General features: G+C 35.6%; 5 protein-coding genes and 1 non-coding gene across 9 annotated transcripts; 5 read left to right on the forward strand and 1 right to left on the reverse strand.

The window, feature by feature from the left end:
- Nucleotides 1-9,765: 9,765 nt before the first annotated feature.
- LOC141694289 (small nucleolar RNA R71) lies at nt 9,766-9,872 on the forward strand. Its single transcript, XR_012563609.1, has one exon. It is a non-coding gene; the product is annotated as a small nucleolar RNA R71 (small nucleolar RNA).
- Nucleotides 9,873-15,572: 5,700 nt separating this feature from the next.
- Nucleotides 15,573-24,682, forward strand: LOC141693878 (pentatricopeptide repeat-containing protein At2g39620). 3 transcript variants are annotated; one of them, XM_074499068.1, is made up of 3 exons: nt 15,573-18,294; nt 18,648-18,807; nt 24,049-24,682. In XM_074499068.1, the coding sequence occupies exon 1, from the start codon at nt 15,605-15,607 to the stop codon at nt 18,251-18,253; it is 2,649 nt and encodes an 882-aa protein (XP_074355169.1). In that variant the 5' UTR covers nt 15,573-15,604; the 3' UTR covers nt 18,254-18,294; nt 18,648-18,807; nt 24,049-24,682. The 3 variants fall into 3 exon arrangements, with proteins under 3 accessions (XP_074355169.1, XP_074355168.1, XP_074355170.1); XM_074499067.1 differs by having other exon boundaries at nt 24,052-24,682; XM_074499069.1 differs by having other exon boundaries at nt 18,648-18,789; nt 24,052-24,682.
- A 3,266-nt stretch (nt 24,683-27,948) lies between these two features.
- On the reverse strand, nt 27,949-33,512 carry LOC141692350 (uncharacterized). The gene is made up of 5 exons (XM_074497158.1): nt 33,346-33,512; nt 32,491-32,573; nt 30,491-30,636; nt 29,206-29,281; nt 27,949-28,348 (listed from the first exon to the last, which is right to left on the reverse strand). Exons 2-5 carry the CDS (start codon nt 32,540-32,542, stop codon nt 28,167-28,169), a joined length of 456 nt encoding a protein of 151 aa, XP_074353259.1. The 5' UTR covers nt 32,543-32,573; nt 33,346-33,512; the 3' UTR covers nt 27,949-28,166.
- Nucleotides 33,513-35,253: 1,741 nt separating this feature from the next.
- LOC141689605 (cyclin-T1-3-like) lies at nt 35,254-40,928 on the forward strand. Of its 2 annotated transcripts, XM_074493953.1 has the most exons (7): nt 35,254-35,376; nt 35,845-36,123; nt 36,807-36,888; nt 38,136-38,270; nt 38,682-38,857; nt 38,943-39,091; nt 39,367-40,928. In XM_074493953.1, the coding sequence occupies exons 2-7, from the start codon at nt 35,876-35,878 to the stop codon at nt 40,413-40,415; spliced, it is 1,839 nt and encodes a 612-aa protein (XP_074350054.1). In that variant the 5' UTR covers nt 35,254-35,376; nt 35,845-35,875; the 3' UTR covers nt 40,416-40,928. The 2 variants fall into 2 exon arrangements, with proteins under 2 accessions (XP_074350054.1, XP_074350055.1); XM_074493954.1 differs by lacking the exons at nt 35,254-35,376; nt 36,807-36,888 and having other exon boundaries at nt 35,984-36,123.
- A 432-nt stretch (nt 40,929-41,360) lies between these two features.
- Nucleotides 41,361-42,489, forward strand: LOC141692627 (enoyl-CoA delta isomerase 1, peroxisomal-like). Its single transcript, XM_074497518.1, has one exon. It carries the CDS (start codon nt 41,500-41,502, stop codon nt 42,247-42,249), a length of 750 nt encoding a protein of 249 aa, XP_074353619.1. The 5' UTR covers nt 41,361-41,499; the 3' UTR covers nt 42,250-42,489.
- A 2,256-nt stretch (nt 42,490-44,745) lies between these two features.
- Nucleotides 44,746-53,212, forward strand: LOC141691238 (enoyl-CoA delta isomerase 1, peroxisomal-like). The gene is made up of 2 exons (XM_074495976.1): nt 44,746-44,859; nt 52,495-53,212. Exons 1-2 carry the CDS (start codon nt 44,746-44,748, stop codon nt 53,161-53,163), a joined length of 783 nt encoding a protein of 260 aa, XP_074352077.1. The 3' UTR covers nt 53,164-53,212.
- Nucleotides 53,213-72,089: the final 18,877 nt, after the last annotated feature.

Genomic DNA, 72,089 nt, shown 5'->3' on the forward strand with positions numbered 1-72,089 from the left:
CCGAAAGTCATGACAGTTCATTCAATAGTCATGCCGATTGTCTTGCCAGTATAATCAATTGTCATGCCGATTGTCTTGCTAGTTCAACAGATTGTCTCACCGATTGTCATGCCAGTTCAAGCAATTGTCATACCAATTGCCTTTCCAGTTCAAGTGGATTCTGTTGATTGAATTATTAAAGACGATAGCAACAGACATTCAATTCATTACATTGAACACAACTCATCTACTCAAGAACAAACAAAAAGCAGCAGCAAAACTTATTTCATCCTCAACTGTAAAATTCAAGAGCATTAATTTCTAGCATTTATAGTTAAATCTAAACCACTAGAAATCATTCTCTTGTTCTTGTGTAACTATCTAGCGGATCAAAATCCCTAGAACTTAATCTCAAATTGCTTTTATCATTTGATCTTTTTATTGCAAAAATAGAAAAAGTTCATATCGAATTTATTCTAGATTTGTGATAATTTATTTGAGATTAATCCCTTGTAATCGATACCGTTGTTGTAACACCTTTCAAGTTTAATAATAGTTTTATTTAACTTGAATTTTGTTTCACTTTTTTTATTCCGCATTAAATTCGATTAAAAGGTATAGTTTGTATTCAACCCCCCTTCTACAAACATATTCGGACCTAACAGACTGTTTTGCTACAAAATTTCTAGGCTCTTTGTTGATAAAGAGCTTAGCTTCTCCTTGAGAATGTTACAAGAAATTTGATCTAAATTGTTACAACTGACTAAAGGACTACTGTTAACTTTATAACTTAGTTAACTGTTAAGGGGAAAACACGCGCTAATAATACATGCAAGTATACGCGTTCGCAAGTAATATAGAATACTTTCTAGTTCGTTCCCATAGAGACTCAGACTAATTATGTTCAATTAACACTTACTCACCAATGTATGATTATTTCTCAACGTCAAGACAATAACACGTAGATTTGATTAACTAAATATTAACTATAATTAACTACGAGAATTAAACATTTAATTAACACTTGAATTAACAATATTAAACACACATGAGATCATCACTTCATTACTACTTCCTTCATTAGTTATTGTTATTACCCTTAGCATGTAACGGTGATGATATTAATCGAACAACACGAAACTGATAAAAGCCAACTTTCATTGTACTAATACCATTTTACCAAACATCCACAATTAAGATAGAAGTTGAATAGTCATCAATTATGTTGAGACCCTATATGTCTACAGAATTTGACAACATAACGATTTAAGCACAAGTTATTCCTTATGATTACACAGGGCAAATAAAACGGTTAGAGTTACCCACTAATCATGCGTACACATACATGAACCTATGCTAGCATGGCAAGTTCTAAATCTCAAGATCCACCATCGCTTCACAAGAGATTAACACCCTGTCTTATATGTTCGTGACGCACATAAGAATAATCAATACTAAATATAATACAATCATCACACACTAAGGTATTAAACAACTAACTAAAGAATTCCATAGTAAATCCGTTACGACCCAATGATTACGATTAGCCCATGATTGAACTCATCATCACCATGGGTTCATATGAAAACATGATAATAACACACGAGAATAACTAATAAAAATACTTATTAAAACCAGAGTATGTCACAAGAGTAATAAGGTTCAAAGTAAAGAAAACTAGCATCCACTGATACAACAAATAAAAGAATCATAAGAAAACAATGCTTCCTCTTCTTCGTTGTAATGTGCTAAAACGGTCTTCTTCCATATTTCCTTGCTCCTTGATTGATACCACGATTCAACACATGTGAAACGTCTCTGAAAACTGCTTATATAGGAGCCCCACAAGTCCCAGCTATGTCAGAAGTCGGAAGTTCAACAGGAATAAAACTCTAAAAATCAGGATTTTAATTCACGACCCTGAACGGCCGCCCAACAATCCTGAGCGGGCGCCCAGCTTCTTGAGCGGCCGCCCAGCCAGGCTGAGCGGGCGCCCAACACCGCACTGGAAAATTTATTATTTTTCTCCTGTATTCTGCTGCGTTCTGCTCCTAACTTCCCACTTGCAATGCCAAGCACATACTTAGGCCTATTCCTGATGGAATCTCTCCACAAATGCAAGTAATACCTTGAAATGCACAAACACTAGAAAAACGCATCAAATAAACAAAATACTTGAATTCAAGACATCAATTCATGCCATTATAAGACGTTCTAAGTGGTATAAAATGCCACTTATCACACCCCCAAACTTAAATCGATGCTTGTCCTCAAGCGTCACAGACTCAAAAACAAAACAAAAACATGCATGAATGCAATCTATATGAAATACAGCGATCCCCCTCACTACGACTAAACCAACCAATTCACGACATCTCAACAAATGCAATTAGGCGACTAAAGATCAATCAAATCATGCAAACTAACATACACCCAGAAACGTGGTGTGTGCGGATGCTTAACAGATATGCTTCGAAACTAGATCAATTAACATAACTCGACTATCTTCAAGGTAATCACATGATTATACGAAAAATAAATTATAGGCACAAAATGACTTAAACACTTCAAGATTACTGGAGCTTATTACGGAATCATGCTTTTATTCAACACAACAACAAATGCTTATTTGACCGTGCAATGAATAAGGTCCACAAAAGACTTATGCAATGGCATCCATTTAGCGAGTGTTAGGTTAGCGGATTCCAGACTATAAAAGCCTTAGGTCACTAAGCACAAAGTCCCCTAAAAACTTAATAACTCGAATACCAAAGAGCCCACTCGTGGTCAATTATGCATAAACACATATATTTTTTTCTCTTTTTTTTCTTTTTCCTTTTTTTTTCTTTTTTTTTTCAAATTTTTGAGCAAGTGCGTTTTGCTCCATCTTGCTCAACCTTAGACTACTCGCATAAAAATACGAGCCGGCTACTAGCCATTTGACGCCTAGCCACAATTAGCAATGAATTCCAATTTTTACTCCAATTTTTTTCTTTTCATGCCTTTTAACATTAAGAACCTATTATAAATTCTAAGCATAATCAATAGATTACCCTAAAAAACCATCAAACCATGACAACAATCTAGTCCTTAAGCATACTCTAAGACTTAGTGAAATTACATGTGTTTCTAGCATGCATGCCAACCTACAAGACCCAACATCACTCTAACGCTATCACTACACTCGCATCAATATCACAAATCAATTGGTAAAGCTACGCAAAAGGGATCATGGTAAATGCATGAGCTAAATGACATGATAAATAAAGCTATAAAAATAAAATAAAATAAAATAAAAATTATATGGCAAAAATATGCAATTATATGAACTAAACTATCATGAATATGCAACTATATGACACATACACAAAAATATTCCTTAACTACCACCCCCAAATTTAAAATCTTCACTGTCCCCAGTGAAGGTAGTAGAAAGGAACACATGGTATACCTACTCGGAGAAATCATCATCATCACCCTCAGAGGGTGGAGTATCAGGAGGCGGACAGCAGAGTCCTCACCAAAAATGGGTCACTGGATGTCAGCTCCAAGGCCTCTGAAAGTAGTCCCAAGTGCAAGGGTGAGCTCCTGAGCAAACCTACTTTGTGTCTCATACATAGCATCCATCCTCCTCGACAGCCTCCTATACTGGGCATCAGCCATCCCGGCACCCTCCTGGGCTCTAGAAGAGCCTGCCTCATCACGACCCGGCCTAGCCATGGTAGCATCAGCTGCTGGACGTCCTCCTGGAAGACGATAACCCATCCAATGCTCATCGGGCCCACCACCCGTCTATGTCTGCATCGCATTCAGAGTCGCTGAATCAATAGGAGCGGCCGACATCTGCAACTGCTCGATAAACTCCCACTGCTCGGTATAGCTTCGTGACAGTAGATGCATAAGGGATGTTCATGTGCTTCGCTCCCCTCAAAAACTTCAAAATTCCTTGGTAGATGAACTCACCAAGGTCCATATAATACTCCTCATTCAAAATACCCCATAACAACCTTGTTCGCTCAACTGTAACCTCATGTGCATGTGAAGTAGGCAGAATATTAGCACAAATAAAGGCATTCCATGCACGGGCATACCTATTCATCGCAATCGCCAAAAAAGAATGATACTCGTTAGTTCCAGTCTTGAACTTCCAAACCGTGCCCGGCTGATAGAGAGTAGCACAAATCAAATCCAAATCAAACTCCTCGGAGGGCTTCTCATTCCAATTCTCCAACCTGGGCTTCCTCTGTCGCTGCCCAATCACACGGCGAATCGCCTCAGGATGATAATCCACTGTAAGCCCACGAACAACAGTAAACCCATTCTTTTCAGCCTTTGCGTTCGCATAAAACTCGCGAACCACGCTCATCGGAACCGCCTCCGGCGACTCACAAAACGAAATCCACCCCTTTTCAGCAATCATCGACAACAACTCACCATCCCTCCCCGATGGTAAAAATCCCCTCTCCTTCAAAATCGGCTTAGCCAGAAGCCTAGTATACTCCTCCTCAGTAGCCCTATCAAACAAATGAGGTCTCGCAGCAGTACCCCTCAAAGAATCAGCAGTAGGCACAGTGTTGCTGCTATCAATAGTCCAGGATCTCTTGGGTGCCATTGAAACTGAGAAAAAGTGTTAAGAGTTGTGTTTTTGAATATGGGAGAGAGTTTTAAGGTTGAAAGTATATAGGAGAGTATATGGAGGAGTTGTATGTATATATAGGGTAGGGGTTAGGGTTAGAATTTGATTAGTAGTGGGGTTTGAGGGAAAAAACGTGGGTTAATGGGAAAAGAATTCGTGGGTTGTGGGTTTGTGTTTTTATTTTTGGTTTTCCTGATTGTTTTGGATTTTTATAAGGCTAAAAAAATTTCAGACAATCGGGGGCTGAGTGGCCGCTCAGCAAAGCTGAACGGGCGCCCAACATCCTGAGCGGCTGCCCAGCAAAGCTAAGCGGGCGCCCAGAGGGCGTCTGGAATTTTTTTTTTCTTGCCCTTTTTTTCTGATTTTTTTGTATTTTTGGATAGGTTACTAACTCCTAAGGATTCCTACAATAACAATTTTTGGGTTGCCTCCCAAGGAGCGCTTCTTTTACGTCATCAGCTTGACGTAGAGTACCTTGCTCAAGTTGACAATAAAATGACACTAACCACTTCCTGGTTTGCCGTGTCCCCATAGTAATGCTTCAAACGCTGACCATTTACCTTGAATGCTTGGCCCGGATCAGTCTAAAAAATCTCCATCGCTCCATGTGAAAACACAGTTTTGACAAGAAAAGGTCCAGACCACCTTGATTTCAACTTTCCAGGAAAAAGTCAGAGACGAGAGTTGAATAAAAGAACTTGCTGCCTCGGCACAAATGACTTAGGATATAGCTTCCTATCGTGCCATCTTTTCACTTTTTCCTTGTACATTTTATTGTTCTCGTAAGCTTGGAGTCGAAATTCATCAAGTTCATTTAACTAAAGCATTCACTTCTTCCCAGTTGCATCTAGATCAAGGTTCAACTTCTTCAATGCCCAATAAGCCTTATGCTCAAGCTTCGCAGGTAAATGACATCCCTTACCATAAATAAGTTAAAACGGGGATATCCCAAGTGGGGTCTTGTATGCTGTTCCATAAGCCCAAACAGCTTCATCGAGCTTTAAAGACCAATCCTTCCTTGACGGACAAATAACTTTCTCTAGAATGCGCTTGATCTCTCTATTAGACACTTTCGCTTGTTCATTCGTTTGCGGATGATAGGCAGTAGCAACACGATGATTCACATTGTAGCGCTACATCATAGAAGTGAACTTACGGTTGCAAAAATGTGACCCCTCATCACTTATGATTACTCGTGGCGTTCCAAACCTTGTGAAAATCTACTTATGAAGAAAATTCAACACTACTTTTGCATCATTCATCGGTAGAGCCTTGACTTCTACCCATTTTGAGACATAATCGACTGCCAGCAAGATGTACTGATTATTACAGGACGAGACGAATGGTCCCATTAAATCGATTCCCCAAATATCAAAGACCTCGACTTCAAGCATTACATTTAACGGTATCTCATCCTTTCTCGTAAGATTCCCCACTCTTTGGCAACGATCACACCTTAAAATGAACTGATGAGCATCCTTAAACAAAGTAGGCTAGAAAAAACCTGCTTGCAGAATACGAGCTGCTGTCTTTTCACCACTATAATGTCCACCATAAACTGTGGAATGGCAGTCTCGTAATATCCCCTCCGTCTCACAGAATGGGATACATCTCCTGATGATCTGGTCAGATCCTTGTATAAACAAATATGGTTCATCCCACATGTACCACTTCACTTCATGCAGAAACTTCTTCTTTTGAGCTGTATTCATATTAGGAGGCATTATATTGCTGACAAGATAGTTCACAATATCTGTGAACCATGGCTCTTCCTCCTGAACTGCGAACAACTACTCATCCGGAAAAGATTCGTTGATCAATGTCTTATCATGTGAAGTAGAATCGGGATTCTCCAATCTAGAGAGATGGTCAGCTACTTGATTCTCAGTACCTTTTCGATCTTTAATCTCTAACTCAAATTCCTGTAGCAAGAGCACCCAACGAATAAGTCTAGGCTTCAAATCCTTCTTGGAAACCAAATAGCGAATGACAGCATGATCAGTGAATATTGTCACCTTTGTCCCAAGCAGATAAGATCGAAATTTTTTGAAACCAAAGACTATAGCCAAGAGCTCCTTCTTAGTCATGGTGTAGTTCATTTGAGCTCCGTTTAGAGTCTTACTAGAATAGTAGACCACATGAAAAAGATTATTCTTGCGCTGCCCAAGAACTGCTCCCACCGCATAATCACTCGCATCACACATCATCTCAAAAGGCTCTGTCCAATCAGGTGTCGTAATAACTGGTGCAGTTATCAAAATCTTCTTGAGAGTCTCGAATGCCGCCAAGCATTCATCATCAAATTTGAAAGGCACATACTTCTCGAATAAGTTGCACAACGGCTTAGATATCTTCGAGAAGTCCGTGATGAAACGCCGATAAAAACCCGCATGACCAAGAAAACTACGGATTCCTTTCACAGAAATAGGTGGTGGAAGATTTTCAATGACTCCCAACTTGGCTTTGTCCACCTCAAGACCCTTGCTAGAGACTTTATGCCCAAGAATAATGCCTTCACGCACCATAAAGTGATATTTTTCCCAATTTAGCACCAAATTAGTTTCCACACACCTTTTGAGCACCGCACGAATATTATTCAAATATTCATCATACGAATGTCCAAAGACGGAGAAGGCGTCCATGAACACTTCGACATTATTTCCAATCATATCAGAGAATATAGCCATCATACATCTCTGAAAAGTGGCAGGTGTGCCACATAAGCCAAATGAAACTCTGCGAAAAGCAAATGTGCCAAATGGACAAGTGAAGGTAGTCTTTTCTTGATCCTCTGGTGCAATGCAAATATGGTTATACCCCGAATAGCCATCCAGAAGACAATAATACTCATGACCGACCAACCTGTCAAGCATTTGATCAATAAATGGAAGAGGGAAGTGATCCTTTCTCGTGGCCTTGTTCAACTTTCTGTAATCCATGCATACCCTCCATCCTGTGACTGTTCGAGTGGGGATGAGCTCGTTCTTCTCATTTACGACCACAGTTATACCTCCTTTCTTCGGTACACATTGCACGGGGCTCACTCAAGAACTGTCAGAAATAGGATATATGATTCCTGCATCCAGCCACTTCAGAATTTCTTTCTTCACCACTTCTTTCATGATAGGATTAAGTCGTCACTGTTTCTCAACAGTTGGCTTACTACCTTCCTCTAGCAGAATTTTATGCATGCAGTACGAAGGGTTGATCTCTTTGATATGTGCTATAGTCCATCTGATAGCCGATTTGAATTCTCTCAAGATCCTCAAGAGCTTGTCCTCCTCACTCAAGTGTTCAGACAATGGTTTAAGCTCCAAAGTAGGTGCTTTCTCAATAGATGGTTTGAGCTTTCCTTCAGCATTCTTGAGATCAGAAGTACCAAGAGATTCAAATGGCATGTCTAGCTTTCGCCTCCAAGGAGAAGCATTTAGATATTGTAGTTGCTCATTGCCATCCTCATCATCACTGTCAAACTCCCCCACTAAGGCTTTCTCTAATGCATCAGACATTAGCAATTGATCAAGTTCTGAAGTTACCGCAGAATCAATCAAATCCACCTTTAAGCACTCCTCGTCTTCTGTAGGGAATTTTATCGCTTTGAATACATTGAATGTCACATCCTGATCATGCACCCTCATAGTAAGTTTACCTTTCTGCACATCTATCAAGGTACGGCTGTAGCCAAGAAGGGTCTTCCAAAGATTATGGGGATCTTCTTATCTTCCTCGAAATCCAAAATGACAAAGTCTGCAGGGAAGAAGAGCTTATCCACCTTTACTAACACGTCTTCCACTATGCCTCGTGGATATGTAATAGAACGATCAGCCAATTGTAGAGACATGTAGGTGGGTTTTGGATCAGGTAAATTCAACTTTTTGAAGATAGAAAATGGCATCAGATTGATGCTTGCTCCCAAATCGCACAGGTATTTATCGAAAGACAACTTGCCAATGGTGCAAGGAATGGTGAAGCTACCTGGATCTTTAAGCTTTGGAGGTAATTTTTGTTGCAGCACAACACTGCACTCTTCCATTAGAGCAACGGTCTCAAGGTCATCCAATTTCACCTTCCTTGAAAGAATACTCTTCATAAATTTCGCATAACTAGGCATTTGCTCCAGAGCCTCAGCGAAAGGTATGTTGATGTGAAGTTTCTTGAACACCTCTAGAAACTTACCGAACTGCTTATCCACCTTTTGTTGTTGCAATCTCTTAGGGAAAGGTGGTGGAGGATAGAACTGTTTCTCCCATGTATTACCCTCAGGAAGAGTGTGTTCAACAGTAGTCTTCCTTGGTTCCGCCGCTTTCTCCTTTTGCTTCTCTTCTTCATCACCAACTTCAGCTTCTCCGTCTTTTGCTTTTTCAGCATCAGCAACTTTTCCAGACCTTAAGGTAATAGCCTTGACTTTCTCTTTAGTTTCCTTCCTTCCTGGCACTTCAGTATCACTGGGAAGTGTGCCAGGTTGACGATTGAGCACTGCATTGGCTATTTGACCGATTTGATGTTCCAAGGTCTTGATAGAAACAGCCTGACTTTTGCACAACAGCTTGAGTTCCTCGAAATCAGCACTAGAAGGTGGAGCAACACCTCCTTGTTGAGGATATGATTACCTTTGAGCATAATATTGTGGTTGCTCGAATCCAGGTGGATTAAACTGTTTACTTATGCCTTGCTGATATGGTTGCTGAATAGCATTCTGAGTATTGCTCTAGCTGAAATTGGGATGTTTTCTGTTGTTAGGATGATAGGTAGCTGGCACAGGCTGCCGCGGTCGCTGATAATTGTTCACATAATGAAAAGATTCATTAACAAGAGAACACTGATCCGTAGCATGAGAACCTGCACAAAGCTCACAGACCATAGCTATCTTATTGACTCCATAGGTGGCTAAAGAATCGACCTTCAAAGACAGCGCTTGGAGCTGCGCTGCAATAGCGGTAGCTGCATCAACTTCCAGAATACCTGCTACCTTCCCAGGCATCATCATTTGAGTTGGGTTTTGATGCTCATTTGCATCCATAGTTTCAATAAGATTATAAGCCTCAGTATAGCTTTTGGCCCACAAGGCGCCTCCAGCTGCTGTATCGAGCATGGGCCGAGATTGGGCCCCCAAACCATTATAGAAACCAGTGATCACCATCCAGTCAGGCATACCATGATGTGGACATTTTCTCAACATCTCCTTGTAGCGCTCCCAAGCTTCGCACATAGATTCTGTTGGTTGCTGCGCAAACTGAGTAAGAGCACTCCTCATAGCTGCAGTCTTTTCCATTGGATAGAACTTTACCAGAAACTTTTGCGCAAGATCTTGCCAAGTAGTGATGGACCCAGATGGTTCAGAATGTAACCAGCCCTTAGCTTTATCCCTCAGAGAGAATGGGAAAAGCTTCAGCTTGATAGCCTCATCAGTCACACCATTATATTTAAAAGTACTACAGATCTCGACGAAATTCCTGATGTGCATGTTGGGGTCTTCAGTCGCAGCACCTCCGAAAGAAACAGAATTATGCACCATCTGAATAGTGCCCGGCTTGATTTCAAAAGTGTTAGCCTGAATAGCCGGATGAAGGATGCTTGACTGAATGTCATCAATTTTAGGCCGAGAAAAGTCCATAAGAGCTGGATCTTCTGGAACTATACGATCACCCATGATTACTGGTTCTTTCTGCTCACTCTCTTTATCCGAATCTTCAAAATCTATCTTCTCCGGAATATCAAGAACTGAGTCTGTCTCCTCAGCCGTATCTAAAGTCCTCTTGCGAGTACGAGAACATGTTTGCATAAACGCTCGCTAAAGTACCTGAAACACAACCGGAAATAATAAGTAACACGTCTTAATCAATGAGTCCTAATGACCACTGATGGTAAGTACATAGACTAAACAAATACACCGAGTCCCCAGCAGCGGCGCCAAAAACTTGTTAGGGCGGAAAACACGCGCTAATAATACACACAAGTATACGCGTTCGCAAGTAATATATAATACTTTCTAGTTCGTTCCCACAGAGACTCAAACTAATTATGTTCAATTAACACTTACTCACCAATGTATGATTACTTCTCAACGTCAAGACAATAACACGTAGATTTGATTAACTAAGTATTAACTATAATTAACTACGAGAATTAAACACTTAATTGATACTTGAATTAACAATATTAAACACACATGAGATCATAACTTCATTACCACTTCCTTCAATAGTTATTGTTATTACCTTTAGCATGTAACGGTGATGATATTAATCGAACAACACGAAACTGATAAAAGCCAACTTTCATTGTACTAATACCATTCTACCAAACATCCACAATTAAGATAGAAGTTGAATAGTCATCAATTATGTTGAGACCCTATATGTCTACAGAATTTGACAACATAACGATTTATGCACAAGTTATTCCTTATGATTATACAGGGCAAATAAAACGGTTAGAGTTACACACTAATCATGCGTACACATACATGAACCTATGCTAGCATGGCAAGTTCTTAATCTCAAGATCCACCGTCGCTTCACAAGAGATTAACACCCTATCTTATATGTTCGCGACGCACATAAGACGAATAAGCACAACCAATACTAGATATCATACAATCATCACACGCTAAGGTATTAAACAACTAACTAAAGAATTCCATAGTAAATCCGTTACGACCCCAAGATCACGATTAGCCCATGATTGAACTCATCGTCACCATGGGTTCATATGAAAACATGATAATAACACACGAGAATAACTAATAAAAATACTTATTAAAACCAGAGTACGTCACAAGAGTAATAAGGTTCAAAGTAAAGAAAACTAGCATCCACTGATACAACGAAAAAAGAATCACAAGAAAACTATGCTTCCTCTTCTTCGTTGCGATGTGCTAAAACGGTCTTCTTCCTTATCTCCTTGCTCCTGGATTGATACCACGATTCAACACACGTAAAACGTCTCTGAAAACTACTTATATAGGAGCCCCACAAGTCCCAGCTATCTCAGAAGTCGGAAGTTCAACAGGAATAAAACTCTAAAAATCAGGATTTTAATTCATGACCCTGAGCGGCCGCCCAGCAATCCTGAGCGGGCGCCCAGCTTCCTGAGCGGCCGCCCAGCTAGGCTGAGCGGGCGCCCAACACCTCACTGGAAAATTTATTATTTTTCTCCTGTTTTCTGTTGCGTTCTGCTCCTAACTTCCCACTTGCAATGCCAAGTACATACTTATGCCTATTCCTGATGGAATCTCTCCACAAATGCAAGTAATACCCTGAATGCACAAACACTAGAAAAACGCATCAAATACAAAAAATACTTGAATTCAAGACATCAATCCAAGCCATTATAAGACGTTCTAAGTGGTATAAAATGCCACTTATCATTAACTGCTGGTTTACACAGTGGATAATAAAACATGCTATTAGTTTTTCTAAACTGTAACTTGTCATTTCTATTTATAGAAAAGCAGATCTTTCATTTCTGGCTTAGCACTCTTTAGCATACCGTGTTCACTTTAATCTTCCTCTGTTAGTTAATCTTTGCCATTGATCTTGCACATTCTTCAAGCTGCTTCTTATAGACTTGTCAATCCAGCTGTTGGATTGTTTGTTGATTGTTTATCTTGGATATTCAACTGATCCGCAATTTTGTACTTTGAGATTGTACCTCGAGATCTCCAGTTTAGGTTTATAAAACACTTGATATCTTGATAAGTATGTTGACTTATCGAGCTCTCCAGTATTTTATGTTTATTTTGGCTTGTAGAGGTCTTCAATTCTCGATAAGAGATTTATGCTTGTCGAGGTCTCTAGTCTTCACATCTTCACTTTGACTTATCGATAACTCTTGATTCTCTAATGGCTTCTTGACTTGTCGATTTCTCAGAGTTCTCTAGACAAATTAACTTGTCGAAATCTCAGAGTCCTCTAGTAAATTTTTGACTTGTCGATATCTCTGAGTTCTCTAGTGAATTTTGACTTATCGATATCTCTGAGTTCTCTAGTGGAACTTGACTTATCGATAACTTGGAGTTTTCTAATGAATGTAGACTTGTCGATAACTCTAAGTTCTCTAGTGAAGAAATGACTTGTCGATATCTCCAATCTTCATGTCTTCAATTTGGCTTGTCGATATCTTTCTGAGTTCTTTAGTAGCTTTTCTGACTTCTCGATAAGCCATTCTGGAGTTCTCGAATGACTTCTCTATAACATTAAATCTGTGACTTGTAGAGATCTTGACTTGGAGTATTTTTCTTCAAACATATTTATTCAACTCCAAATTTCTTCAAAATTAATCCGAAGCATGATTGTCTTGATCTTCTTCCAGATAGAATCCTTAGGCTTGATACTATTTCAGGAAAAAAACTCCAGTCTGCTCCTTTGCATTTTTACAGACTTTAAGTGTTACAAGTACAAAATATAAATTAAGATAACAATAAAACTTACTTAGGGTTGACAAGATGTCTTAGTCTTGTTAAAGTACATGCATGTCTTTTATAACAAACTGGTAAATCATGAATTTGGATCCAAAAGTCCACCTCTTACAAAGGCACTTTAGTAGGGTCTTCCCCTGCTTTTATTATATTCGACACCAGAAGAACATTGTCGAAGGTCCATGGTCCATTATTGATTACCCAATTCAGATCATCTTTATGATAGAACTGAAAAAGATACAATCCCTCCTTTATACTCTTTATGTTAATGCCCATAGCCGGCTTCCAAAGATCTGCTAGTTTTGACTTCATGGCCTTCTCACTATTGTTCTTTTCTGATAAGAATCTACCAAAGAGACAGAGCTCAAAATGATTGCTTTCCTCCTCCACACCTTCATCAAAAACTAGTTCCTCATTCTCCTCATTTTCTATATCCAACTCTGCCAACTGCATTTCAATATCCTCCATATTCGACGTAATTTAGATACTCTCATAAAACTCGATTTGAGATAGGAGAGACATCATTCGACACCAGAAGAACATTGTCGAAGGTCCATGGTCCATTATTGATTACCCAATTCAGATCATCTTTATATGATAGAACTGAAAAAGATACAATCCCTCCTTTATACTCTTTATGTTAATGCCCATAGTCGGCTTCCAAAGATCTGCTAGTTTTGACTTCATGGCCTTCTCACTATTGTTCTTTTCTGATAAGAATCTACCAAAGTGACAGACCTCAAAACGATTGCTTTCCTCCCCTACACCTTCATCAAAAACTAGTTCCTCATTCTCCTCGTTTTCTATATCCAACTCTTCCAACTGCATTTCAATATCCTTCATATTCGACGTAATTTAGATACTCTCATAAAACTCGATTTGAGATAGGAGAGACATCATTCAAACTCTCACAATGATAGGAAAAACATAAAGAAGAAGTGGTTTCGCATTAATTTTAAGTTTTAATGTTCACTTCGTCCCAAAAAGAAGAAGTATAATACGTGTTTTGATTACCTATAAAACGAGGTTCATATTTGGGGTTCAGAAACATGTACTTTTGAACTTAAGTTTGTAAGAAAGTTCAAACTAATTCCTTGCTTACAAATTTCTCTTTGAGGAAAAAATAATTTATAACATAATCGCGAAAGCTCGAATTCAAATTGATAGTCTGTTTACATATTTTGGATTAGGGAATTTTGATATAATATAAAAAATTGATTTGAATTGAGGTTCAAATAATTTATGAATGCAATTCGAAAGGTTGGAATTTCTTATTATTTTGGATATTTAAAGATGCTAAACGACCGGATAAAAAAGCTACTTATATTTTGGATCAAGTTGATCGTAGTATAGGTCAGAATATCATCAATTTCTAGCTCTAACCGTAATCAGCGAGCTCGATGATCTTATAAAATTTTATAAAAAAGCTTAAATTATAAGAATCACATTTATAATTTAGTACAAAATCGCATAACAAATAAATAATATTATATTAATTTAAGTTATACGAAGTACACTATTTATTGGAGTACTTAAAGTCTATGAATGTTCTGCAAGTTAAATATTGCGTAAAATATTATAAAATTTATCATTTTCTGAATAGTATTTTACAAATATTATTACATTAATGAAAATCCTCCAAATTACTTGCATTCATTTTACAAGTAACACCTTATAAAACATATAAAACATAGCTAGTTTGCATATGGAGTGGGAAAAATGATTATAGGAGGCGCTTTTCGACGGTGCTACGGTGGTTTATAGAATTTTGGGAAAATGGTTAATTATTAATATTTATATAAATGATTAAAAAAGCCCTTAACAAATGTTTTTTGAATTAATTTTAAAAAGAATTTATCATTGCGATTATGGGTGAACAAAAAGTCGACCAAATCGTAAAACCGACCCAACCCGTCCCTTATTTCAGTCAACAGAACCGAAATATCCAAAATCCAAAACTTAATTAGTTTAATTTTTTGTCAACCCGAATATAATGGGTTAGGCCAAGGTTCAAAAAATTTAAACCTTTACGAACCCAACCCAGCCCGATTTTATAATTATAATATTATTATATGAAATTTTAATTTATATATTTATTATAATAAATAATATATTCGAAATAACATTATTATTTTAAGGAAAACAAACCATAAGTTATTAGTTTTGAACTAGAAGAGTACACATTACGTATAATATCCAATAATATTTATCTTCTGTTATATTATGACTTCAAAAAATATTTAAGTCATTTTATTCGAGTTTTAACCCAAACCAACCTGAACCAATCTAACCCAATGTATAAAGGATAGGGTTGAGTTGAAAATATTTTTTTGATTAACAAATTTATTTTTTAAAAAACCTAATTAATTGAATTGATTCGATTTATTATCTCTAACCCCACAACCCGACCCGCGTTCGGTCGTAGTTGCGACCAAAAAATGATTGCAATTTGCATGTCAAAGAGAACTTCTTCTCTGTGTAACCAGCACCTATAAATACAAGCAACCTTCAAATCAATACAATCATTTACCTCCAAAACAAATCAAACTACTCTCTTTACTCACCTTTCAATGAACATCAAACACATCTTCTTCTACAAAACAATCCACACTCTCTCAAAACAAACATCATTTCACACCTCTCATTACTTGCTAACCCTCCTGTCTACGTGCAAAACCCTAAAATCTCTTCTTAAAATCCACGCCCAATTAATAATTACAGGCCACAAACAAAACAATCACACAACCACCCAACTCATAAACTTGTACTCATCCTTCAAAAGAACTGATCTTTCTCGATCTTTATTTGATTTTACACCAAACCCAGATGTAATTTTGTATAATAACATGATCAGAGCTTATAATAAGACTAATCAGTTTCAAGAAAGTCTTGAAATGTATCATTTTATGTGTGAAAATAACATTGAACCTGATAAGTTTACTTTTACTTTTGTGGTTAAAGCTTGTGCTGGATTGTTGGACTTTAAAGAGGGTGTTTTGGTGCATGAAAAGATTGTTGAGAAAGGGTTGGAAATGGATGTTTTTATTGGGACTGGGCTTGTTGATATGTATTGTAAAATGGGTGAGGTGGGTAGTGCAGAGAAGGTGTTTGATGTATTGCCTAGGAGAGATGTTGTGACTTGGAATACTATGGTTGCCGGGTTTTCGCAGAGTTTGAATCCTGAGGATGGTTTGGTGTGTTTTAAGAGAATGCAGGTAGAGGGGTTGTTGGAGCCTAATTCGGTTAGTTTGTTGAATTTGTTTCCGGCTGTTTGTAAGTTAGGGGATGTTATGGTTTGTAAGAGTGTTCATGGGTATGTGTTTAGGAGGGAGTTTCCAGTGGCGGTTTTGAATGGGTTGATTGATATGTATTGTAAGTGTGGAATGGCGGGAAGTGGGGAAAGGATTTTTAATTTGATGAGAGGTAGAGATGATGTTTCGTGGGGTACGATGATGGCGGGGTATGTACATAATGAACTTTTTGATCGGGTTATTGAGTTGTATGATCAAATGAAAGGAGAAATTATGATAATGAATAAGGTATCGGCTGTAAGTGCTTTATTGGCAGCTGCAGAGATGAGGGATTTGGAGAGAGGGAAAGAGATTCATGATTGCATCAAGCACCAGAGGATTGATTCTGATGTTCGGGTTGTTACTCCTCTTATAACAATGTATGCGAAGTGTGGAGAGCTACTGAAGGCGAAAAAATTGTTTGCAGGACTTCAAGAAAGAGATTTGGTCTCCTGGTCAGCACTTATAGCCTCTACTGCACAATACGGGGAAGCTGAAGAAGCACTTGCATTATTTCGAGATATGCAAAGTGAAAAGTTGAAGCCAACTAAAGTAACTTTACTGAGCGTTCTTCCTGTTTGTGGGGAATTGTTTTGTGCAAAAATGGGAAAGAGTATACACTGCTTTGCTATTAAATCCGATGTAGATTCTGATGTTTCAGTTGGAACAACCCTAGTATCTATGTATGCAAAATGTGACATCTATCATGTAGCTTTAACTGTTTTCAACAGGATGCTACATAAAGATATTGTGACATGGAATGCCTTGATAAATGGATATGCTCAGATTGCAGAACCTTACAAAGCAATGGATTTATATTATCAATTACAGTTGTCCGGGTTACACCCAGATTCAGGAACAGTTGTGGGTGTACTCCCTGCTTGTGCTCTCTTAGATGATCTAAGACATGGGAGATGCATTCACGGGACAATTGTTAAGCTTGGGTTTGGATTAGACTGTCATGTAAGGAATGCTCTGATTGACATGTATGCCAAATGTGGAAGCCTTGTAGCTGCCGAATTTCTATTTTATAAAACTGATTTCACAAAAGATGAAGTCTCTTGGAATACGATGATAGCAGGATACATTCAGAATGGAGATGCCAGAAAAGCCATATCCGTTTTCAACCAAATGAAGATAGATGCTTTTGTTCCTAATCTAGTCACAATTGTGAGCATCCTTCCTGCAATAGCATATTTAGCAGCACTGAGAGAAGGTATGGCTTTACATTCCCAAATAGTTCAAATGGGCCTTCTTTCTAATACACTCATCGGCAATAGTCTCATAGACATGTATGCCAAGTGTGGGCGTCTTGATCATGCCGAGAAATTCTTTATTGAGATTCACAATAAAGACACGGTCACATGGAATGCTATGCTTGCTGGCTATGCACTGCATGGCCATGGTACCCATGCAACCGAATTTTTTTCAGTGATGGAAGAAAGTCATGTTGAAGTTGATTCCGTGTCTTTTGTCAGTGCATTGTCCGCTTGTCGACATGCAGGGTTGGTTGAGGAAGGCAGGAAGATTTTCAATTCCATGCAAGAAAAACATCATGTTTTCCCTAATTTGGAACACTATGCATGTATGGTGGATCTGTTAGCTCATGCCGGTTTATTTGATGAAACATTGAGTTTGATTGAGACAATGCCTATGGAAGCCGATGCTGGAGTGTGGGGAGCCTTTCTAGATGCTTGTAAAATGCATAATAATTTAGATTTAGCAGAATTAGCACTAAAAAATCTTGTCAGACTTGAACCAGGAAATCCAGCTCACTATGTCGTATTGTCAACCATTTATGCGCAATCTGGTAGGTGGGGCGATGCAAGAAGCACAAGGTTACAGATGACGGATACAGGATTGAGAAAAACTCCTGGATGTAGTTGGCTTGAGGATAAAAGCATTATGCACGGTATTTCGAGTGGGTAAAAGAAGCCAACAGAGATTGAACTTCATAACAAACAATTGAGGTAATGCATTTTTTTGTGGAGGATCGCTATTGCAATGATAATCATTATACATACTTGATTGCATCAGTGTCACAGTGTAAATGACCGGAATACGATTATCCATGGCTGTTACATCTCGTAAGAAAAAACCTCATTCAGCCTGAAAATGATCTCATGCTGTGCCTATTTCCACTCTTCTGTTTCTAACATATTGAGAAAAAAAATGATCTCTTGCATAAATTTCTAGTGACCCCTGTAATACGTATATTGGGATGGGAAGTTAAAAACATTATTCTCTCATCGAACAAATTTCAGAACTAGCATATCAAACCTTAAGTCTATGAACCTGAAATCTAACAGTAGAAATTGTGCAGGTTCAGCAGATAATGCACGACTGCTAGAACCTTAAAGTTAATGTTTCCTCAGAAATGCACTGGAGACGGAATGCGGCAAATGCTTGCAACGACCTGGTTGGTGCTTTTGGCTGCATAATGAAGCTTCAAATTTTTTGTCATGGTATCAAATTGGAAAAAGGTTCTAGTTCCACTTTTGCTTCATATTTTCCTTAATTTTCTAGTAGAATCCTTGAAGTATTGCTTGGTGTTTGCATCTGCCAATGATCATTACTTATAACCAAAAAAAAGAAGTGCATATTTAACTACAAGTATATTTATCCAAATTATATGGTATTCCTAATCGTCAACAATACATACTCCTCGGTTTCTTCTGTTCCTAATCACATGCTCGCCTTCACCAAGACTCAAACGCTTAATGGGGCTATCCACTAGGCTAAAATGCTAAGGTTCTTCCATTCCTAATTGAGTATTCTTTTTTAGACAAATTTTCTAGTCAAATTGACCAGAACTTGAACAAAATCTTTTAACTATGAATTTATGATTTGACTTTGTACAAATGTAAGATTATAGTATACAAAATATTGAAATATAGTAAAATTTGTCCACATCGTTGTCCAAAATGATATTTGTATAGACTCTAAGAGCATCTTCAATAGACATGTATAGCAAGTCCAACATGTCTGAGAGTGTTTCTTATATATATTATAAAATATTGAATCCTAGTGATTTAGGAGATCATTTTGTCTTTAAACTCCAACAATGATCGCTATACTTCTTCCTTATTATTATAATAATAATTTAGAAAGAGAATGTAGAAGAAATGAAGGAAGAGAGAGAAATTAAGTCAAAAAGGATGGTGGATTGAAATTTTTAATGATAAAAATGAAATAAGGTATGGTTAGTGATTCCTTATTAATAAGGTATGAGATGATGCTCTTAACTTTTTAAGAGCACCATTTCATTCAAAATCCTTATAATCTAAATTAGGAGGTCATATAAGTAGTCCGTTGGATTTGCTCTTAAATTGGCTCTCGTGAGATGAAATTTTTTTGATCCAAGAGACTCTTAGTTACTCTTAAAATCACTAAGAGTATCTTCTCTCTTCTCACTTTTAAGAGCCAAATTCCCACTGTCCAGTGTTAAGCACGTTTATTACAGGCACGTGTCAAGGGGTAAGAAAGGCATTGCAGCAAATATTTAAGGATATATGCGTAATAAAGGAGAGGGAGCAAAGGGGAGAATATATACGGCACAGAGGGGAAGATTAGGGCATGAAGAAGTTAGTATTGTCTTTATTTTTATTGGGAGAGAATTGGGCCTCTCGAAAGTCCATTATTTATCCTCGTTTTTCCTTTCATTGTAGTTGCTTGATCGAGAGAGCTGAATACTGTAATTCAGAGGAGTTAACTATATTTTGCAGCTAATGTATTATCATTGCTGTTAATCAATAGAATCGTAGTAATTCATGTCGATGACAACACAAAAACTATATCCGATTGAAGAGAAGATTATGGCGATGTAGGAATCAATTTCGGAAATGGTGTCGAAGGCAATAGATAGAGCAGTGAAAGCGATGCATCATTCGCTTTCAGAGATGGTTAGGAAGTTTGATAAAGATGGTGAAAAAGATTCTCATTCAAGGGAGTTGTCCACAAGTCAAGTCAATCTTTTAATGCTCCTACTCAAATTTTGGGAGTTGATAAACTGGATAATTTGAATACAGTAGAGAAACTTGTGAATGAAAAGTGTGAGTAATCAAACAAGTCACAAATGGTACAATCTGCAAAGTCTGCCCTTAAAATGTTTGATAATAGTTCCGAGAGAGTGCAAGTAGATAAAGCTCTATTATCGTCTGCTATTGTTTTGTCTGCTGAGACGTGCGAAAAGGATTTAAAAATATATTTTCAACAACTTGTCAAGTACGATATGATTAAGGTTTTTAAGCTACATAAAAAGGAGTATGATAAGGTTTCGTTTTACAAGATTCAAGAAGACGAACATGGTAAGAATCGCAGAAAAGGGAGTTATAAGGAAAGGTATGAAGTTAAATATGATGGAAATAAGATGCCTGATTTCGTTAAAGATTTTGAACTAGAGGTATTTCAGCCTTCAATAGAGATTAATGAACGGCCTGTTAAGGATGTGGTTGTCAGGACAATAATATTATTTATGCTGGTAATTGCATATGGTAAGAGAAGAGGATGTAAACTGTTTGAAAATAAGCTTCAAAGAAATTTAGTGGCTTGTGATGGTGTAGGTGAAAGAACGTGTTATTTTAAGCTACACGAGGATGAGTATGGGAAGATTGAGGTTTTGGAAGAAAGTAGTGAAAACATATATGCGTTAAAGTTGTTCGTGAAGAGGTCCGATGCATCATTAGGTTTAAAGAAATCAAAATCGAAGACTTCGAGTTTCATAGCTGCATCACATTTGCAGGCGGATAATTTTGAATGTGTTCTGAAGTGTGTTAGGTTTGAGAGATTGCGAGGGAGATAGTGATAATCACCCGAGTTTGAGTATGTTGGCTATAAAGGCATGGTTAGAGGTAGGGAGGTTTGAAAAAACTGGGATGGAATTGAAATGTATGGTAGTGAACAAGGGAATTACTGAAGTTGATTGGATGTCGTTGGTGGAATTGTACTTTCTGGCAATTAGAACAGCAAGGGCTGAGACAGTAAAGGGGATATTTTTGGTACTTTTAGGGAGATGTCAGGTAAGTGCAGGTACAACCACCAGACTGGTTCATTTTCCAATGGCATTCCAAGCTAAAAAACTAATCAATAATCCTGAGATTGTAATGACTGAGTTTATTGAGGGTCTTGTGGAAAGTTATCATGGATTACAGTACTTTGATGGCTTTCCAGAGGTGAAGGTTGTATTGCATTCTGACATTTCAAGTAAAACCAATGAAAAGAAGTTTTTTATATCAGGAGGTGGAAGTGGCCATGAGCCTGCTCAAGCTGGATTTGTGGGAGAAGAGATGCTGACGGCTGCTATATTTGTTGGATCTATTATAAAAGCAAGCTTGCAGAAACCGGATTATGAGATTAAGACTCTAAATTGGCCGGTTGGATTTGATGGTAATCATCCGCCTACCAACATCCTTGTTCATGTACCATCATCTTGTTCAGCAATAACAGACGATACCTTGATTGAACCGCATCAGCTCAATCAACAAGTGCGAATCCTTGAGGCTGCTATTGAAATTAAGGATAATTTAATTGACTGGGATAGTAAATATGGTGTGGGTAGTGAGGGGTCAAAGGTGAGGGCAAATGTGGTGGTTGAGCTTCTTTGCACATCAGTCAATAAGTTAACTCTTAATTGTAATGGTGTGTTAATGATGTCGGAACTAGTGATCATTTGGTATGCGCAACTATTTTATTTTGGTAATATTGTGAAAGCTAATGCAAATAATAGGCGGAGGGATGAGGAGTTTCAAGTGGACGAGAAGGTGTATGTAAAGTTCTAACAGTATCGTCAATGGTCGGTGGCATATAGGCCATGTGACAAGTTATCAGCCAAGTTTTATATGCCTTTCGAGATACCTCAGTGCATTGAACAGGTGGCGTATTGTTTGCTACTTCTGGCGGAGAGTAAGATATATCACGTGTTCCACATTTCTAAGCTGAAAAGTGCAGCCCATGTTATGATGCCAGACCAAGTAGCACCTCGGTTGGAATTAGTGGCAAGAGTAGAAGCGTTGGTGGATGTACGTCAAGTACAACAAGGTTTGGAGGCTGACTTGGAGGTTTTAATTAAGTGGCATGGCTTATCATTATTTCAGATTATCCAGAAAATTGGAACCGTTACTTACAAACTAGAGTTGCTACCTGAGAGTAAAATACGTCCGATTTTTCACGTGTCACAACTCAAACAACATGTGGGTCGGGTTCCAGTTTCTTGTACAATTTCCCTCCCCCAACTCACTTCAAAGATGGAGCTACTAATTGAACCAGCAACATTGTTAAGTTTCCGTCGTACTCAGCACAATGGTCAAGATCACATGAAGGTTCTGATGCACAGGAAAGGATTGCCCCCTCTTGAAACTACTTGGGAGGATATGAGTTTCATTGACCATCGTTTTCCATGGTTTCACCTTGAGGACAAGGTGAGTCTCTGGGAGCGGGGTTTTGTGATGCACCCAGTAGAGTCCAGTGTTAAGCACGTTTATTACATGCACGTGTCAAGGGGTAAGAAAGGCATTGCAGCAAATATTTAAGGATATATGCGTAAAAAGGAGAGGGAGCAAAGGGGAGAATATATACGGCACAGAGGGTAAGATTAGGGCATGAAGAAGTTAGTATTGTCTTTATTTTTATTGGGAGAGAATTGGGCCTCTCGAAAGTCCATTATTTATCCTCGTTTTTCCTTTCATTGTAGTTGCTTGATCGAGAGAGCTGACTACTGTAATTCAGAGGAGTTAACTATATTTTGCAGCTTATGTATTATCATTGCTGTTAATCAATAGGATCGTAGTAATTCATTACAGATATATTCTTCAAAACAATCACGTTATCCCTCCATTACAATTCCATGTAACAATAAAAAAAGAAAAAGTGAATATAGGAAGCGTTGTTGGAGGTGAAATTATATTAAATCATTAACGTTGTGTTCCCGGATCTAGGGTAGAAACGAAAAGAATAGAAAATAACTAATTTTCCTTTCTCTCCTAATCTTTTTAAAAGTGGGAAGAATATTTTGGTGACAATAATAAAGAAAACTTCTTCCCAAATCTGTAGTTTTTTTCCTTTCTTTTATAAAAGTTGTTCGGGAACAAGCTGAATAAATCAATTCTTTACATTACTTATAAATATATTAAACAATTAGTTTTAGGACATTATTAGGCAAGACAACTTCAACAACACTTTGTATATATGCTCCTTATTAAAGAAGGAAAGAGAAAGAGAGGAAAAAGAGGATTAAAAATGGAGGGAAATGAATATTTTATTCATAAAAATGAAATACGGGATGAAATATGGTTCTTTAAAAAGAAGGTAAAAGAGGATTAAAAATAAGGTAGAAGAGGAGTATGTCAAATTTTTAAGGAACATGTAGCTAGTCTCTTGGAGTGACATTATATGTCAAATTTCTTTTATTTCAAATTTAAGGTTTCTTTTAGCTAGTTCCTTGGAGATGCTCTAAGGAAGTAATAACAAGTGATGTATCTAGATAATAATATAAAAATATTAAATTTATGACTTTCTTGTTTCACATTAATTGTTTTCTTTCTTTTGTCCACATCAATTTTTTATACAAAATATGTTTTCCTGAAGCAGTCACTTATAAATGAACTTAGTATGATGGTCAAAGTTGGCACTGAAAAGTGCCCTTGTTATGATATTATGCTTATTACGGAAAAAATGGTGAGATCCTCATAAATTTAATTTATCACCCATTATTTGTCTATGGTGATCAGCAGATGACAACACAAGAAGCCAGAAAGCAAAGAGTTCAATCAACTGAGGGAAACACTTAATATGCTGGTAGCTGCATCTCAGTGTCACCAGAAGTGTCCATAACTCTGACAAGGTCAAAAAGGCTTTTTCCCAATGATAAAAGATGTAAAATGTAATTTGATGGGAGAAGTCTTGTCCTAACCTGTGCATGAAGATGTGAGATCTGCACAAACTTCATACTAGATCATGCAAAGTATCTGTACATTGGCACGGTGGAGATTGAAAAAGATCCCAACAGCAGACTGATTAGCTCCCGAGAGGATAAGTCAGCGGGGATTAATTGACGAGGTTTATGGCTAGTCTTACTCTCTAGTCTCCATGTCAAGTTGTTGAAGATTATAAAATTAAATACATTGAACTTTATTAGATTTTCCAAAGGTTGTAGCTTCTTGTTCGGGCCATCATCAAATAAGCAGTCTAGACAGTAAACAACAAAAACAACTTTCCATTTTCCACTTTTGACTTTTAACTTTGTTTCTCTACTCGAATGAGTTGGAGATGAGTTGGGAGGGGATATGCCCGGTTGAATTATTATCTTGTCTGATAATAATTTGGTCAAGCTGTAGACTATTTACGGATTTTGGGGAAATGAGAAAGGAGTATTAAATCAAAATTTTCTATACTTGTTGGGATATGAATTATTATTGTTATATTATCTTAAAATAAAATGAGATATATATTTTTAAACTACTAAAACATTTAAACAAATTAACAAATGTGTATATTATAGTAAAAACTTATTTACCAATGTAGATATTATGAAAAATATTTAATAAGAGATACATGCAAATGTAGACCAATAAATATTAAAAGAGTAGATAGGTGTACAAAATATTGTATGTTAAGCATATGTTAATAATAAAATAGATATAATACATCAATCTAGCTATTATTATGATATAAATCTATGATGCGTCCATAATAATCTAGCTATTATGATGTAAATATATGATGCGTCCATAATATGAGTATATGTTAATAATAAAAATATTGTATCAAATTAAATAAATATGTCCTATGTTTAAATACTTATGAATACAAGTGTAATGATATTAATTTAATCATAAAATTACTATAATATTATATGATACAATATTGGAAAAGTACAAAAGGAATTGAAAATTGAAAAGTAAACCAATACACAAACTATATAATAAATGAATATGAATGTCTTTCTATTTGTATAAATATATGAATTGATACAAGTATAACTTATATATTTAAAGAACCGGGAAAAGAATCTTTTTTTTTTTAATTTTTCTTTGCAAAATATAGTATTTTTTTTATATTTTAAACAGAAAATACATTTAGAACATTGATAAATATTTAAAAACTTAATATATATACATATATGTTCGACAAATTTGTCTTCATCGACAAACGTAATGTTGTCGTTAAACTTAAAATCTGTCAATTTTCAAAAACACATCCGTATCTTCACAGCATATTTATGATTAAACCCAAAATCACATTGGCTGATGTAATATTATATGGTAGTTCAATCTAATATCTCTCTGCCTAAATATCTTAATACGAGAACTTTATGTTAATCATCTTTTTAATATGAGAACTTTATGTTAATCAGAAAAATATGTAAATTAATTTTCAAAATGTCTTTGTTAGGGTATAGTCGTGATTAGGGGTGTGCATGGTGCGGTTTTTAGCATTAACCGTAGACAAACCAATACATGCGGTTCGGTTCGGTTAATTGCTATTAACCGCCACCAAATCATTTAAAACGGTTTTTCGGTTTCGGTTAACCATTAATCGGTTTCGGTTTTTATTCGATTTTTTTATACATTTTTTATTTGTACAATTTTTTGTTGGTAATGTGTTGAATAAAAAAATAACATTAAGTTAAATGATAATATTCCAAAGATTTGTCACTTTAGAATTCGTTAAATAAAATTGATATATTTCATAAAGTTATTTTTTGAATGTATAATTCATATTATCTTAAATAATAAATATGAAATATGATTAAAATATATGTTCACAACAATGAAAAAAAAGAGTATATATCAAAATATAAGATAAAATTGATTATATACATATTAAAAAATTATGATTAAGAGTATTTACATATTAATCTTAATTAAGTTATGATAATATATACATGTATATATACATAATATATATATATATGAGGTTACTCCAATAGAAACCAATTTAGAATAGAAACTAGAAACCAAATATTTTATTTAAAAAAAGTAATTCGAAATATAACACATATGGTATGCAAATCGATCGTTGAGAGATGTAGAAAAATATAGTGTAATCGGATTTTAAAAAAAACTTATGGTTTGACGGAAAAAATAAAATTAAAAACGGAGGGAGAAAATGTGAAATTGAGTGTGGGAGGGTGCAGAGTAGTTGGGTGGGGTGATTTAGGGGTACCATTAGATTAGGTAGATCTACTGGCTTAGATTGATTCCTAATTTCTATTTTAATTTTAGTTTGTATTTGATCATTCCTCTATATATATATAGAGAGTCTTACTCCAATACAAACTAAATTAAAATACAAACTACAAACTACACCTCCCATACACAACTACACATAATTCCCTCCACTTTTAATTGATTTTTTTCCCGTCAATTAGTGAACTCTTTTTAAAATCTAACTTCACTATATTTTTCTACATCATCCAACAATCAGTATGAATACCATATTTGATATGTTTCGACGATAAATCACTAATTATGTCTACGAGAATCATTAAAAATACTTGTTCTGGAATTAATACTAATTTAAGTTTACGGATTCGGGTGAGTTTAAATACTGATTTGTCGTTAAAATATAGCAAATATGCTATGCAAATTGATGAGTGGGAGATGAATAAAAATACGGTGAAATTATTTTTTTAAAAAGTTAATCAACTAACGGGAAACGTACAATTAAAAATGAAGAGAAAAGTGATTAAACATGTGGGTCTCATTGGTTTGTAATTTGTATTCTAATATTGGTTTGTATTTGAGCACTTGCTTATATATATATATATATATATATATATATATATATATATAATAGCGGTGTGGTTAATTTCGGTTCGGTTTTGATTGAAAACCGGAACCGAAACAGCATCGCTAATTCGGTTTTTGTCGGTTCGATTTTTTTCGGTTTTTTTAGCGGTTTGATTTTTTTCGGTTTGATTTATCGGTTGTTTTCGATTATTTTTTCGGTTTCGGTTTTTTCTACTCACCCCTAATCGTGATGTTACATATGTAGAGAACAATTCATACTCTTTTTACATTTGGTTATGCGAATAATTTTCATGACTATATTAGCCTTTTATTTGCATGTTATTTTTTTTTGCCTGAATTTACTTCATGTTATCTGTTTTATATAAAAAAAAGCTTTCAAATGAGTCTACTAACACCAGAAATGCATTTCCATTAAAAATGAAAAGCAGGAAACACCAAGCCACTAAAAAAAAATGAAAAGCAGGACACTTAAACTCGCAAACAATTTTAAAGTCTATTTAAACCATTGTTAAACCTTTATTTAAATCCATATTTTTTATCATCTACAAAACCAGTAGCTCGGTTTATTTTATTTAAAGAAAAGTTCAGTTTTATGATTTATAATTATAATTCATACTGGCAGGTCTTTGAAATTCGAATTTGATCTCCTTCCATACTTCACAAGCAGCAGCTAGTTCGGGCTCCGTTTAGTTCATTCCCTTCACTAGCCTCACGGATAATTTCATTCCCTTCACTAGGAAGATCACACCCCTCATTACGAGCTTGTACACATGCTTCTGGAGCTACTCGATTAGCTACGGCACTGGGTGCTCCAGTGAAAACTAAACCCCAAAAAACTACCAACAATGGAAAATTAAAGAGAAATCTGCAAAGATATTGAAAATGGGAACTAATTGCTGCAGTTCTACAATTATAATTATGCAAGGTAACAATATAGGTATTAGGTAGACACTCAATTATAATTTGCTTCAGGGTAAGTTGTAGTAACCCAGTAAGAATACAACAATAAGAGATACTAGATACATGCATTAAAATCCAACCTCACAAAATTCTATGAATATATAAAGTTCTATATAAGACTGATACTTTATTGATCAATCCTTGTAAGGACTCTCACTTTCTTGATCCCTCAACAGACCTAGAAAAGCAAGAAATCCAAAAAAGAAAAAGCCGCCTGACCAACCACCTCCACCTCCTCCGCCACCACCGCCATCTCCATCATCACGAGGAGGAAATCCATCCCCGCCATCATCAAGATCCGGAGACTTCTCCTTCCCTATAAGATTCGAACAATTTAGATACACATATTATCAGAAGCACGTGCTGCAAGAATTTACAGTTTAACCTAAATTACCCGGACTCGGGTACAGAGGTCGGATATGGGTGCTGTCGGATACTGGTGCGGATCCAAGTGTTAGACTCTCGGTTTTTAAAAAATTAGGATTCGTGGATATGGATCCAAAATTGGACACTGGTGCGGGGATTTAGCATATAACCTTCACATAAGCGAAAATATACCTACTCTTTATACATTACATTTGTAAATTTGTGCTCTTCTATCACATAAAGTATTATACATAATTGTTTATGTCAGATTTATAACATAAATTAAAAGGATAACATGAAAATAGTAATTCATAGACATCAATCCCTAGAATTAAGAGGATTAAGTTGTTGTGAGGCCTTATAAATCATATTAAACTAGATTTCTTAAGGTCAAAGTGTCCGGTTTCCATCTAAAGGATCCGACTCAGATCCCATACCCACACCCATGTCATGTCCAATGGACAAGGGTATGAGGGAAAAATTGAAGAGTCCGGGTAACTTAGAGTTTTAACTTTCTCATATTAGTGGCAATAATAGAAAGGTCCATCAGTAGTAAGGCACCAAATCCTGAAACTAAATTTGTCTAGATGACAACCTTTAGGTTTTGTTATTAGTATTACTGAGCTAAGAGCTCTTATTACTGGTAGTACAGTAATACGTGGTTAAAGAACCAAAAGCCTTAATGTCCATATTTAAAACATTTATGATTTAACACTATATAAAGAATACTCAAACGTACAATAAGTTTATATACTACACAAGGAATACAGTTTAACATGTCTAACACTAACACAGGAAGCTAATTACCTTGTATTGGAGCAACAGTTATGGTAGATGACTGTCGTGTAACTGTTTGGGTCTGCTCAGCAGAACATCTTGCATTCTGCAAAATATAGAAAGAACTGGCATGAAGATTTAGTTCACACATATACATGTTAGTACTTTTTTTAAAATTACTTTCTTGTTTAAAAGTTGATGAACTCAACATTACACAAGGAATCAGTATAAAAAGACTATCCCATTAATATTATGATTATTATCCATGGTTGTAAAAATCGGCGATTTCTCCAATAAATCGGCCGATAAATCGGTAATCGGAGAGTCGCCGGTCTATTTTCAGGTTATCGCCGGAAAAAAACGTATTGCAAGAAATTAGTCAAAATCGGTGAAAATCGGGTCAAAATCGGTAATAAAATTGATATAGATGGCTAAGAGATGGTCCTCCAGAGGAGATGAAGTTGATGTTTAATCATGTAAATCGAAGATATAGTGAAGAAGAAGATATATATACAATTATGTATATATACATACATCAGCAGGAGCATAGAAACAGGAGCACAAAACTGGAAAGGCAGAAAAGGAAGACGTGACACGAACCCCAAAGCCCACAATGACTTTGTAATATGACTTCTAAGTTAGAGTTACAGAAATTTCCGGCGAGAGCTTAAACAATCAATTGGAACTTTGTTTTTTAATTGTATACATCGCATATGAAAGAAGAAGAAGGATGGTTAAAGGAAGAGGGAGAAGAATAAAAGAAAAAAATGAAGAAAGAGGGTTAACGGAAGAGGGAGAAGGAGAACTCAAAATGAAAAGTAGTAATTAATAGGGATTGATGTAGGTAGCAAGGACTGTTTTTCACACACACATATATATTTATAATATAATAATAAATATATATATATTTGTATATAAAATAATGATGGTCTAATATTATAAATATTATAAAATTCAATATTAAATTCAATCCGATTTATTTCCGATTTATAATTCCGATAAATCCCCGATTTCCGACAAATCGGTGCCTCTGCCGATCTATTCCGATTTCCGAAATCTGTAACCCTGTTATTATCCCATTAATATTATCCCCTAATTTCAGAGTCATTTCCTAATTACATCTTGCAGATGTGCATTAGCAAGAATTTAGACAACCAGTAAAACTGACTGCTGTCTATCTATACTCAATTATTTGTACGACACGAATTAGTAAATTTTTACCTATACACAGTTCAAATTTTACATTATGTATAAAGATTTTTACATGCAAAACTTTTACTTGAAATCTCCCAAATTAATAGCACACTAAACTTACAAGAGCAGCAGCGCATATTACTGAAGTGGACTTCCTTTGATTAGAAAGTGAGATGGCCTGTCTTCTATCAAAATGGTGAGACCGTGTACAAAGCGGACTGAACTTTAATGAATCAATATGCTTGGTTTGCCTACTGACTGCACTAACTGTGTAACATCACAAGAAGAAAATTTAGCCAGATTTTACTACTTGAAGGCATAATAAATAAATCATCAGAGATATTTTCCACACAACAACTTGCAAGATGAAGTTATAGACAGCATAGTTAAGCTATTCTACAAAAAATTTAGAGCCCATTTCAACAGAGCACGAAAACGACTTCAAGTGGCAGCATATTTCCACTATACAGATTCTTATGCGACACAATAATACATTTATCAAAGACAAATTAAATAATATGAAAGAGAACATCATAGTAGTTAAGTAGTAACAAAAGTTTCTTTCACAGTAAGTGACGAATTAAAATAAAATTTATTCCACATTTTCATTAATAGAAGAATGTCCATCCCGAACAGCTTATATGGCTGGTTCATCAAGAAATAGATTAGCAATCTCTAGAACACCTTCCACTTGTGATAAAAACACGGTGAAAACAGACATGGGCATTTGAAATATGAAAATGTCCCACAATTAGGGTAAAGATCAGATGGTATTAGGCTTTTTTCAGGTTGCCCGAGTCCCGGGCCGTGTCAGGTTGCCTGTCGGCCCCGTGGCCCTTGCCGTTTTAATGTCGACACTCCACATGGCATGCCGGACATGTATTCAGCCGTTTCACTGCCGAGTCTCATCTGCATTAAACTTGGATACTACTAATAATTTATTAATAGTCCAACCCTGCTTAAAATGAATTAAGCAGAAAGGTAGAGATATATATAGAAAATATAAAAATTACAGATAAAAAACGAGAGATTGTAAAGACCCCGTGCTTAGCTACTCGTATTGCATCGCGGTCAATATCTTTGAGACAGGGGGGGGGGGTAAAGGATATAGAAAGGTAACACATGCATCTATACCACACATATTTTGATATGCAGAAGAGGACAATGAAAAAACGATATTAGTGCACCTACCAACCTGGCCTACAATATGCTGATTGCAATCAATACCAGACTGCAGGACAAAGTCAAACCATTCAAAAGAAACTCTGATCTTTTATTTCCTCAATTTTATAGAATTCTCTTATGGTCATAAAATAAAGAAAAACTTTTTGTTTTTTTTGGTTTTCTTTGTGACACACTCACAACTTCAATTCTTCTCTTCATTTCCGGAAGCTCGGGCTTCTTTACCTATTTTTCTTATTATTATATACAGATATATATATATATATGTATACCTACGCTACATGGAGCTAATAGGCTAGAGTAAAGGAGCTCAACTGCTCAGGTAAACATTTTTTAGCTAAAAATTATAAAACTAGTCAACTCAGCACAGCTACGATCAACAAGAATTATTATAAAGGAGAAATTAATTGATGGGGAGTTTGCGAGAAAGAGTAAGAAATTTCAAATCTTAAATATAATATAAGTTAGAAACAGAAATGAGATCTATTATTAATTTCACCACTAGTAGTTTATTGCTTAAACTAAAGAAGACCTTACAAACTATTCTATTGGCTAATAAGTAACTTGGAAAGTAAGGCTCGAGCTACATATAAATACTTCCAAACCTTCACACCCTTGTACGCTGTAACGAAAATGGTATATCCAATATATGCAATATGCCTACAAAATTATGGAATCAAATACTACATACTCAACCGTGCCTGACATTTATTTTATTATTTATATCCAAATATTATAATCTTTCTACAACATAATAATAGTTGATAGCTAATTTTCCCTGAGTTAGCTATAATAATAGTTGATAGCTAATCCCCACAAAAGTTGTATTCCTTAAATTTGAGAAGAAGATTGTTTCACAAGCTCTAAGACAACTAAAACTAATCAAGTGTCACGGGTACTCAAACTGGAAACTGTAAAATATAGATATCCATTACATACCTAGCGGCAGTGTACCAGGACTAGCAATAGGACTTGCATTCCACGAAGCCATCTTGATAATAAAGTATGAGGTCGCCAATTACCTAAATACATTAAATGTTTGGATCACATCAGTACTCATGGTAGAGTGGTGCAGTAAAAAAGAAGTTAACAGTATACAAAACAAAATGCAATCTTTTTTTGCTTTTGCTAAATCCTGTTTTGAAGACCTGATTACGCACAAAACAACCTAATATACAACAATAACTTCCTTTGTAATATAGCCGAGAAATTTACTGTAATGCATAAACCAGAACTGAAATAAAAACATAACCTTTTTTTCACTCAGAGAAAACTAATGAAAACCAGCCAAGAACTTGTCTTACAAATTTTTTCCAAACACAAAACCAAACTTTCGTTTTACTAACACAACTTAACAAGTAAACCAATATCCAACTTCGCCATTTTTCAGAGACTCAATCTTTAGCGTAACAATTAACAGCCTAACAATCTTATACACATTCAGTAGCTGCAAGCACTTCAGACGCAATTGTTGAAAAATAAATGATCACTAAACAAACAATAAATCAATAAACTCAATACCACCAATATTCAAACATATAATTTCATTTCAGATACCATCACTTTAATCCCCTAATTTTATTTCAAGCATCTTAAACATCATCTTAAACATACATACACATATACCTATCTGTTTGAACATACCACACACTTATAAGCCAAGAAACTGATCTGGGGTGGCCTAAATCAAAGTGAATTTCAATGAATTGAAGCGAAAAGAAGTAAATTAAAGTGGCAGAAATGGCTGAACTAATTAAAATAACAAAACCCTAACGAAATGAAAACAAAATGTACCGGTGATGAATTATTGAGCTTTGAAAAGAAGGGGTTGTTTGCTTTAATGAAATCTTGAAACCCTTTTCTTCTTATCTTCTCCGCCCCTCTGTTTCTGGTCGTTCGCCGTCGTCAAATCACAATTGCAACGTGACTTGCGTCTATTGTTTCTATCTATCTATCTATCCTCTACTCTATTTTTTTTCATTTTTATTTTTCATAATGCAGTAAATTTTTACTCCGCGCAGTTAGTTGAGATTACTATTTTGGCCCTCACTTGCATTTTGTGCAAATAAATGCATTTACTATGCACGTTAGGTAAGTAAACCAATCTGAATATTAAGATATCTCTCCACTTGTCCACGTAAAATGAATAAATAATGTATTTCTTTAAATGAATTAACGGATTATTTATTCGTGCATCTCCTTCCATACAGATAATTGGTGTTGTATGCACAACAAATCTTAGTAAAAATTATTATTATAGAAAGATTGTTTTTTAGGGATGGTTGATATAAAATTTCAAATTTTAAAAATTTATTAAAAAATATTAATTTTATATCTTGAATAAATTAATTTGAAAAATACATCATAACTGTTTTTTAAATAAACTATATAACATAATATTAATGCATAAATTTGTAACAAATTAATTAGAAAGTGATTGTGCAAATCACTAAGAAAATAATTTATATAGTAAAAAATTATTATTTGTGTAATCTAGTTTTAACGTGCGATGCACAATTTCTTTTTAATATTCTAATTTAATTTGAATGTATTGATATGTAATTTTATACTTTTTGGTGTGAAAATTATACAAAATACTTTTGATGGATCAATAATCATTTAGTTTTCTATGTAAATTAATAATAAAAAAAATGAACATTAATTAAAAGTGTATTATGAGTATATGTAAAATTTTCAATCAATATATTCAATCATGTATTTAAAACTTCAAAATGACAATTTAAATATTTACTTAAATCAATATATCAAACTATATTAATAGTAACCACTAAACCAAAATTTTGAATATTAATAGTAACCACTAAACCAAAATTTTGAATGTAATTTTTTTTCAAAAAAATAGATGAATATAAGTGTGGATGTTTTATTTAAAGTTAATTTTTTGGCTTTGTTCTGAAAAAAGAATGATGTTGCTTTGAATGTCATCAAATACTTTGGACAAAGAGCTAATCAATTAAAACTACAAGAGTTATAAAAGTAATTTTTATTACTGCATGAAATAAAATATTATTACATTTAGCATAACCCTTATTTTTATATCTATCTCACCGACTTAGATGTGAATAAAATAAAATAAAATAAAATAAAATAGATATATTAGTAAAAGAATAAATTAATAACCTTTTTTGTTTTTTTTAGAAAGAGAAGAAAAAAGAAAAATACTTTGTAGCTTGAGAGTTTACTATCTTCAATGTTATATAATCTTCGAATTATTTAAAAAAATGTTAGGAACTCCCCAAATTATTTCTAAAATAAATAAATATGTATAACTTTCTCAATTGATAATTTTTATAATATGATTTTAATACAATTTTATGTGTATACCGACATATGAACAAAAAATAATTTGGCATATTTGGCACTTTTTTTTTACTTCAAATTGTTTACTCTCGTAAACCCAACTCAAATTTATTAAAAACAGTATTTTTTTATGTGTCTAATAACACACAATAGATATTAAATAATTTTTTTGTATTTATTATATTTTAATTGATTAAAATTGTTGTAAATGCAAAAATATTTACTGAATTTTAATTAATTGAATTATTATAAATATAGGAATACATAAATATTTATAATTTGAGAAATAATCAAATCTTGACCCGACTTAAAACTCAACCTTTTAAGTTTTAATATTCCGACCCGACCCGATTTGAAAAAGAGAGAGCAAAAGCTAGTGAAAACAGTTTCTGAGCATCCAAAACACAAATTAGGGTAAAAACACGCCCCTTCTTCTCCAATACAAAATACACACAAGTTTTCGCCTCATAAAAATTGGTTCTGCTCTGCTTTTTTTTTTTGCTGGTAAGAAACAATTACTTTAATTTTATCTCGTTTCTAGTTTTTACACTTAATTTATTATTTGTTTTTTTTTTATTTTTCATGTTATTATGCTCATTTAGCGTTGTAATTTGTCATTATGCTTGCATGATTTTTCTTACTGACCCTTTACAATTAACTCAATTCCTGTTCGGGTTTTATGTTTATATTTGTATTTTAATGGTTAAATGATGTTACTAGGTTTGTAATTTGTCGAATACATGTCTCATTTGTTTTCGGGCTAGCGCGTAATTTTTGTTTGTTTTTTTAGTTTTTGTGTTTGTATTATGCATGTGGGCTGATGTTACTGGGCTGTATTTTGTAACGAAGATGGCGGAATTGTTGTTGGATGGTTCTTCACGAATTATGACTAATTTGTTGTTTTTTAAGGGTTAGGGGTAGTGTGAACTTTGGTTTGATGGTTTCGTGTTTATTTTTGTAATGTATGTGTAGGATGATATTGCTGCGGTGGTAATTTGTTTCGATGGCTGGAGTGTTGCCTGCCGATTCTTTGCAAATTGGGGCAAATGAAGGAGCCTTATACAGTAGTCAGCAGTTAGAGAATGGCAGTGGAGAGGACGGCACTGGTGGTGGTGGTCGGTGGTACTATTCTAGAAAGGAAATTGAAGAGAATTCTGCTTCTAGAAAAGACGGGATTGATCTCAAGAAAGAGACTTACTTGCGCAAGTCGTATTGCACTTTCTTGCAAGATTTGGGAATGAGGCTGAAACTGTATGTTCTCCGTATTAAAAATCTATATAATTGTTTCTATTCCATTCAAGTTTTATCTTCTGCTCTGCAGATTTTAATTTACATGCTTTTTGTTTTTGATTGGGGTGTAGCTTTTAGTTCTGATTTCCTATTTTTTGCTGAACTTGTGTTGTAGTTGTTTGAAGTTGTACTTCCTCATCTCAAAATATTAGTTTGGATTCTTAATGGTCAAATAAATCATTTCTAATTTACAAATAAAAAAATCTGAGCTATGTAAGTATAAACAACTGGTCTTCCAGTAATTTGAATTGCATTGTTATTATAAGAATCCATGATAAGGTGAGTGTAAAAATATGCACACATAGAAATTAGGGCTCGATGTTTACATATAGCAAGGGCCCCCTAAAGTAGTTTAGACGGACCTAATTAGAAGAGAGGAAGAATTGTAATGAAGAACTTGTCTTTCATTTAAATTTCTAATTAGTATGAATTTATTATGTGAAATTGCCCTCTCTGGATTCCTGATTTTTATTAACGCTTTAACCTTAAAGCTAGAAAGGCTTCTTCATAACTTGAGGTATTGATTTTAGAATTGTTTTGCACTCATCTTTGTAGATACGGCCTTCTAATTTGTTGTTCCTGGATAATGATAATATCATACTATTTCTTTCATCACTGATATGTGGTGAATATCATGAGTACAGGCCTCAGGTAACCATTGCTACAGCAATAGTTTTTTGTCATCGTTTCTTTCTCCGTCAATCCCATGTGAGGAACGACAGGAGGGTAAGTCCTCAGTTGTTTTAATGAAATATTGGTTTCTGTAATTTCTTGTAAGAAACCTGAATTGCTACATATTTGAATGGATCTTAAAAATGTATGCGCTGTGTTACAATGATTGCACAAGAATATACCATTCAAGTGGAATATGAAGAGCAAATTGGTCAATCAGGGTTGGTTTTGTTTACATTAATAATATAAATTGCATTACTTTATTACTGCAAGACACATGTTTAGACTCATTTGACTCTAGTTGATACTGCTGGATTGACTGAAAGGGATTTCTAATGAGTTCCGGATGTGTAAAATTTTGAAATACTAAGATCATAGAAATGGAGTTTAGATTTATTAAGGTGCGAGGACCTGAGATGAGTGATTTAGAACGAAAAGATATAATGGTTACATCTATCTTGGTGTAATGGAGTTGGAGATTAGTGACAGTCACATCAGCTTCCCTATTCATATTAAGTACTGCAATGCTTGTAATAGCAGGGGTGTGCTCTCATTAGATAAGACAAACCCTTTGTTACACAGAAACAAACACACTTATTATGTTCTGATATCTAGCTAGTTTGGAACTTAGCCAGAAACACAAAAGACATATGACTGGCCTTTTTAAATGGTTCCTGATATAATTAATGGTGAGTTTGCTCTGTCTCTATTGTATAATCCGTTTTCTTTTCTTTGAAAATACCCATATGCTAAAGGTTATATGATTTAGAAGAATCTACTACACTGCGAAGTTGGAGTTGATAACCAGATCTCACACCATTTGCATTCTTTAAAGCTTCAATTAGGTGACATAGCCTTGTAAACATCAGGGTGATTATATATGGTGGGTGTTGTGCGGTTTTAGACGATATCAACGAGCTTAAGAATGAAGCCATTAAAGCTTGTTTAAAGATATACGTGTCTTCGTCTTTCTTATAATCTCTTTGGTTAGTTTATTCGGGTTTAAACTTTAAACAACATTATTGGGCCAATGTTCTCTGAGGTGTGCCCATGATGCGCTTTTTGCCTCTCGCCCATACCATGAGGATAGGGCCTCCTTGACGAGGGTCTCGATGGGCCTCGTTTTTAGGCAAGAGCCTAGGCACGCCTTTACCAACACTTTGTATATTGTTTACCATACAAAAACACTATTGATTGTACGCACTTCTCAAACGTGCCTCGTTAAATTGTATACAAATATTATTACAATTCTTGCTGCAGGACTAATATTTAGTATTTCTATGTCTTATAATGTCTTGCAGACTATTGCAACAGTATGCATGTTTCTCGCTGGAAAGGTTGAAGAAACTCCTCACCCGTTAAAAAATGTTATTCTTGTTTCTTATGAGATCATACATAAAAAGGATCCTGCTATTGCACAGAGGATAAAACAAAAGGTCTGTTTCTTATGTTGATTACTTGTGCTGAACTGTATAAAGTGATCATGATGTGATTGGGCACGTTAGGTTTAGTTCATTTTTTTTTATTGAAGTGCTTTTACAGGGCATAGTTGACGGTCTTTTTTTCTGTTGTAGATAAATAGTCCTCTGTATAAGTTTACATGTAAATTTATGTACTTACCTTTATGGTAAAAAGAGCTAGTAAGGCACATGTATAAAGATTTTAATAGAAATCTGTATTATGGTTTTTTTTGTTCGAAAAGGGCTCTGTACTTGTCCGAAATATATATTAAGTAGTTAAGTTTTTATTGGTTGTCCACTCTTGAGTTATATCCAAGATGATATCTTAGAACATCACGTCCTCACTTTTTTCGCAAGATGTCTGATATTCCCACTTCTATTATGCAGGAGGTGTATGAACAGCAAAAAGAGCTGATATTAATGGGGGAAAGGGTTGTACTTGCGACTCTTGGATTTGATCTTAATGTACATCATCCATATAAGCCTCTTGTCGAGGCAATTAAAAAATTTAAGGTTGCACAAAATGCGTTGGCTCAAGTTGCATGGAATTTCGTGAATGATGGGTAATATGTTGCTTATGTACCTATGTTTTTACCCATCCAAGGTGAATATAATTCCATGTTTTTGAACTGGGAAAGCTGCATGCAGGCTGCGGACATCTCTATGCTTGCAGTTTAAGCCCCACCACATTGCAGCAGGTGCCATATTCCTTGCAGGCAAATTTCTTAAAGTGAAGCTCCCATCCGATGGCTTAATTTGGAGGCAAGAGTTTGATGTCCATCCACACCAATTGGAGGGTTGGTGTTTGCGTTTTTATGACAACCATTGTTGATCTATTATGTAGGGTTTGAGCACATTAGCATGACTTTGCTTTTATGCACATCTTTTTGCACATAGAACACATCCTTCGTGCACATTAAACATGAAGACATTTATTAATCTTGGTGCTCGAAGCTAACTTTTGCAGTGTTTTTTGGGTCTGGCGGACAGGACCTAAGATTGTGTCCTGCAGTAGTCTTATATTATGTACAAGTTCTATGTTCCCTATTTAATCGTACTTTGGTTTTTGCAGAGGTCAGCAATCAAATGTTAGAACTTTATGAACAAAATAAAGTGCCACCCTCTCAAACTAGTGAAGATAAAGGCAGTGCTGCTGGTGGACCCACACCAAGAGCCCCAACAAAAAATCCTACATCAGAAGAGCATCTTAAAAATAATAGCAGTTCTCACAGTAGGGGTGCTACTTCAAAACCTGTGGTCATGAACTCGGGGTTATCTCGTCCTATCCTTAATCAGTCGTATCTTGATAAGAATGCTGCTCGTACAGTGACAACACCAAATGGATATGATTATGCAAGCACAGATATGAATGGTAAACCAGGTGACAAGAAAGATACTCTGGTTAATGATGTTCAGCATTTCGACTCAGAATCGTTGCATTATATGGGTAACACAGAAATTACAAGGTCTGGTTCTGAGGGACAAGTTGAAATAGATCAAAAAGGGATTGGTGGGATAAGCGAAGCACCGGAAATCATGGACACTAAGGACAAATGGAATGGTCGCTATAAGGATCGTAAAGATGGAAAACTCGGTCACTCACCTCGAGATGCAGTGATAAAAATTGATAAAGACAAGGTAAAAGCAGCTCTTGAACGAAAAAAGGCTCGTGGTGCTACTACTCGGAGAACTGACTTCACAGATGAGGATGATTTGATTGAAAGGGAATTAGAATATGGAATCGAACTTGCTGCTGAGAGCGAGAGGAGCAAGTCTGGAAGAAAGCAAAACCGGTCTAATAATGAACATGAACATCATTTCGGGAATTGGAATAATGATGGAGATGATGAACGTGAAAAAAAATGGCAGTCACCACCCAAACAAGTATCCGAAAATGTTGAAGAAGGGGAAGTACCTACTTTTGATGATACAGGCAGGGCATATCAGTTACCAAAGTCAAACAATCGCAAGAGGAAAGCTGGTAGCCCCCTTGACAAAGAAGAAAAAGGCCATGAGTTCATGGCACCTGCATTCAATCATCATTATCAGGATGACTTTCAAGAAGATAAAGATGGGCGGGCACATATTCAGTATTCAGAGGATCACAAAAACCGCGTTTAACCAATTTCGTCTGATGTCTTTCTAGAGGATAATTATTGTTTTCCTATTCACCACTAGTACATGCTCTGTATGTGTTACTCCGGTGCAGAGGAGTATTGTTTTGCAGATCAACTGCTTAAAGAAAAACACTTGGAAACTTGAAGGCTTGTACAAGTTAGTATGCCCCCCTGGTTCTATAGCCATGCGCAGTTAAAACAAAGGATTGACATTTTTAAGTGAAGCATTTTAGTGATCAGAATATTGGCAATATTGATTCGGTAAAAAATTGCTTTGCGAATAGTAAATTCATCCAATGTGATGAGTTGCTGTGGATTAGCTGAAAGTAGGAAATAGGAAGGATGTCAAAATATAGATGCAGTGTTTGCCTGATGTGAGCTTCTTTCCTGTTGAACTTTGTGATGACCTCCACTTCTGCGGTGCTATATAATCAGAAAATGATCACTAAACCAAATATTTCATGACATCCTTTTATTTGTGGAATTAATAAGCAATCAGCGTGTTATGCTTGTCAGATGCTACGTGCAAAAAACAAAGCAAATTGGAATGATATTAATAGGGAAATGTTAGTTTCAGATCAAATATTTTGTTTCTAGAGCTAAAAATGTATGTAAAAGACGTTTTTCTTTTTTTGATGTTATTGTGTATGCACGGCCAGATTTGTCTTTTCAAGCTTGGTTTGTTGGGGAAACAAAAATATGGTTCCAAAAATAGGATTTCTGTATTAATACGCCCGTCGACTTTATTTGAAAATAAAAAATTAGTGAATATATGACATATTTTAAACATTGATGCTTGTGCACAAAGTTTCAGAAACATTTTACAAAACATAAATGTGAAAATGTAAGTGATTTAACTTCGGCTCCAGCCCACAAAGGGCTATAATATCATCGAATCCTCCATTTTTGAAAATTGGGAGTTGGGACAGGTGAGGTATACTGAATTTTTTTATATTGAATATACAGTAGAATGTTCACTTCAATTTTCCGAAAGTTGTACCTAACATGAAGCTGGCTAGCTAATATAAGATACCTCAGTTTGGTAATCTGAGAAGATAAATTAATTAAAATTCAAGAGGTACAAAGAAATGTGCACCTTAAGAAAACTTGGCAATGTTTACATTCTAACACTCACCGGTGAAGAAGATCACCGTCTTATCCCGTCTCTAGTAGACTCTATCTCTGCTGCCCTCCAACAAATTCGCTCCGAAACCACCGCGAGGTCTTCCCCTTGTGTTGCTTTAATCACCACAGGAGAAGGCAAGTTCTTTACCAACGGTGGCGATATTGCATGGGCTCAATCCGACAAAAATAAAATTCTACTCATGATGTCTAAAATAAGATGTCTTCTTGTTGACTTCATGTCTCTCCCTATGCCAACTATTGCCGCGGTCAATGGCCATGTATCCGCCACTGGATACCTTCTTGCCCTTTGCCACGACTACGTGTTGATGAGAAAGGACCGTGGGTTTTTATACATGAACGAGCTTGATAATGGGGTAGTACTTACTGCCACCTATTTTAGAGCTGTCCTCAGGGCCAAAATTTCGAGTCCTTCTGTTTGGCGCGACGTGGTTCTGAAAGCAGAGAAGATGACAGCGGAGAGAGCGGTGGAGAAGGGGATTATTGATGCGGCCTATGATACTGTAGAGGAGACGGTGGCAGCAGCGGTAGAGCTTGGGGAACAGTTGGTGAAGAGAAACTGGAACGGGAAAGTGTATGCGGAGAATAGAAAAATTCTTTTCCATGACGTTTTGCATGAGCTAAATGTTGTTGAAACTGATGAAATGTTAAGGATTTCTCGTTTACCAGTCGAGGAAGTGAAGTCTCGACTTTGATCTGGGCTATCAGACCTGCTTATTTTACAAAAATTGTATTGGTAATAGCCATTGTTATAATTTGTATGTGATAAATAAGATCTGGTTCAGATCAGCAGGACTACTGGCATCAGGTGATGCTTAATAAGTATAAGAGATTGCTGAAGTAGATCTTCGTATTGTTCTTCTTCTTATGGCTTTTATTGTTCCCATGTCATTCATCGATATGCATATTTTGATCAATTCTTTTTGATTCCCGAATCTTTTGAACTATTTATTTGATGACTTCTATTCGAATCTTCTGGCCATTTAACTTTATAGGTTGCCTTTTTTTTGCTAGTTGTAACTCTTTCTTCTTGTTCAGTATATTAATTTGGCATTTTGTCTTTCTGAATTTCCAAAATCAAACATTTATGCTTGCTTTATTTGCAAATTAGTGTTTTCAAACGGCGGAACTAGGATTTAAAGAGATTGGACCTAAAATGATTATATTTGTGTTAATTAAGTTGCATTTTTTTTTTGTATAATATTATTTTACATTACCAGAAGTGCTTAAAATTTGAACGATTCGAGTTCACGGAGCTAATATAATTAGAGTTAGAATAGGGAAAGTTCAGATTTATGAACATGAGAGTTCGAGAATCGTTAGAATATAACAAGTGGTTATTTTACCCTTAAAAATTCTAATCAATTTCTCTTACTTATAATTTTTTTAACTAGACAGTAATACTGATCTTTTCACAGCATACTGAATGATTAATTGTGACTTCGGAGAAAGAGACCAACTATACATGTAACATGAGTTCAAACAGGCCACTGCTTAGAATGACATATATATGTATATCTAAGATCTCATTGTATATATTAAACCAGCACCTTTAATTCATACCTTCATCTCAAATATCACACAAGTGATCATTAAAAGAGGAACAAGAAATGTGCAGCTCTTACATTTTAACACAACGATGATCACCGTCTCAACCCATCTCTTGTAGACTCTATCTCTGCAGCTCTTCATCGCATTCGCGGAGAAATCACTGCCACACTAATTACGAGGATGTGTTGAAGAAGCTACCTATTCCTGAAACCGTAGAAAGTCTCAGAAGGTCGCGACTTTGAGATATTGGACCTGCTGCATGTACTTGATCTATATATGTGATTTTTTTTATGCATGTTTGAACCTTCTTTTAGTGCAGGTATATGTTATCTGATGCAATTTTTTGCTGTACACTACAATAAACATTAATTTATCATCCGTTTTCCGGTACTGTTCCTCCCCGATGCACCAAAATTGACGAAAATAACTTCAATGTGCAGTTATAATAATTACATTTATTATTTCTTTATAGCTTTTTAACTACTAAATTCGATAATAAAACCAAGAAAGCACGATCTCCCTTATAACAAAGAAACAAGCCACAGTTGTACATATTCTGAAACTGAAAATAAGAAGCCATTATAATGAGAAAGTAAGGAAATAATGCAGACATAGGGTTTAAAATAAGTAAAAATAATACGTAGACCCAACTTGGCAAAAATACATCTAAAAGTGAGAATGTGTCTCGTTAGAAAATGGAAAGTTTGAGACATATTTTATATATGTTCTTGATATGATTTCCGGAAACTAACACTTGGAGGTTGTTCCTTGACATGAGAACTTAAACTTTCATATTTGGATCTAAGACATTTTCTTAGTGGAATCCATGAATATATTGTGACAAAGTTGCTTGTTTGAAATGGGTTATGGAGATTTTGTCCCACATTGGTATTGTAAAAGAAAGATATTGAATTTATATAGCATCTTGTGTTAGTGTTGTTTACAACTACTAGCATAAGTGGAATGCTTGTGTGGCCTAGTGCTAGTGGGAACTCTTATATTTTTCTTTTCTATTACAAGTTTAATTATTTATATTGATTATTTAATTATTAATATAAAATATATTGAGTAAGGATTATTTTAATCATACTCTGAATATATTTTGTAATATTAATATTAATTAATCAGGATATAATATAAATAATAAGGAAAACCCATTTTGTTTACTTTTTCTGTTTTGTTATGACACAAGTCTCGGTGCCTACCTCGCAAACATATATGAGTTGCATAGGATTTTTGGGCAAACTGAGGTGCGAGTCGCCGTTGATCATTGCTGGTTCTGTGGCTAGATTGATCTGTTGCTGTTTTATCCTAGAAGCGATATTGCTGCATTCCATCACAGCTTAAGTGGGGGGCAATAATCTTTTCAAGAACAGTCAAGTCCTCTGGAAGGGTTTGGCGACTCAGCTGTTGTGTTCTTCTTCTTATCAGAATTTGAAAAGCGATAAGAGATAAGTTTTCTTTACTTTCTTTGTCAATTACAGTCTTTATAGTTTGTTATTGCCTTCGTGTTTTATTTCGTTAGTTGGTTATTTGCCATGTTCTTGTTATTATATATATAACTGCCCATTGTGCTATGTAGTTAGAATTATACCCAACAATCTTGAAGAGATTATCTGTGTTATATATTAATTAGCAAGATGGTTAACGAAACTGCTAATGTTCCTAAAACTGTTGAGACTGGTTCTGGTTCTGGTGGTACTACTACCATTGACTGGACCACGTATCGTTTCCCCAGCCAATTAATTTATCGGGTATGCCTAATAAATTTAGTGGTGGAGCTTCTTTTTCTCGTTGGCAGAGAAAAAAAATGAAGCTCTAGTTAACGGTTAAGGATCTATGGTTAGTGGTACAGTATGATCCTCATGGGTTGGATCAAGAGAAAGCTGAATCAGTTAAGGTTTATGCTTTATAGGCTGAGAAGGATGGGGTGGCCAGGGCAGCCATTTTGGCAGCCTTGGAGAACATCTTGTTCGATGTTTATTCATCAGATGCCTATACTGCTAAAGTCTTATGGGATTTGAGAAGTATTATGTGGCTAGGTTTCTTGATTTTAAGCTGGTGGATGGAAAATCCATGACTGAACAGGCTCATGAGTTTGAGATATTAGTTCATGATTTGGGTGAGTCCGGTATGGTCTTGCTTGAGAAGTTTCGAGTGATGCCTGTGATTGAAAAGCTCCCAAAGTCTTGGGAAGCGTTTGCTCTCTCCCTGAAAAGATAGAAAGGAGAGATCACATGGACTAAGTTGATGTTGGACATCTCAGTACGGGAGCAGCACAAGTCCAAATAGGGACATGTGTTGCCTGTGGAACATGGGAGCTCGAAGGTGAATATAGTGACTGTAGGACAGAAAAGAAAGGTAGTTACTAAGAAGGCTAACACTAAACTTGACTAGAATAAGGCTAAGAAACCAAAGGCGAACAAATCATGTTGGTCTTGTGGACAGGTTGGTCATTGGAGTAAGGACTGTCCAAGTAAGAAAGCTGGAGTGGTAGCTCAAGCAAATACTGTGCTTGGACTTGGAACCACGAGTGGGCCAGTAGCTAACATGGTCATTGGTGAGGTTGTTGCCTCTGGAACCGATGACGGGTATGTTACTTACAATCCTGTACTACTTTCCACTTATCTGTCATATGAGTGGTTGATTGATACTAGAGCTAATGTACATATTTGTGCTGATATTAGCTTGTTTGTATCTTATCAACAGAGTCATGGAGTGACAGTGACGATGGGGAATGCTAGTGCTGCACAAGTGCTTGGAATAGGAAACATGGACATGAAGTTTGCTTCTGGGCGGATTCTATCTCTCACTAGAGTATATCATGTTCCCTCTATTCGTAGAAATATTATAAGTGGAAGTTGTTTAGTTAAAAACGGCTTTGAACTTTCTTTGAAGTGTAATAAAGTAATTATTACTCATACTGGTACATTCTTTGGCAAGGGTTACTTGTCTGATGGTTTGTTTTTAATAAATGTTGAACCCGTTTTGGGTGGTTTTATTAATGATAGTGTTGCACCTTCTATTAATTGTGTAGAATCATCTGATTTGTGGCATTTACGACTTGGTCATTTAAATCTTGGTGCTCTAAAGAATATGTTGAATTTAGAGTTGATTCCAAAGTACGTCATTGATAAGAAATCTAAGTGTCAAGTGTGTGTAACTGCTAAACAAACAAGGAAACCTTTTCATAATGTTGTTAGGGATTCAGACTTGTTAGATTTAGTACACTCAGATATATGTGAATTTGGTGGTGTGTTGACTAAGGATCACTGTAGATATTTCATTACCTTTATAGATGATTGTAGTAGATATTGTTATGTTTATTTGCTTAAACATAAGTATGAAGCACTAGATAAATTCATTATGTATAAAAATGAAGCTGAAACATAAATTGGCAAAGTACTTAAACGTTTGAGGTCTGATAGAGGTGGTGAGTATACGAGTACCTTGTTTAATGAATTCTGCGCAAACAATGGTATAGTTCATGAGGTTACTCCACCATACACACCTGAGTCTAATGGGTGGCAGAACGAAAGAACAGAACTTTTAAAGACATGATTAACAGTATGCTAATTAATTCTGGGTTGCCTAAGTACATGTGGGGAGAGGCTCTGAATACGGCTTGCCATATTCTGAATAGAGTCCCTCTGAAACATATGGACAAGACACCATATGAATTATGGAGAAAGCGTAGGACAAGTTTGAGTTATCTTCGTGTGTGGGGGTGCCTTGCTAAGGTGCTTGTCCCTGAACACAAGAGAAAGGAACTGGGTCTGAAAACTGTTGATTGTATCTTTCTGGGCTATCTTGAAACCACAACTGCTATGAGATTTTTAGTATTAAAATCTGACATAGATGGTATTGTGGCGAATAAGATAGTTGAGTTTCGTGATGCAACTTTCTTTGAGGAAGTATTCCCAATGAAGACTGGTATATCTTTGGGTAGTTCTGAGGATGATCCCACTCACACATCAAGTTCTATTCCTGATCATGTGGAAAAGATGACAAATGTGGGGGTGGATCCTGGTAGTAGCTCTACTCCTAACAAAGTAGATGAACCTAGAAGGAGTAAGCGTGCAAAGGTCGTCAAGGACTTTGGAAGTGACTTTATCACTTACAATATCGAGGATGAGCCTTTAACTTTCCGTCAAGCCAAGGATTCTTCGGAGTCAAGGCATTGAAAAGGCGCTTTAAAGAGTAAAATTGACTCAATTATTCAAACGGAACATGGGAGTTAGTTGATCTCCCTCAAGGGTGTTCTACTATTGGATGTAAATGGATCTTCAAGAGGAAGCTAAACCCTGATGGCTCAATAAATAAGTACAAGGCTAGGCTAGTTGCTAGGGCTTTAGGCAAAAGGAAGACATTGATTATTTTGATACATATTCTCCAGTTGCCCGAATGACAACAATCAGAATGCTTATTGCATTGGCTTCTGTACATGGTCTTATCATCCATCAAATGGATGTAAAGACAACTTTTCTTCATAGTGACCTTGAAGAAGAGATTTATATGGATCAGCCTGAGGGATTTGTTGCTTCTGGTAATGAGAGGAAAGTATGTAGACTAGTCAAGTCCATCTATGGCCTTAAACAAGCACTTATAGACTGGCATAAAAAGTTTGATGAAACTGTTTTAGACTTCAAATTTTTTAGTTAATGAAAGTGACAAGTGTGTCTACTATAAGGTTAGAGGTAATGATTATGTGATCGTGTGCTTGTATGTAGATGATATCTTGTTGTTTGGAACCAATATTGAGATTATTAATGAGACAAAGAGTTTCTTGAAGATGCACTTTGAGATGAAGGATATGGGTGAAGCTAGTGTGATTCTTGGGATCAAGTTGACTCAGCCAACTGATGGAATAACTTTGTCACAGTCTCATTATATAGAGAAATCTATACTTGAGAAGTATGGTTATTCAAATTGTAGAATCGCTAGTACACCATATGATTCAAAAGTTGCCTTAGTCAAGAATAGTTCAGGAGTTCCTGTGTCTCAGTTAAGGTATTCTTAGATTATTGGGAGTTTGCAATATCTTGCTAATGTGACTAGGCCAGATATTTCTTATTCTGTGTCTAAGTTGGCTAGATATACAAGTTGTCCAAACAAGACTCATTGGGAGGCACTGGATAGAGTTCTTAGATATCTGAAGGGAACTATTTCCCTTGGTTTGCATTACCGGAGATTTCCGGGGGTACTCGAGGGGTACAGTGATGCAAGTTGGATAGCTAAGAAATCTGGTTCCAATGGAGTGTCTGGATATATATTTACCCTTGCGGGTGGAACAGTGTCCTGAAAGTCTTATAGACAGACTTTGATTACTCGGTCTACTTTTGAGGCTGAGTTGTGTGCACTTGATGCCACGGGGACGGAGGCTGAATGGTTACATGGACTCATGAGTATGTTACCTGTAGTAAGCAAGCCGCTTCCTGCCATTTCTGTTCATTGTGATAGCCGTACAACTATCGACAAAGTCAGAAGTGTAAAGTATAATGCTAAAATAAAGAGACACATCCAAGTTAGACTAAAGTCTATAAGGGTCTTGTGTCTGATAGGATTATTGCTATAGAGTTCATAGGAACTCAGGATAATATAGCTGATCCGCTGACTAAAGGGATTGAGCATGCTATAGTCCTTAAGTCGAGGTTGGGGATGGGACTGGTAACCCATCATAATTCATCAATAGCGGGAACCCAATATACCTGAGAGGAGATCCCTCGAAGTGTATTCAATGTGGTAATAACAAGTTGTAAGGATGAATTGGTAGTACCTCTACCATATACATTTAGATACTTATGTATCTGAGTCTATTCCCTATAAACCTTAAGAGGTACTTGAACTGCTAGTTAGCAAGAATTATTTGAACTCTGAATGGGGTCAAGTCGTTTGACGAGATGATAGCAGTACATCTCTGGAGATGCCCAGCTAAGCGAATGTAATTGTGTGGTCGTAATTAGAGGAAAGGGTTATTCCTCGAAACATTCGACGAACAATAATCGAGACATGACCATTAACGTCTCAAAGCCGTAGATTGGCACCATAGCCTTTGACTTGTCGTCGTCTATGGAGTGTGGTTACACCCAACGGATAAAGATTCAAGGTGAAACATTCCACCTGTATCCGGTAGCCATCGAAGTAGAGGACTTAGGAGGGTTCAAACCCGGGAGGGTACCGACTCTGAAAAGCAAGTCATGATAAAATCTGGTATGTAATTTAATTATAGATTTATGGGGGATTGTTAGAAAATGGAAAGTTTGAGGCATATTTTATATATGTTCTTGATATGATTTCCGGAAACTAACACTTGGAGGTTGTTCCTTGACATGAGGACTTAAACTTTCATATTTGGATCTAAGACATTTTCTTAGTGGAATCCATGAATATATTGTGACAAAGTTGCTTGTTTGAAATGGGTTATGGGGATTTTGTCCCACATTGGTATTGTAAAAGAAAGATATTGAGTTTATATAGCATCTTGTGTTAGTGTTGTTTACAACTACTAGCATAAGTTGGATGCTTGTGTGGCCTAGTGCTAGTGGGAACTCTTATATTTTTCTTTTCTATTACAAGTTTAATTATTTATATTGATTATTTAATTATTAATATAAAATATATTGAGTAAGGATTATTTTAATCATACTCTGAATATATTTTGTAATATTAATATTAATTAATCAGGATATAATATAAATAATAAGAAAAACCCATTTTGTTTACTTTTTCTGTTTTGTTACTTGGTGTACCACATCGAGTAAAATAGAAGAAGAGCAACTTGAGATGGCTATATATTGAAAGGTATACTTGAGATTAAAATGACACAAGTCTCGGTGCCTACCTCGCAAACATATATGAGTTGCATAGGTTTTTTGGGCAAACTGAGGTGCGAGTCGCCGTTGATCATTGCTGGTTCTGTGGCTAGATTGATCTGTTGTTGTTTTATCCTGGAAGTGATATTGCTGCATTCCATCACAGCTTAAGTGGGGGCAATAATCTCTTCAAGAATAGTCAAGTCCTCTGGAAGGGTTTGGCGACTCAGCTGTTGTGTTCTTCTTCTTATCAGAATTTGGAAAATGATATGAGATAAGTTTTCTTTACTTTCTTTGTCAATTACAGTCTTTATAGTTTGTTATTGCCTTCGTGTTTTATTTCTTTAGTTGGTTATTTGCCATGTTCTTGTTATTATATATATAACTGCCCATTATTTGCCACTGGGGAGGAAAGTACAATAGCACATTCTAGTGTTAGTTCTTTGCAAGAAGAATAAGTGTTTGAGGCCATGGTACATGACAATAACCTGGTCAACTCTTCTCTAATTCAAATGGAAGATCACTCTCAAAGTGATCAACACACTGTCATACCACAATTACTACTACGAGTCAAACTGTGACATCTGTCACAGATGCGCCATCCACCTCAACCACCATGCAGCCAAACACTGAACAACCTTCCATCTCTACCCAAAAAACACATTATTTTACCTCTTGGCTTCAAGACACACATTTTCAATCCTAAATTATAAATGAAATACCTGTAGACTAGATTAAAGGGTTTGCAAATATAGCTCAACAACTATTTACATCTGATACGTCAAACCAGGACTACCAAGAAATTCTTCTAAACTACAGAGATGAAGTTGAAGAATAACAAGAAAAGATTATAGATGAGCTGAGAGAGCTGGCAATGTGGATACTTGGTTATCTAAATCTTTCACTATTGACATGGAGGAAGTTTTTAAAGGTTCAGGGAAGACTACATCACCATTCTTGGCAGCAATGCTAAAGAGTTTACACCTCAAAGGATTTATGATGCTTTCATAGAGATTCACAAAACTCAACTCAAGGAATTCAATTTTATTGGTAAAGCCCTAAAGAAAACACTGGACATACATCAAGAACAAGTCAAACACATGATGAATGCTAACATTGATAAGCTTCTACCCAGTCAAAGGGCGAAAAATTCACTGATAAGCTAACCAAGCTAGATCTCACACCCGTGGAGACCAGTGTCAAGCAACCCAGGGAGTCCTTTGTGGCCCTTCATACAGTTATACAGAATCAAATTTCTCAAAATAATGACATCAAGGTCAAACTGGATGAACTCTACAAAGCCAGGTATGAACCATCTACCTTAATGATGGATGAGGCTAGAAGAGTGGTTCAAGAATCTTTTGGTGGAGTTTCTAGAAGTTCAATGCCTTCTTCATCCGCTCAAATTCAGTCTTTTCCTATCATAGAAAATGGTTGTTTTTCTTGCAGTGATATATATATATATAATAATTGAAATATATTATATTTTGATTTAACAGTTATTCCCGTATTTTAATCATTAAAAATAAAAATATAGTGTTATACACATGATAAAATATTAAATTGTTAAAGTACTTACATATAACCTTCTTATTCCACTAAACTATAATTAAAATTTATTCAACTAAACTATAACTACAATTTTTTTCCTAATTATTTTTATTAAAAATTTACAATTATCATATATTTTTATAAATATTTATAATTATTATATAATTGATAAATAAATTTTTTAAATATTAATGTAACCAACACTCATAGTATATTATAAGTTATAGTGCAGATAATGTAAAACATGTCATTCACGTCATTCATGGGAGTATACAACCAACAATCTCGGTGTGGAATGCAAATGGATTGCTATATGTAGTTATCTCCTGTGAATGATGATTCACGAGTTGCATGAGTTTGAGACTCTCAACCTTAAACTGTAGCAAACTATTAATTGCTATAGCCATTTATACTAAAAATTACTATTTATTATTTTTCTATGCCAATTCTTTCTCAACCTTAAAATGTACTAGCAAACTAACACTTTTGAAGATGATTTATTTTTTAAAATTGGTGATTTAAACATGTAATGGTATATATCAGAATTATCATAATACTCCCCCTCTATCCCATTTTAACTACTTTTGACATTTTCACACATAAATTGAGATGTTAAAAAAATATAACTATACATATTTATTATTTTTAATATTTATATTAAATTAAAGTTTAGAATCCAAGTTTTAATTTAATATAAAATTTATATTCATTGATCAAATATTGGTAGGTAAGATTTTTTGTCACCTTAAAAATAAAAGGCAAATGGGACAGATGTAGTAATAATATATTAAACCAAAAACCCTCCTTTTGCTCGTCCAATAATTGAAGCTAACACTTCTTATATATTTGTGGTTGTGGCGGGCACACATGTAAAAACAGTCCGAATTGTGTGCCCTAGTTCATGTGTGAACATCATCAAAGTGGCTGCTTTTGCTTAAACGAATTTTTAATAAGGATTTCTACTATATAATAAAACAAAACCTACTCTAATTTTCTATAATCACAGAAGTTAAGGGATAATTACAGGAGGCAGCAAAAATATGCACCCTCGAGAAACGTGGAAGCGTTTACATTCTAACACTTACAGGCAACCATGATCACCGTCTCAACCCAACTCTCGTAGACTCTATCTCCTCCGCTCTCCATCGAATCCGCTCCGAAACCACTGCCTCGCATTCCCCTGGCGCCGCCCTTATTACTACAGGAGAAGGCAAATATTTCTCCAATGGTGGCGACATATCTTGGGTTGATTCCAACAAAGATAGACTCATTTTCATGATATCGAAAGTAAGATCTCTTCTTACTGACCTAATGTCTCTCCCTATGCCAACCATTGCTGCCCTCAATGGTCATGCAGTTGGCCAAGGTTACATTCTAGCCCTTTGCCACGACTACGTGTTGATGAGAAAGGACCGTGGGTTTTTATACATGAGTGGGCTAGATATTGGGGAAGTACTTCCTACACCTTTTTTTAAGGCCACGCTTGAGGCCAAAGTTTCGAGTCGAGCTGTTCTGCGTGACATTGTCTTAAGGGCCGAGAAAATGACAGCAGAAAAGGCGGTGGAGAAGGGGATTATTGATGCTGCTTATGATAGTGCAGAGGCGACAGTGGAAGCAGCGGTGGAGCTGGGGGGACAGTTGGCAAGGAGAAAGTGGAATGGGCAAGTGTACGCAGAAAATCGAAAAATTTGTTGAGTAACCAGCTCATCTAAAACCTTAAGGTGTTAGAGTAAGGCCTCAATAGGATCATATATTTAACACTCCCCCTCACTCGAAAGCCCATTTATGGGTCGAAGAGTGGAACACCGGCGCCCATCTTTGGGGCATTAATTGCCTTTAGTGTCCACAATAAATTATGAGAATGTTGGGGGTGGCTGGGAATCGAACCTTAGTTCTCCCGCCAGCCTAAGCTCTGATACCATGTTGAGTAACCAGCTCATCTAAAACCTTAAGGTGTTAGAGGAAGGCCTCAATAGGATCATATATTTAACACTCCCTTTTTTTTAAGAAAGATTTTGTTATATCATATATCTCAAAGGACTACATTATATCTCACCCGTCTAAAATGTAACTGAGTGTGACTTTATATAATAGAGCCAATACCTACTATACTACAATGACTAAATTACCCTTCTTTTTATTTCTCAATACTCCTCCTCAAGCTAATGAGTGAGAACAAAGTAAAACTCTTAACTTGAAGATATAAACTTGTAAAAATCAAAATCATCCAAGATGTACTGCCTGCTTGAGTAGTCCTGGAATATTTTAAACTGCACACCCTGCTTCAACTTAACCTCTTGAGTATCCCAACCATTAGTATCAAATTATTTTAATTGTTCTGTAGTGTTATGTACTTCAGTATACTGTTGGGTGCATCCTACACAATGTGCCACTTGACAGGAAAAAATCCAACCCTTTCACCTTGTTGACAATTTTCGAGACTCTAGTTGTAATTAACTGGTCCCAACATCTCCGCAATATCAACAAATAGGCCACTACTGTTAACCAAGAATTGGAGAAAGAAAGGGCAGCCACCAGACTTTTGCTTCGCTTCTTTGATACGCTGCATCAAGCTTTAACTTTACTTAAGTCCTGACTAAGCTTACCATGAAGGACACTGACTTTGTTTGCTTGTTATTAGAGGACAATTGCTCACAGAGCTCATAATACCAGCCAACTTAACGCTATGCAAACTCAACTTTAAATGCTCACAGAGCTCAAAACAAGCACGAGTACTCAGTCACTTCAATAGAGTGACCTCTCGGCTTCAACAATATCAGCCAACTTCACGCTATGCAAGCTCAACTGTAAATGCTCACAGAGCTCAAAACAAGCACGATTACTCAGTCACTTCGATGGAGTGACCTCTCGGCTTCAACAATATCAGCCAACTTGACGCTATGCAAGCTCAACTGTAAATGCTCACAGAGCTAAAAAAACAAGAGTATTCAGTCACTTAAAATGTGACCTCTCGGCTTCAACAATATCAATTAACTTGACACGATACGAACTCACTAAAGAGCAGCCAACCCATAAAAGGGCACACCCATAAAGGAACAAGCTCACTAAAGAGCAGCCAATAAATACCAACAAATGCTGGAAAAGTTTACACACCTAATATGTGGCAGACACCTTGGAGCAGGTGTTAAATCAAAGAGCTCAAACTTTCCCAGAAAATTGTGATCCGCAGACTGCCTTGCTCTTTTACAGAGCTTTTAAGACTTAATTTCTGCACAAGAAGTTCCATGGCTTTCTCTAAGGCTTAACTCTAGATTTTCCGCCATTAATTTCCACTTTTGCTCATTCCGTTTAGCACTATCATTATTCATGATTGTCCTAGTACAAATCCACTTTTGTCCATACTTGGTCACATAAAATGCATTTAAAGTTCCATTCCCCCTTTTTCAGCTTCATGAATTGTTGAAATACTCAACAAAAGCAAAACTTCGATTACGGCTTGGAGTTTGAGGATCCTTTATATGCTCAAATATTTTGCCCCAGGACCAACGTCATCGATTAAATTTTTAACTTCATCGTCAGTCAAGTTCTTTGGAACATCGCCAATAAACAATCTGCATTTAGTTTCAGACAGTGAGCACCTCAAGGTCCCACCCTTATAATCTTTACTATGCAACTGTTCAGTTGCCTTTTGTGCGACATCCTTTGTGTTGAATGATACGAAAGCAAAACCTTTATTTTCACCAGTATATTTATTCTTCATCGACCTTATCTCAATAATGTCGCTCACATAGTCGCAAAGACCTCTTAACTTTTTTTTCGGTAATACCTCTTGGAAGAGCGCCAATGAATACCTCAGAACTATGAGGAAGAAGAGCAAGAAGTTCAGCACGCTTCTGCTTGTTTTCGTCATCCACAAGTTTAAATGGTTTACCTTTATCTTCACCAGACTCATATGCATTGTTAATTTAACGGTTTAAGTCATCTTCAGGTTACTCCTTCCCAGAATTTTAACTTTTCAGATTTTCCTGTTTGTCTTGTACATCATCACTTCCTTCCTCCAACTACATCATTCATCTCTTCATAATTGTCATCATAAAAATCCACATGGTTTTTAACTTCTACCTCTGCCTCATCTGCCATCTATCAGTCTCGACTCTAGTGCTTTTTATACAGTAGTTGCACTCTAATTCAGCCAAATTCTTCGAAAAGGAAGATAGAGAGGAGAGTCTGTGTGCTCTGCGCTTTTATCTTATTTTTTTTGCAATACCATCACCGCTAACTGCGGTAACATCCCAATACAAGCTTCCTGAAAAGCTTCATTAGCTTGTGTCCATCCAAACAACCAACATCAACTTCCCTTGAGACATTTTCTCTTCTTTATTTTTCAATCTATACCACTGTGGTGCCAAAGGACTATTAGGTGAGACCCTTTTCGGAACCTCAATATATTGAGACACACATTCTCAATAAAACAATCCTTATTATTTTCATACTTTTTCTTCACAGAAAAACCAATACTCATAGCATGAATCTGATTTTTCAAAATCGCAAACACCTGGATCCACTCAGGATCACTCACATTCTGAAAATATTTTGTAGTACCTCTAAAATTGCCAAGTTGCAACTCAATGTAAGGGTCAGGAAAATGATCATTAGGTTTTTTTTGATGCTCCTTGGCCTTAACCACACTAACAAAAAGATAATGCATCTGCTTAACAAGATCAAATGCAGTCCCAACCTTGTCATTACCCGGAAATCTACCGCCTCCAAGATGTGGCCCAGTCTCTCTGCTCATTGGGAGAGATGGTTGTGTTTCTCAGGATCAAAACAGTTGTAACACCTCCAGCAGTTTCCAATCCAAGCGACAATCAACAGCAAACATATAAATTCTATTTGACATTTTATCAAACACCTCATATGCAAAATATTGATAGATAAAAAATTAAATCAAAATCTCACCTTTTCGCCAAGCTTCATTCTCTGATCTACTATATACATGTACATAAATATCAGATATACCCACGAACCCCGTCGACGCTCGTTGTTGTCATGAGCTTTCATCGATATTATCTTAAAAACACTATGAAAGAAATAATACTTATTAAATTGTTAGGCCTCGAGAATCGGAGGTTCTTATACCATGATAACTTTCATATATTTAGGTAAACATTTGTTTATATATCAAGGAAGAACCAAAAACAAAGAAGAGGAAGAAAACCTGTTGAGTAACCAGCTCATCTAAAACCTTAAGGTGTTAGAGGAAGGCCTCAATAGGATCATATATTTAACAAAATTCTTTTTCATGATGTGTTGGATAAGTTAACTATAGCCGAGACTGATGAAATGATAACGAATTCTCGGGTGCTTGAACTTAAGCCACGACTTTGATCGGCCTACAAAACCTGCATGCTGTGCCAATAATGTGTAATTATATTTATATGTATTCCATGGGTTTTACAAAAGCGTGCGTTTCTCTTCTCTTTCGGTCTCTAAGTTGAGTGGTTCCGCTAGCTGGGGTTGTTGTAGATGAAAGGTGGTTGTATAATGTTAAGCGTACGTGATAATTCTTCTTTCTTTTGCGGATATATTCACGAAACCTTACTTTAAATTTGTCATTTCGTTTTTTTGTTTGAATAAATGTTGTTACCTACCCAGTGAGGAAGGAAGATGTTTACAATGGAGCACTATTTGCAATTTTTTTAAGAAATACGAGAGAATTCCGTTATTATATTAGTTTCAATAAATTTATTTTATATTGCAATAATCCTGAAAGGTGGTATTTAAAACCTGAAGGACAACAAAATCTTATATTATATTTTCAATCGTAGGATGGAATAAATCGACAACATAAACCGGCAACACTCAGAATAAATTACGAGGATCAAATAAACCACCTTTAACAAACAACATATATACAAATATATTTGTGAAACGATTCGAACTCGAGAACTCTTCTGATATCATATTAAGAAGTTAAATGACTAATTCGTTATTGAAGTGGAGCCGAACTTGCAAGTAGGTACTTAAACTGAAAAAATTTGCAGTCAACTAGTTGAAAGTCGAAAAACTTTCTTGTAAGTTGTTGACGTTAAAAAATGGATGGAAAAGTGACTAGACGCTGCTTAGTTTTCCCAGACGCCCATCCTCAGTTATCTAACATTATTATATAAACTCATACACCCATTTTATCAAGCACAACAAGCTCATACTCGTTTCATCCTATTCACCCCTTTTCGAAATAAAAAACATGAGCTTTTCGAGTTCGAATTCAAGAAGATCTGTTCCATCTTCAAGGAGACTGAGCCGAAGATTTGAATACGTTAACTGCCGATGTGGGATTGCAGCTCCGATATGGGAGGCTTGAAGGAAAGGAACTAGCCATCGCGGAAGATATTTTTTCGGGTGAGTCGATATAAGGTTGGTTTACATGTCTACATAATATCTATTTGTGTTCAATTGTGCACTAGGATATTTTGTGTTAATTCTTTGTTCATTATTCTTGTTTATTGTAGGATCCAGATTTGACTAGCAATTTTTTCAATGGACATAGCCTCCTTTTACTTACAGAGGTAGAGAAATTATTGAAGAATTGAATGCTAAGCTAGGAGCTAATACATAGGAGGTTGACAGATTGATTGTTGAACATGAGAGGAAGACAATTATATTGAGTGATGAACTAATAAATACTGATAGTAAAAGCAAAGAAACATAGGAGTTGATAATTTCCCTTTTAGGAAAATATCTGAGACATAAGAGTTTTTTCTGGTATATTTGGCATTATTATGGTGCATCTGGTACATATATTTTTGTGAGAGGATTCAAGTCAAGGTGGAGATTTGTTAGAATATGCTTTAAATCTGATTTTAGAGGGTTATCTGTTTTGGGCCTATTTTTCTAGACTTTTCTTTAACCGCCTAGAGAGTACAATGTAAACCCTTTAGGGCAAAACCTAAACATGTATTCTATAATCTGTAGGCATAACCTAACGTATACTGTAATACGTATCCTCGAGATCAATAAAATTTTTCTCTTCTGTATATTTGTATTCTTTTTTTTACGCTTATTATAATCTTTCTTACTTTCCTTATAACAAGCATTGTGCTTATCACTTCCCAATTCAGTAATTTCATCAAACCAAGTGAGACAATTTCTTGAAACACGTCTTCATCTGTTTGGAGTTCAGACAAGTGGGCAGATTGTTTCACTGTTTTTCCCTTTATAAACTAATTTTTATTATTTTGAAATGGATGATTGGAAGGTAAAAACTTTTGATGATTATCAAATAATGTAGTCTTTCCACCATGGTAAAGATTATACACATCATGACCGTGAGGCAATGAGGATAAGCTAAATGGCCAATAATTCTCCATCCAGACAACATTGAATAAGCAGGGAAGTCACTAACAGTCCATATCAATATAGCTCGCATACGAAATTTTTATTTCAAAGAAATATCCCATGTCTCCACGTCAATATCCCACAACATTTTCAACTCAATAACCAATGGTTGAAGAAAACATCTATCTTCTGTTTTGGATTTTTTGGTCTGGGCACAAGTATAGATAGAAAAATGTATTATTCTGTTAAACACATCCATGGAGGCAAATTATATGAAGTCACTATAATTGTCCAAGAAGAATATGATCTACTTGTTGCACCAAATGGTTGAAACCCATCAGCAGGAAGTCTTAGCCTAACATTTCTCGTCTCTGAGGAAAATGAGGGATATGCTCTATCAAATCATTTCCAATCCTTCGAGTCTGCACAATGACGCATCACACCTTCTTCATGATCATGTTCAACATGCTATCTCATATGGGTTGTTTTCGTAGGTGAAGCATACAACATTTGCAATCTCAGCGCTAATAAAAAATAGACCATCCTTCTAACATGCACTTTCTTTCTCTCCTTCTTGAATATTTTAAGTCTTGTTTCGTATCTCGCCTGTGAACAAAATTTACACAACTTCATGTTGATATCTTCACCTCAGTATATCATGCATCCATTAACACAATAATCAATCTTCTCGGAAGGAAACCCAACTTTTCCATATACTTCTTCGTACGGTAAAATCTATCAAGAAATATATTATCTTGAGACAAGATGTCTTTGAAGAACTGTAACGTCTGATCATAACATATCTCTGACCAATGATGATCAGATTTCAATGTCAAACATCTGAGTTGTGGCAGATAATTGAGAAGTTTCACAACCTTTATATAACTCTCTCTCTCTCGGATGACTTAAAAATATTATAAAAACTTTTGTGCCTCTGTATTTGAAATCTCCCAATCAAAACTTGAACCATCAGCATCCATCACCATGTTGTACATTAGGTTCTCATATCCTCTACCTTGGTTATTGGCGTAATGTATGGAGGATTGTTCTCCACTTTTTCTAGCAAACTATGACTCTCCATGCTAATCTCACACGTAATAATCTCTTACAAACATTTTCTTCATTAAGTGTAATTTCACTGTCTCCGCATTCCAGGATTTGCGATTCTCACACTTGAAACATGGACACTGGATAATTATCCCATTCATGGACTCTTCTTGAGATATAAAATATTGCATAAAATTTTACAATCCATTTATAAAAATACGAGTTAAAAATCTTCGACTATCTAATCTTTGATACATCCAAACCTGATCATTACTCATATTGAACTTTTTAGTAACCTACAAAAAATTGTTAAATAATTATACATATACAGTTTTTAAAACAAAATTAGAGCATACGTTAAAACCTCCGTAGGCTATCTCAATTATAAAAGCTTACACCCATCCATATTTCAATAAAGTTTGATAGACTCAATTTGACTATGTAATTAGCAAGATAAAATAACTCAATATCTACAATAAAAAGTGAGATTGAAGTAATAAGAAAATTAAAAATTCCTAATGAGCTAACTAGTTGACATATATAAAATTTTAATGCATAAAATTAACAACTACAATTTATTCATTGTTGTAGTGCAAGACATGCTTGTACTTTAACAAGACTAAGTCAAATTGACAACCCTAAGTAAGTTGTATTGTAATCTTAGTTTGCATTTGTACTTGTAACATTTAAAGTCTGTAAAAATGTAAAAGAGAAGACTAGAGTCTTTTTGTTTAAATAGTATCAAGCCTAAGGATTCTATCGGAAAGAAGATCAAGATCATGCCTCAGAAGAATTATGAAGAAGCTTGGAGTTGAATAAATCTGTTTGGATAAAAATATTCTAAGTCAAGATCTATACAAGTCACAGATTTAGTGTTATAGAAAAAGTCACTCGAGAACTCCAAGTGACTTATCGAGAAGTCAGAAAAGCTTATAGAAAACTCATAGAGAGATATCGATAAGTCAAATTGAAGACATGAAGATTGGAGATATCGACAAGTCATTTCTTCACTAGAAAACTCCGAGTTATCGACAAGTCAACATACGTTAGAGAACTCTGAGTTATCGATAAGTCAAATTCCATTAGAGAACTCAGAGATATCGATAAGCCAAAATTCAATAGAGAACTCTGAGTTATCGACAAGTCAAATTTTACTAGAGAACTCTGAGTTATCGATAAGTGAATAAGCCACTAGAGAACTCAGAGATATCGATAAGCCAAAGTGAAGATATGAATACTAGAGATCTCGACAAGCTAAATTCTCTTATAGAGAACTCAGAGACCTCTACAGGCCAAATTAACTATGGAGTATTAGAGATCTCGATAAGCCAATATACTTATCGAGATGTCAAGTTCTCTATAGACCAAAATGGAGATATCGAACTTGACATCTCGAGGTAAAATCTCAAAGTACAAAATTGCAGACCAGTTCAATATCCAAGATCTACAATCAAAAAACAATCCAAACAGATGGATTGACATGTCTACAAAAAGTAGCTTGAAGGATGTGCAAGATCAATGGTGAAGATTAACTGACAAAGAAAGATAAAAGTAAACACAGGATGCTAAGATATGCTAAGCCAGAAATGGAAGATACACTTTTCCTAAAATGGAAATGACAAGTGACAGTTTAATAAAGTTAATAGCATGTCTTATTGTACTGTTTCCCATTAAAGATATAATTTTTTAAGGGGGTTGGATACAATTGTATAAATATTTCGAACAAGTAATAAAATATAACAGCTTTTTATATTTCTGATAAAAACTGTTACAAAACTCTCTCAAGAAATACTGATGTTCTTGAGAGCTGCTAGGTCGTATGATGCTCAAGTTAATTCACTATGCGATGACCTAAACTGTGTTTATATAATACACAACTACAACTAAATAATCTAGGATATGCATTATCAAAAGCTAACTGAAACTGATACATATCTTCAACTGAATAGATAAAGTCCTATCACTCAGACGTAAGAGATATCTATTATATAATACAAAGAACAAAACTAATTTTCTAAGCTGACTGTCTCCAGATACTGATGACATCCAAATGCTGATGATGTGTCAAATCCTGACGACATATCAAATACTGATGACACCCGAACAGCCAGATCATGAGCTTCTTCTGATCATTGAGAATCAGTATGTAACAATCTCCCCCAATTTATGCTTAATGTAATAAGCACAAATTCCATTCTCAATGATGCCAAAACCAACTATAAAATGTACAAGGAGTAAAGCTTACTTCAGTATCTTCAGATAATTGACAGTTGTTCCCAGAAAGTTTTTCAATCTTTCTTCCTCCTTGTCTTATAGGACTTTAACAAGCTTTTTCTTCAACTCTCTCTTCTCTTCAGTGTCTTCTCCAAGCTGATAGATGGATAATCTTAATTTAAAAATTGAGCTTTTGTTAATCTCAAGATCACCAATCAACATGAAGCTTAAACTGACATCTTCATGATCAGAACTGAAAGATAACTGAGGACTATTGAGAAAAACTTTTAGAACTACAACTCCCTTTTCCATCTTCATTTCTTGACCAGTAAAAGTTATGTACATAGGAACATAATCACCATTGTATTTATTATCTTCTGTCATGACTCTTCTTCTGATGACTTCAAGTATCGTAGAAGACCAATTTCTGGTGACACTGTTCTCAACTCTAAGAAGATAGTGAATGTATTTCAATTCTGTCACAGTCTTCATTAAGAGTTGCTGCAATGTAAAGCTATTTACTTTACCATCCCTCAAGAAGTACAAAATCTCTTCTCTAACATCATTATCATTTATCTTTCTATAAACAATCTTCATAACTTCAACTTTCTCAAGATGTGAAGGAGAAACTCTTTCACCAAGATTCTCAGTCAGAGTATTTGTATCCAGCAGATCAGATCTTAGAATCTCCATATCAAACTGACCAATGCCTCCTCTGATTCGAGATTTGACAAGTTTCAGTTTTTCATTATATTCCACCCAAGAAGGTTTCTTGATGAACTTATCAACATCTTCCTGTTCTGAAATAGAATCCCTTAACCCTGCTGACACAAATTCAACATGCTTGAACCCTTTAGGATAATCGAATGTATAAATGTCTTTCCATATTTTATTCTTCTTACTAAGAGGAGCATAACTTGTAGACAAATCATGAATCTTCCCCTTTGCTTTATGCCATAGCTCTCTCTTCGAATTTAAAACTCTCTGCACATAATCTTTGCATGCTTGATCAGCCTTCCTTCTATCAACTTTTTCTTTTTCATCAACCTCTGAAATATGAGGAGTGACAACTGTAGTAAGAGCTGAATCATTTAAAGATTCGATCACTTTTTCACCAGAATCAAAATCAGTTATCAGGTTCACAACATCAGGATCTGCTTTTACCTCATGATTTGTGTCTGCTTCAGGAATTACATTCTGATTTGTTGTTTCGGCTTGATCAATGTCAGTGGCTGATCTTTTCTTCCTTTGAATAATCAACTTTTCTGGCTTCTGAACTTCTTCAACTCCTTCATGTCCTTTTACAGGAACATAACCTTCTCCGGATAGAACATTCAGAAATACAGAATTAAATGCAGTCACTTGACGTGGTTTAGAAGATCTTCATCTTCCTCCTCTTCCTCTAGCTCTTGTAGATCTTCCACCTCTTTTTCCTCTTCTTTTAGAAGTGTTAGCTTCAGCTTCAATTTGAGCCATCAACTCATTTTGTTGCATAATTGCTTCTTCAGCTATTAGATCAGGAAATTCTTCAGTTATAGACCCAAGAGCACTCCTAGCATTCTTTTTCTCAAACCTCTTGTCTTTGTAGTACAAGATAATCTCTTCACCTGTTTCCTTATATCTGTAAGTAAAGAATAACCCTTTAGCATCTGGTAAATTAGAGATTGTAATATCATCATCCTCAGGAGCATCGGTAGTAGTCTTGTGCTTAGCTTTATGAGCACCAGTAGACTTCCCTTGTCCTGAAGAACCAGTCTTCTTGGAATGTTGAGGTTGTTGAGAAGTAGAAGCAATTTGAACATCTGTAACTGGATTCTTATCACCATCATCATCAATATCGTTATCCTTTATCTGAATAGAATTTGATGTACATTTTGTAGCAACTATCTTCTCCCCCTTTTTAGCATCAGCATTTGAAAGAAGAGAAAACAGAGCATCTAGTATGTCAACTATAGAAGAGACCTTATCTTCCAAGGAGGAAAGTCTAGAGTCCATGTTGTGTTGAGATTGAACAACATCTTTAATAGTAGTTTTCACACTCGTGATTTCAGCTGAGGTAGGTGTGTGAAGCATAAATTCATCAATTTTGTCCTTGACAGCAGCATGGGACTTCTTCATATCATCAAGGTCAGAGTGAATTCCTTTAACAGAAATAGTAGAGGCCTTAAGATGCAACTTCAGATCAGGAGTTTGAATTTCATCATAGGCGCGATGAATATGTTACAAGCCAACAACAGATGAGATAGAAGTATTTATAAGTCTCCATTTATAATCCCATTATGTCTGTCGAAAATGCTCAGCATCAACACTGTAATAAGAAGGATTTTCATTGAAGTGTGAAGAAGAACCAACATTGGACTTCTTAGATACATCAATTGCAGTCTTAAGTTGAGCTGTGTCAGAATCATCCGTATCACTGTCATTATCATAATCAGACAAACCCTCAGAAGAATTTGCAGAATTAGGCTGAATTGCCTTGCCTTTACAGAAATCCTTTGCAATAGGTGCCTGTGGCTGATGAGATCCTGAAACAGAAACATGGTAACACCTAAATCTCTCTTTTCTTTTCAAGTGATCTCATCACTTCTCACACAATATATTACTTTTAAGAGTAATATGGTTCTCACATAAGAAACTTTATAAGTAAGAGAAAGAAAAACTTATAAGATTCTTGTCTCAAAGCTACCTCTCCTTTTTCTAGTACAGGAGACTGCCACTCAAAAATTTAATTTTCTCACATGATATTTTCAGACAGTCTCACAGAAAGGCTCAATCCTACATTTAGCAAAGAAATAAGAGATGGCTGAGAAGAGTAATATACTTGTCATATAAATAGAAGTAACCTCAAAGAAGAGACTATTTATAATCATACAAACATGAGAACATATGAGAAATATAACAATACCTGAAGGTGAGTCCTCAAGTGGAAGTGATGATAGTGGAGGAACATGTTAGTGTAGGTGCCCTAGAGGCAATACATTATTCTTTTAAATCTTTATGTCAGTTGATCATTCAATAAATGTATTTATTATGACCTTAATTACTGCGATATTTTGTTAGCATAATAAATGTCCTTAGAATCATGATACACATTGTATAGTTTAAGTACATGACTTGAACTTGAGATTATATAATATATCATATTCTTAAAGGTCCGTAGTCGAGTATTATTATATAGGACAATAATAATACATAGATAGACTAATACGTTGTTTGACAAGATAACCACATCTCATTGATTATAAGTATGGGGATACTAAAGTCAATACATAGGTACATGTGAGAGTACATGGTACCAGACAGACCCACAGTGAGATTTTTCATGTTTAATAAAGTCATAAGAAAGACTCAGTGTGATAATGGTGTAACGATCCTTTGACTTGAAATCATTATATTTCTATACGAGGATTAATATACTTTGACTACATTAAAAGTTACTTTTAATCGGGTGATGATAAAAGTGGACATCGGGTATATCATGAGTCGTATGAGAAATATGAATGATAGATAAATGATTTAACCCTCCTATAATTAGGAGAGATATTATTGGCCTCTTGATTGAGTGAGATTATAAAAGCATGACCATGCTCAAATAATGATTTGTCTTGATAATCTACTCATGGATCAAGTAAACCCGGATTAAATATTGAAGATGATGACTAAATACATGCCTCGAGTTTAATCTATAATATGTATGGTTAAAGGGATTATATTACACAAAAAACATTAATCACGAAAGGTTTTATCTAATCAAGATTTAATTATTGTTTAATTGGGTAACAATGATGTATTACTAGATACCACTCATTGTTTATAATTTTATTAGAGAATAAAATTATTGCCAATTAAATAATAGCCTATAGGGTCGCACAAATAGAGCACTTAATGGAATAGTTAATTTAAATTATGGATTTAAATTAATTGATGATTATTCGAATTTTATTATAATTAAGTAAGACTTAATTGAGATAATATAAATTCGAATTAAAAGGAATGTTTTTGCCCATAATAATTAAGTATGACTTAGTTATTAATTAAATAATAGAAATTCATTTTTATTATTTAATCCAATACCTACTAGGGTTGGGCTTTGCTGTTATGGGCCTTTTTAATCAGCCATTATAAATACATAATTATAGGTTAAAGAGGCTTGTAAGTTTTTTTGAGAAAAACCCTAGCAGCAAAGAGAGGCAGAGACAATTCGGATCTTCAAGAAGGAGGCTAGTACATCCATTCCGTAGTCAAGTTCGTGAGACGTTCTTGGAGGTGCTCGTGTGGATACCATAGAGGTGTTTCTCCGAGAGGTAGAACAAAGCGTGATAGCTAGGATCTCCGTTGAGTTCATGAAAGTTAAGCTCTTGAAAGGTATGATTCGTTATCTCCATAATCTGCCCATAATTATACATGGATCCTGTTTTGGGTTTCAAAATTTTTGTTTTATTTACGTTTATCCACTGCGTTTTATGCCTCGGAATCCAACAGAAGAAACATCACATCAGGATGCTTTTGCAAACTAGCAATCAGTAGGGGATCATCAATAGTAGCTAGTTCAGTTGAAGGATGAAACTCAGTAGGAGCTGTTTTACCATCAGGATTTGACTTATCAAGAGGAGGTGAGAGACGAGCATCAGTACTTTGAACTGATGGTTCTTGTGGAGTCTGAGAAATGTGAGCTACTTCAGAAATGCTTGGTGAAGGTTCTTGTGTGCTCTTCTCAAAAATAGGATCATTGATGATTGCATCCACCTTTGACAGTGCCTCCTGATGAGCTTTCTTTTCCTGTAGTAGTTGAACAGAGTCAGCAAGAAGATCACTCTGAGAAATATCAACAATGATTTGTGCAACCTCATTGTCTGCATCTTCTTTTTGAGAAGATGGTTCTTGTGTGACTGGATGTGTTGCAGTTGCTAAATCCCTTTGAGACTTAGGTTCTTGTGTAGTGACATCCTTGGCAAGAGGCTGAGTCTTTTTCTTATTTCTGATGTACCCAACTACTTCTTCACTTTTTCTTTTCAACTTGCTCTTTGCAGTTGTCTTGAGCTCAGCAGTTGCTTCGATCACTGGAAGTTTGTGGAGCAGAGCACTAGCACCAGTAGTTGGCTCCTTGGTTCCAGTTGTGTCAACAGAGTCATCAGGATGTTTAATAGTGGATTTCTTGGTTTTTGACAAAGACCCTATTAGCATCTGATCATCGGAGTTAGAATCATCTTGTATAATCAGTATTCTTTTCCTGACTGGAAAATAGTCTTCTTTCTTCCCACTCTCACTCAGTGAGGCTTGTTTAGCTTTCTGTCCAGATGTGACAGATTTATTAACTAGCCTTTTCTTTGTTACAACTGATGTATTTTGAGAGACAGTAGAGGAGGCTAATTTAGAAGCTAGGTGTGTGTAATAACCCCAAAATTTTCAACTTTTTTGTAACCCTTGTGAATAGTGTTTTAGCTAAATGAGAAAACTTTTCATGCCACACTATGTAGGGGTTCTATTATGGATATTCTGGGATATTATTAGTACTCTATGAAGTATATAAGTGTATGTAAAGATCGTCAGAATCCAATTCCGAACACTTTGGTTTTTCCCGGAAATCCACTAGATACGGAGAGAATTGAGTATAAGGTAACAGGATAAAAAGGATTAAATTAAAGGATTATAATAGAGGATCATAAAAAGGAATATAATGTATTGAGAAAGGTTAAGGGAACCTAAGTAATAAGATCCCGGGTATGATCCTTCAAACGATAAACGAGAACGAAAGTTAAGCGAACCGTATAACAGATCAGCGGTCATTAGGCAAACGATTAGGAAGTTAATCAAAGGGATTAGTGGGAATGATGTCATCCAACCAATAGAAAGAGGACAAGGAAGGGAGGATGACATCATGAGGATGACACAAGCATGACATGGGAAGGAAGGAGGTGTGGTGGCTTTGTAACCACACAAATTCAAGGGCAAGAAGGTAATTAACTAAATCAAACACAAAAGCAAAGCAACCAAGCCAAGTAAATTCATTCTTCATCAAAAATCAAAAAGAACCAAGGCCTTGTTCATCTTTGCTCTCGGCTTTTCACTATTCATTAGGCAAGAAATTTCAAAAATTCAAGATCCAAGCTTCCTAAATTGGTGAGTAAATTCCCTAATCATCTTCATGCTTAGTTAGGGCTATATCATGAGTTTAAGCCATTAATTCCTTCTCAATCTTCTTCATTTAATCAAAGAAGAAGACTATGAATAGTGTTTTCAAGTTTTTAACTTGAAGTTTTTCTTGTTTTTCTTGAAGATCCAAGCATTCTTAAGACTTCTCAAAGCTTCTTAAGGCTTCCTAGCTCCTCCCACCACTTCAAGGAAGGTATACCATCTCCAAACCCTAGATTCCTATGTATTATAAGATGATTTTGATTAGTAGGATGATATTGTAGCTTGTTGTTGTGATTTAGAGTTTGGGATTTGGAATGGTAGTGAAATGGAATGGTAAATGTTGTGGTTTTGATTAAAAGAACTTAAGTATGATTAAAGTTAAGCTTAGGCATAAGTATGAATGTTAAAATTGAATTGGTTGGGGTTGTTATGATGTGATAAGGATGGATGTTGGTTGTATGTTGGATTTGAGGTTGAATTGGGAGGGTTTTGAATGGTTTAAAATATTGGAAATCGCGTAAACATAGCCGTCGTAACGTCCGATTTTCTTTAGACTGTTTTTGTACATAACATTAGGACCCGAGAACCCCCTGCTAGATTATGACCATTGCCATGTATAGATAGCTCATGTTACGAGCTTCGTTTTGATATGTAGTTCGTTCGATTCCGATGCACGGTTTAGGAGAAACGACCGTTTCAAGTAACGGCGTTTCGCGAACGAAACTTTTCCCCTCGCCTTACTTTGAAACATAGGTTAAAGACCAAAAAGGGTTATTTAATGTATGAAACATTTATGGTAAGTGTGCTAGGCAGTTAGTAAGACACTCGCGAAGGAATCGCCTTAAAACTCATAAAGGTTAAATTATTAAAAATGGTGGAGCCGAGGGTACCCGGGTGACTTAAGCAAATCAGTAAGCGCAAAACAAGCGTTAGAGTCTAAGTTAGTTAAAGTATAGATTTACAAGTGACTTTGGTTTAATTCCAACTTACTTGTTGTTTATAGGTTACCAGACTCGTCCCGAGCCTTTTATCACCCCAAGTCGCTCAGGCAAGTTTTCTACCCGTTATAACTGTTATTGTGATGTATATATGTATATGCATTATCTTGTGATAGATGCATGTTGGTTAATTAGCAAATGTTGCGATATATTAAGCATGCTGCTATGGTATATATATATGCATGCCTGTTTCGCATTCTTTCCATATATATATATCTGTTGATTCAGTTGATAATATCTATGCTAGAGGATAGCGGTAATTTGCATATACCCTTAGTACAGGGACCCAAAGGTGAAAATATTTCTAAAACCGGGAGTCGAGGATCCCGAGTAGATTTTGTATATATGGATATAAATATATATATATATATATTTATACTTATATATATATATATGGTCATAGTTTTCAAAACTATTAATCGAATAAGGTTTATTCGATAACTTTAACTTTATTTTATTATTGAATATTATTTCGAATATTCATTCGAGGACTCATGACTCCTTTTATTTTATATTAAATGAATATTATTTTGAATATTCATTCGAGGACTTATGACTCCTTTTATTTTATATTAAATGAATATTATTTTGAATATTCATTCGAGGGCTTATGACTCAGTTTATATTGTTTAATGAATATTTTTGAATATTCATTTGAGGATCTATGACTCCGATTATTTGCTGAGATTTGTTCTTTATTTTATTAAAGAATAAGGGTAAATAATCAAACTTATTTTCGATTATTCAAATAAAGATAGTACTTTCATATAAGTATATCTTTGGTTATTTAATACTCGTTTCAAGTATAAGTTTTAATACTTTTACTTCAATTATTTTTATAAAGATTATTCTTTATGGGAATATTATTTAAATAATAATATTCAGTTATTTTCTAAATATTCTGGGGACTGATTTACTTCATTAAATCAGCTTTACTCCAAACACTCTATAAAGTGTTTTCGAGTCTTCAAAATGATTTTTAAAAGATAGAGCGGATCCCAAAACTCATTTTTATATTTAAGATCTTCCTTTTAAGGGGATTTAAATACTCGCTCAAAACCTGAGGGATCCGGCTCTGTGGTGTGTTTTATATTCGCAACAAGGTTGCTGTTTTGTTAAATGAATTGATTACTTACCCAACACTCGGGAAGTAAAATTCTTGGAACAAGTTAATCCATTAACAGGCATCGCCTGGGAAATATCGGTGAGTTTTCCTTTCCAACTAGATACGACTTCTTGGTGGAGCCGTATCAACAAGTTCTACTTGGGGAAAGGGGGAACGAGCTTTACGTTTCAGAGTCATGGATTTCATCTGAACTAGGAGTGGCGTAAGTGGTCGAGTGGCGCCGGCCCAGCCTTATTATATTGGCCCAAATGGCCTGGAAGTTCCGCTAAGGCGGTCCATTCCTTAGGAGTTCAGTGTTCGGTTGACAAGTAAATCCGACAGGTTCTCCTCTACATGTAGAAAATGGTGGGGTTGTACTACTACAACTGATCATCGTAAGTGGTCTTCCTGGCGCGGCAAACTCCCGTAATGAGTTCATCATCCATTTGGATAATTCTGCAACACTACCCGTAGCATTTCGATCGAAAGGCTACTAATGGGTGGTTGCCGAAGCATTGACAGGGTCAAACATTTTTATTGGTGTATCCATTGAATGAAGTATCTCGTAACTTCATTTCTTTTCAAAATATTTCAAAGATCAAATATTTTCAAGTTTTATTTGTGGTCTCATCTATGGGATGACCTCGTGAATCTTATTATACTTCGAACAGTAGTAGTTCAAGTAGATTTCAAAAAAAAAATGGTATAAGTATAGTGAAGTAATTGGTAACTTCATCTTCTTTTAAAACTTATATCCAGTAAGTAATTACCTTACTCATGATAAAGAATTTTAGTAAGTATCCATTTAGATACTTGTATTATTGTTATCACTATATATTATCTTGCGAGCTGTAAGGCTCACTCTTGCTTTATTTCTTCATCACACAACAACAGTTAGGAAAGATGGCCAGACTCCAGCAGACCCAGCGCAAGCGCGTGGGAAGCGTCCCGCGTCTTCCCGATGATGTTGTGGCTGCTATAGCTGCAGAGGTAGATCCATTGGTAGATCAGGCATTCTACTTTTGAGAATCAATTATGTATAATTATAACTTGTGGCAGATAATGGCAATTAACTGTAAATTTATCAAGTAATCGTTTTGGGTTGTAATAACTTTTAAATTGTGGATTCAAAGACTTGTACTTATTTCAATTTCATCTCTGAGACTATAACGGGTTGTGGTGTGTGTTAGTGTGGGGTCACAGCATAAGGTTATTTTTATTAATTAAGTAAAGTGATATTGTGGAAAGAAAGACCGTGACGACCCGGATCCCCGACCCCGGATCTGGGGGTGTTACAGAAATGGTATCAGAGCTAAGCGTTATAAACCTCAGAGATGATGCGTCGATATAATAACAAACTCACAAAGATAATAAGAACTCTTGCCAAGTTCATGGTCGGACTACTTAAAGTAGTGCTGACAGTTAAAACCCTTACGGGAACCCTTATAAGTATCATGATAGTAACTTAGTTCGTTTAATGTGTAGGCGCCTGAGATAGAGGACCCTGAGATGTTCGAGCGTGAGCATGATGAGGCATTGCTAGATGTTGAGGATCAGGAGGAGCCTGAGATGGAGGAGGACCCCTCAGAGGAGTCAGAGACGGAGGTCATTGCTATTTCAGATGAGGAGGACCCCTCAGAGGAGTCAGAGACAGAGGTTATTGCTATTCCAGATGAGGAGGACCCGGATGAGGTCCCAGTAGCTGATGAGCGTGTTGGACCTATGGTAGTGTATGCTGGTATCCCATTACCCACACTTCCGGTGGTCAGAGCCCCTACCCCTCCACCACTATCTTGGATTCCTGATGATGACAGCTCAGAGAC

This window comes from Apium graveolens, chromosome 10, assembly GCF_009905375.1.
Source record: "Apium graveolens cultivar Ventura chromosome 10, ASM990537v1, whole genome shotgun sequence".
NCBI lineage: Eukaryota > Viridiplantae > Streptophyta > Magnoliopsida > Apiales > Apiaceae > Apium > Apium graveolens.

Excerpts from the sequence above, each read along its gene's own strand:
- LOC141693878 (XM_074499068.1), top strand. The coding sequence starts at position 15,605 with ATGAACATCAAACACATCTTCTTCTACAAAACAATCCACACTCTCTCA.
- LOC141692350 (XM_074497158.1), bottom strand. The coding sequence starts at position 32,542 with ATGGCTTCGTGGAATGCAAGTCCTATTGCTAGTCCTGGTACACTGCCG. Across the intron at positions 29,282-30,490 it reads TAATATGCGCTGCTGCTCTT|AATGCAAGATGTTCTGCTGA; the intron begins GTAAGTTTAGTG and ends TATATTTTGCAG. Across the intron at positions 28,349-29,205 it reads AACTGTTGCTCCAATACAAG|GGAAGGAGAAGTCTCCGGAT; the intron begins GTAATTAGCTTC and ends CGAATCTTATAG.
- LOC141689605 (XM_074493953.1), top strand. The coding sequence starts at position 35,876 with ATGGCTGGAGTGTTGCCTGCCGATTCTTTGCAAATTGGGGCAAATGAA. Across the intron at positions 36,124-36,806 it reads TTGGGAATGAGGCTGAAACT|GCCTCAGGTAACCATTGCTA; the intron begins GTATGTTCTCCG and ends TCATGAGTACAG. Across the intron at positions 39,092-39,366 it reads CCATCCACACCAATTGGAGG|AGGTCAGCAATCAAATGTTA; the intron begins GTTGGTGTTTGC and ends TGGTTTTTGCAG.
- LOC141692627 (XM_074497518.1), top strand. The coding sequence starts at position 41,500 with ATGTGCACCTTAAGAAAACTTGGCAATGTTTACATTCTAACACTCACC.
- LOC141691238 (XM_074495976.1), top strand. The coding sequence starts at position 44,746 with ATGGTTAACGAAACTGCTAATGTTCCTAAAACTGTTGAGACTGGTTCT. Across the intron at positions 44,860-52,494 it reads CCAGCCAATTAATTTATCGG|GAGGCAGCAAAAATATGCAC; the intron begins GTATGCCTAATA and ends GGATAATTACAG.